Source organism: Scardinius erythrophthalmus (genome assembly GCF_964197995.2).
Source record: "Scardinius erythrophthalmus genome assembly, chromosome: 3".
Classification (NCBI taxonomy): Eukaryota; Metazoa; Chordata; class Actinopteri; order Cypriniformes; family Leuciscidae; genus Scardinius; species Scardinius erythrophthalmus.
The window spans coordinates 16,264,061-16,330,509 of record NC_138223.1 but is presented as its reverse complement, the minus strand read 5'-3'; the positions used below and the strand labels follow the sequence as shown (position 1 = coordinate 16,330,509).

Sequence of the window (66,449 nt, the reverse complement as noted above, 5' to 3'; positions counted from 1 at the left end):
CATGTGCGTTCGATGTCGCCGAAATGTCAAAAGCGTCAATATTTGCCGCCCAAGGATGAGAATGCGTTGGATATTTGACGGGTGGCCAAGGGGAGGGACTTCAGCATCGATCTCTTCCCTTTTTCCTTGATTTCCATGATAAATAATCTCATTCATGGAATAAACCATACTCCTCCCATGTCTTCATACCCACAGCATCGATTTACTTGAATTCAAATTGATGACTGTATTTCTGGCCCTGAAGTACTTCCTCCAGCAGTTAAAGGGCTACTATGTCCTAGTGCGGGTGGAAAACACAACGGTAGTCACTTACATAAATCGCCAAGGCTGACTGCTTTCAAGGACAAGTTCTTGTTCCATCAGGGTGATTTAGATTCCAGGGCATATGAATGTGGGAGCAGACTTACTGTCCAGACAAAATGTGACACACGGGGAATGGAAACTCCGATCGAAACTTTTCATCCGATCGCTCTGCTCCTGGGATTCCTGGCCAAGGTCCGTCAACAAGGGTCGTGCCTCTTGCTGTTAGTGCCTCGCTGGCCGAACAGAGTTTGGTTTTCAGATCTGAAATCCTTCGTCGACGGCTCGCTGTGTGCGATTCCGATCAGGAGAGAGCTACAGTACATCTCAGGTGCAGGGGACTGAAGGGGACCAACTAAGAGACACTGGGCTTCCAGCTGATGTAGTGGAAACTATCCTAAGTGCTAGGGCTCCCTCCACTAGAAGTTATGCCCTTAGATGGCATGTTTTTGAAAGATTGTGTACTACACGTAACGCAGACACAGTTTATTGTCAAATTGTTTCAGTACTTGCAGGAAAAAATGTCCATAGGCACATGTCCTGTAACTCTCAGAGTTTATGTGGCCACCATTTGGGCTTGCTATGGTATGACTGACGGAAACCCTCTGGTCGTCTGCTTCATTCGTGGAGCCAGGCCCTCTACGGGACTTAGCCATTGTGCTTGAGGGTCTGGTTGGAGCCCCTTTTGAGCCACTGGAGTTAAGCTTCTGACTCCAAAGATGTTTTTTCTCATGGCTATCACTTCTCTAAAGAGAATTGGGGACTTGCAGGCCCTGTCGGTCTCGCCATCCTGCTTAGACGTTGCCCCCGGATTGGTCAAAGCTATATTGCACCCTGACCCTCTCCCTGACTATCTTCCTAAAGTTCTATTCTTGACCATGCATCCAGTCATTCTCAAAGCCTTTTATCCTTCGCCACTCACTACGGCGGAGCAGGAAAGGCTCCACTTACTGTGTCCAGTCCGTGCTCTTCAGACTTTTACGTTCACCGCATCTGCCAGTGGTGTAAGTTAGTGCAACTTTTCATTTGCTATGGGGGCCGCAAACATAGGAGTTAGGGCCCATTCTACTTGGGGAGTTGCATCCTCCAAGGCTTTGGCAGGGGGTGCCCCCTTGCAACAAGTATGTGGCAGGCTGGTCCTCTCTGCACACATTTATCAGATTTTATAGTTTGGATGTCTTTGCTACTCCTGGCTTGCATGTCCAACATCCCAAGGTCACGTCTGAGACCTCTCCAGACACTTTCTAGTGTGGCAGCGTTGGTATTCTCATTCTCATTAGCGTTAATGAAACACAGCATCAAGTGTAGCTTGTGGTTGGGAATGTCTCGGGTTACTCGACTGTAACCCTGTTCCCTGAAAAAGCGGGAACGAGATGCTGGGCGGAGGGGGTCTGGTACTGTCACAGAGTCAGCCACACCTTCAGCACCAGATCTCTACACTCCACCCACTCGTTCACAATCACCAGAGTTTTGATCAGCAGCACCTGCAGTCACTCGTGCACTATAAAAGCAGTTACATATCAGTTCACCTTTGTCTGGTCTCATTGTTCCTACCCAGAACTACCAACCTGAACACCTACCTTTGAGATACTTACCTGTGAGATCCTTTCTTCAGTCTTCTCCAGCGATCCAGTAATCTGTCATCTTCACCTACAAACAGATAAGAGCCGTCATTCACCGTCAGCATCTTGATCTTTCAATTCAGAACTCACCTGTTCATGTCATTAGTTTCCTGCAATAAAACTGTTTGGATTTTACCAGTGTTTGCATTCTTCTGTTCCGTGACCCATAAAATACATCAGTAATAAACCACAAATGATTTTTTAAAAACTTTTTATGTGTCTTGAAAAATGCGGTTTGTTAACACGTGGATAAATTAGACTATACAGATGTTGTCATCACGTTCAGTGCTGTATAAAGCATAAAATCATCATATTTAAGCAAAAATGTCATGGCCCACTGTTATATGAATATCTGAACATATAAATATATCAAAAGAATATTCGCCTGTGTTTTGATCTGCAGATTGTGTTCTCTTTCAAAAGATGCGCAATAGTAGCCTGACTAGTAGCCTGAAGGCCTGTTCACACCGGGACGAATTTCGCGCGCGATATTCGCTGACGTTTAACCCCTCGTGACTAAACAAAGGGCGCCAATGTGAGTGTGCACACCGGCGCGAAAAACGCCATGCATAAAAGCGTCATTTTTTAAAAAACACCTCGGGTTAGTTTTTTTGGTTTGACGCGCTGCGTCAAAAACTATCCGACCAATTAGATTGGCACTTTTGTTCACGTGTCTGGAGCTTCTGAAGTTACAGTAAAACACAACTTGGGGGCGCTCAAACACAAAACGGTCTTGCCGAGCACACATACGTAACGGCGAAGAAGATATACACCAAGTAGCGTCTACACTGCCGGGAAGAAATAAGACGAGGAAGATGCAAGGCAAGATGATTGTTGAGCTGCTGGTCTCGTTGGTGTCGGAACATAAAGAACTATATGACAAACGCGACAGCGACTACAAAAATCTTGATAAAAGAGAACTGTTATGAAGTGGTTTCTGTTTTACATTAAGCGCCATCTAATGTCAGGGAATGAATTTGCATGTTCACTCGGCTCATCGTCAGCAAAAATCGCTTGGGTGTGAACACAAAAAACGCGTTGAAAAACGCTGGCAAATAACGCGCGCCGATATTCGTCCAGGTGTGTAGGGCCCTTGACAGCGTCATAGCTTTCCATTTTCCTCCGGCCTGAAAACAGCCGGCCAATCAACAAACAGAGGGCGGGCTGAGAGCCGTGACGTAGACACCGATTGTACCGTGGATGCGTAGATTTACTTCACATAATCTGCAAAAGTCGTTCAACGCCATGTTCACTCCGGTATTTCGCTCGATGGTTTTGTTTTCGGATCATACATGTGTTTACAGTGGAAGTTAGATGCGGCTGAGCATGCGCATAACACACACCATAACCAAACGTTATGTGATTGGCTTACGGGTAGCCAATGATTTTAAACTTCAGACAAGCGCCCCCGAGAAAGAAAACGCTTTTCAATTATGCAATGACAGACTCTGTCTACGAAGCAAAGCGAAGTAGCAGAGTTTGGTATTACCAGGCTAGCGTAATAGCGCTCCCTACCCTATAACTAGTGAAAACAAGGTTTGCCAGAAAATTCTGTCAATGGCAGGGAAAGAGTTAATATTGAGTTATTCATTTTTATATTTAAAAATAAATTGCAAAACAACATGCCAATAAATTAATATCTGAGTATGATGCCTAATGCACACACACACGTTGTGTTTTCATGTTTTATGGAGACTTTCCATAGATATGATTTTTATTCTGTATACTGTAAATGGTATATTCTATGCCTTTACACAAACCATACCCCTAAACCTACCCACCACAGAAAACTTTCTGCATTTTTAAATGTTCAAAAAATATCACTTAGTATGATTTATAAGCTGTTTTCATCATGGGGACCAAAACAATTTCCCCACAAGGATAAGGATTTTGGATATTGCCATCTTTGTTTTGACATTTTGTCCCAATAATGTTTACCATGCCACAGATTGTGGAGATCAAAATCAAATTATATATAAATATTCTAATTTGTGTCATTAAAAATCAGAAATGTTTCTGTGAGGTTTAGGGAAAGAACATACCCAGTTTAAAACAACTTCAAAGAAAAGTTCCCACCATGAAAGAACAAGTGTGTATGTCGAGGAGCTAAAGTGGATTACTCTGTGGAGCCTCACACTGGGGCGCTGTAAAGGGGGGGTAAACGATGACGATTCTCGGGGCCCATGACTAAGAGGGGGCCCAGAGAAGCCCCCAATAAAATTGTGGTGCTAAAAAAAAAAATTGATAGTAAAAATTATTAACTTTAAATTATTCTATTTGCTGTTTCCTGGTGTCAATTTTTTTTATTTGTTTAGGAAACACAAACGTCCGTGGGCCCCTCTCCCCCTCTCGATTATCATAAAATGGTTCAATCCGCCCAAATTGTATCCAGGCAACACAAACAGCTTGACTTAACTTATAGCGCCGGTGTGATGAAGTATCATAGAACCGAACGGTTCGTTGGACTATTTTTCCTGCCGAGTGCCGACCAAAATTTCACTATTTCAAATGTAGGCGCGTTGCGCGTGGCAAGCATGCTCATAATGTAAGAGACGCCGGCGCGACCACAACATTGTCCAACATCAAATGTGCAAACGTAATGTAAGCGGAACGAAACTGGGCTACTCGTTATTGTGTGGTTGAAGGACCGCTTATCAGTTTGGACCAGTGCAGCGCGAGCGATCTTGATCAAGCGACACTGTTACACAGCGCTAATAAGAGATCCAGTAAATAAATCATTTGAATTCGCCACAGAAGTAATAACATCGCTGTGAGATCTAGTGAGAAACATTCACATTTCTCCGTTATTAACGGATCAAACAGCGCTGACGTGGAAACCAGGAAGAAACATTGTGCCATGAATGAACTATCCAGCTTTCACAGATCTGCAACATTCACCATGGCTTTACTGTAGTAACACTAACTGCAACCATGGAAGTTTGGCAGGAATAGTAGGCTATAATGGCTTCAAGTGACATTACGTCGGTTTTATTTTGACATTATGAATACAATTGCTGCCCTCAAATGTTAATCTGAACTAAAAATAGACCTTTGTTTATAACTACTACAATATTAGGTTACATTTCATTTTTTCCAAGGAGCTGTTTTGTTTATGCTCCTAAGAAGAGTCTATTATAGCTCCATCATTGGTCAAAGTGTGTTAGTTTTAATAAATAAAATAATAATAATAATAAAAAAATTCTCTGGCATTTATTTCTTTTTCCTGTATCGAAAACGTACCAAACCGTGACACAAGTGTATCGTATTGAACCGAACCGTGAATTTTGTGAACCGTTACACCCCTACTATCTATATCTCTCTTACCTATCTGTCTACCGCTCTGAGGCAATGGTTGAAGCAATTTGAATGCTGAGAAACTTTACTAAGATGATTTCAAGATTCAAGATTCAAGATGATTCAAGATGTTTATTTGTCATATGCACAGAGTTACACCATGCAATGAAATTCTTAAGTTGCAAAGGTTTCCCACAAATATAAAATATAAAATGTACACAATATACACACAATATACTTAAAAGATGCAAGTGTAGAATTTGCATTTGGCAGAGAGACACTAAAAGGCATAAAAAATAAAATAAATATATACATTGAACAATGCAAACATTCACAGTATGGTGCAAACAGTGATTAAAGTGCGAGTATGGAATTGTCAAAAGACTGAGTCATTCAACAGCCTAATGGCCTGTGGATAAAAACTGTTTTTAAGTCTGGATGTTCTGGCTTTCATGCTCCTATAACGTCTGGCAGAGGGTAGCAATGTGAACAGTATACGCTGGGGGTGTGTAGTGTCTTTGATGATGTTGTGTGCCCTCTTTGTGACCCGGGTTTTGTAAATGTCCTGAAGTGATGGAAAAGCTGTCCCACAGATGTATTGTGCAGTTTTGATCACACGCTGGAGAGCTTTCCTTTCCTGTACTGTGCAGTTTCCAAACCACACTGTGATGGAATTGGTCAGGATGCTCTCCACTGTACATCTATAAAAGTTGCTAAGAAGTTTGGTGGACAGACCAAACTTCCTCAGCTTTCTTAGGAAGTACAGCCGTTGTTGAGACTTACTGGCAATGTGCTGGGTGTTGTGAGACCAGGAGAGGTCCTCACTGATGTAGGTGCCAAGGAATTTAAAGGTTTTCACCCTCTCTACCTGTGCCTCACCGATGTAAAGTGGGCCGTGCAGGTCTCTCCTCCTCCTCGGGTCGATAATCATCTCCTTAGTTTTCTCTGCATTTAAGGAGAGATTATTTGTGTGGCACCAGGACACCAGCTGAGCTACCTCCTCCCTGTAGTCTGTCTCAGCCCCACCAGTGATCAGGCCAATGACTGTTGTATCATCCGCAAACTTGATGATGGTGGTGTTGCGCTGAGTGGGGGCACAGTCATAAGTGAAGAGGGTGTACAGCAGAGGGCTCAGCACACAGCCCTGGGGTGTCCCTGTGCTCATCGTCCTTGTACCTGATGTCTGGGTACCAACTCTGACTATCTGGGGTCTGTCAGTGAGGAAATCCAGGACCCAGTTGCAGAGGGAAGGTGCCAGTCCAAGGATGAGGAGCTTCTCAGCCAGCTTGGTTGGGAGGACCGTGTTGAATGCTGAGCTGTAGTCGATAAACAGCATTCGAACATATGTGTCCTTATTCTCCAGGTGTGTGAGGGCTGTGTGGATGGCAATGTTTACTGCATCATCAATGGAGCGATTCCGACGATATGCAAACTGTAAGGGGTCCAGTGTGTCTGGGATGGTCTTTTTAATGTGGGTCATGATTATCCTCTCAAAACACTTCATCACAATTGAGGTGAGTGCGATGGGACGGTAGTCATTTAAGCAGGTTATGGTGTTTTTCTTGGGGAGGGGAACAATGGTGGTGGTCTTGAAGCAGGTGGGTACAAAAGATAGTGAGAGGGATAGATTGTAAATGTCCGTTAGCACCTCAGCCAACTCTGCTGAGCAGACCTTCAGTGCACGGCCCGGGATGTTATCAGGGCCTGCTGCCTTCCGGGGATTCGTTCTCCTCAATGTCCTGCGCACCTGAGCTGATGTCACCGTGAGTGAAGAGCTCTGTGCTGCCTCTGTTGAGATAGTCCCTCTGCTGGTGTTGAGGGTGTCGAAACGAGCGTAGAACTTATTCAGCTCATCTGGTAGTGTGCTTGGGCTAGTTGTGACCTCCCTGCTCCTCTGCCGATAATCTGTGATGTGTTGCAGGCCCTGCCACATGCGCCGGGGATCCGCGGTGGTATAGTATCCCTCCAGCTTCACTCTGTACTGTCTCTTGGCTTCTCTGATGGATCTGCGTAGATCGTATCTGGACTTTTTGTAGCCCTCAGCGTCACCAGAGGCAAATGCAGTGGAACGGGCACGCAGCATGGACCTTACATCACAGTTTATCCAGGGTTTTTGGTTTGGGAATGTTTTGTAGCACTTAGTGGGGACAATGTTGTCAATACATGTGCTGATGTAGCTTATAACCACTGAGGCATATTCTTCTAAGTCCACAGTACAGTCCTCTCTCACAGCAGCAGTCTTAAACACATCCCAGTCAGTACTGTTAAAGCAGTCCTGCAGCACAAAATCAGTTTCTTCATTCCATACTTTAACTGTTTTACTTACTGCGGGAGCCTGTTTGAGGAGCTGCCTGTAAGCAGGCCCGGTTCTAGAACCAAATCACTGAGGGTGCTTCTGAATATAGTGAGGGTGCTGCTTACATAATCGTAGGAAATAGCTCAGTCATCAGTCTGAAACATAGTATCTCAAAATTGGGGATGTTATATACAACAATACTGCTGTAATTGCTGTTATGTTAAACAGTATACGATCTGGCAGTATATTATAAAATAGCATGTAAGCAACCAGTAATCTTCACTTTGCAAAACATTAAAACATGCCACACACATAGTCTACCTACACTGTGGTAATACCATTGTTGTAACCAGCTTCAAGGTCAATTGAACACTCACAGAATGGCCAAAAGTCACTGCCTTACACACGTCTCTCTCCATGACGGTGAGAGACACATTTTTACATAACAAGGCAGAAAATGTACCAAGAACATCCAACCTAACTTGAACATAAACACACGTAACTTTACCGACACAAACCCCAACCATATTGCTGTAATAACGCATAAATCAACTCCCAACAAACAATTACCCATAATGCACTAGCGCTGACTGCCGGGTCTGTACAATATGACAACCATGACAACACATCAACACCCAATCAGTCATTCATTGTTAGCGTTATGCATAAACATATTGATAAAGCACTTCTGCAGTAACGTTATTACACCAAGGTATTGCTGCTATATTCTTTATGACAACTCCAATAACAACGACAAGCAGTTCAAAACAATTGACAGCAAAAGACCAAGAAGCTGCGCTAGCTTAACGTTACACAACACACATAACGTTACACAAAATACTTATTGAGCATGCTACAATTATTAATAATAATACTTACAGGTTGTGATTCGGAGGAGGAGGAAGAAGCTAATCCAAATATATTCAGTACTGTAACCTTCCTTCAAACGGCTTGCTTGAGCTATTTTCTTATGTCCATGATGATTAAAAATGGATCGACACTCATTTTTACGTTACCTAAAGCCCCGTCTCAGAAAGTCAGCTAACAAAATTTCTGAGCGGGAAGCACGCACGCAAGCAAAGTGGGCAATTAAAGAGACAGCTTCACCTTTTGCGTATCGCGATCACGAAAGTACAACTACTACAATGCATTAAACATGAAAGCATAACGAACTAATTTATTTAATATATATATATATTTGTTTAATTTTATTAATTAATTTATTTTGTGTAGGCTATCCTATTATAGGCAAGAGTGTGAAATCCGTCTGTGTTTTATTTTCGGCAAAATCTCGTTTATGTGTGCTATTAATAATTTTTCATCTGAGGGTGCTTTCACTTTTATTTGAGGGTGCTAAGCACCCTCAAGCACCCCCGTAGAACCGGGCCTGCGATGGGTATAGAAACACGGAGATGTGGTCGGACTGTCCGAAGTGGGGGCGGGGTGCTGCTTTGTAGGCACCCTTAACGTTGCTGTAGACGTGGTCCAGAATGTTGTTGTCCCTCGTCGGGAAGCTCACGTACTGGTGGTACTTGGGGAGGACAGTCCGAAGATTGCAGTGATTAAAATCCCCTGCCACAACAAACACAGCGTCAGGGTGCATAGTCTCGTGCTTGCTGATAATGTCGTGCAGTATTCCGAGTGCTGCGGTCCGGTTTGCCCGCGGCGAGATGTAAACAGCCAAAATAAACACAGCACTGAACTCCCTCGGTAAATAAAAGGGTCTGCACTTAACCATCAGCACCTCTATGTCCACTGAACAATGTTTCTCCATCACCTGAGTGTCTAAACACCATCTGTCGTTGGTGTAGACACAGACGCCGCCACCTTTATTCTTCCCCGAGGCCGATGTACGGTCTCCGCGGTGTACAGAGTGGGTCTGAAGTTGGATGGCTGAATCTGGCGTGTTGTCTGTGGTCCAGGTTTCCGTGAAAATCAGAGTACAGCACTCTCTGATTTCACGCTGTGTTGTTGTCCTGGTTCTTAGCTCGTCCATTTTATTTTCAAGGGAGCGGACATTAGCTAGCAGCATACTCGGTAGCGGTGGACGTGTAGCTCTGGCCTTTAGCCTAGCATGTAGCCCGCCTCTCTTGCCTCGTCTCCGCCGTGTTCGTGCTGGCCGGATGTAATAGGTGTCCAGGTATGGTTGGATGTTAAAAAAAAGTTCTGAATTAAGCTCATAATGATCTGCTTTGATGCTCAAAAGTGCTTCTCTGCTGTACACAATCCTTCCGTGCCTGCACCTTACATTAACTGTACACAGTAACACTAAAATAAATACTAAAAAAAAACGGTAACGGGAGCACTTCGCAAACACGTCTGCCACGCTGGGCGCCATATTATGATATTTGAAAAGTTAGTTTATCTGTTTATTGTTATGAATGTTTGATATTTACCAAAAACATCACTTTGCAGTGTGTTGTTGAATGAGTTTTTTTAATAATAAATGTATTTTTAATTAAAACATTTGTTAGTAATAGTCATTATTGGGATTTGATCTGGTGTTTTACGACTGCATAATAGGTGCGATGTAGGTCTTAATTTTCATTAAAGTGGTCTTAAAAAGGTCTTAAAAAAGTCTTAAATTTGGGGTGATAAAATGGGGAAACCCTGGAAAGAGGCAAAGGGTCGACAGTATGTTACCTAATATTTCACAAGAAAAGGTGGGTTTGTAAGTAGGCCTAAATTGTTAGTGGACCGCCCGTGACAATGATCGTAGCCTTCGGCACTTTTCTGTGCATACGCACACTTTGTACATGAGGCCCCAGGTCTCTACGGTAGCATTTTTCGACAAGTTAGCACGTTTCGATAGAGCAGGGTGCAGCGGGTGCACGGCTTTGCCTCACATAAATATAAATATATGTGAATACACTATATGACACATGTACAGCTATGCACAGTATCATTATACAGTACTGAAGTAGTGCAGTATTACAGAGGACAAATTACGGGTGTGGAAATTGTCTGATTGACTTAAATATATGAGAATGATAGTCAAAATACCATAAACCATGATTTTATGTAAATTAATATGAAAAAAGTCTCAGCTGTGTTGGGGGCCCTGTCAAGATTCTTTTCATGGGGCCCAAAATCCTTAGCAGCGCCCCTGGCCTCACATGAACCATATGGCGAGAGTAATGTCATGTAGACAAACAAACACCTTTCCTTCTGCTTCAAACGGCCTGTAACAGACACACACACGTACAAGCACAGATGTAGGCTACATAAGAATTACAAAAATCCAATGGTGAACAATTAGTAATAGGCTTGATAAATCTTTGTTAAACTATTTTTATTTTATTTTAGAATTTTCAAAATAACATACATTTTATTATAATTTTATTGTATTAAATGCTTTATCAGTGACAGTATTGCCCTTGAAATTATAACAATCGATGAAGCCTGCATTCACAGTCAAAAAAATGTCTGCTGGTAGTAATATCAGCAAACTACCACTAGATGGCAGCACGCTCTTTACCATTAACACGTGGCTAAAATGGACTCTGGGATGGAGTTACCCAAACGTTGTCTAATTGTGTATTTGTGCTTTTTATAATCAGGTGAGTGTGATCTGGGTTTGAAATTGAATTTAGAGCATCACACAATGGACCTCAGGTCAAATCATCAAGAGGAAATTCATCAAGCTTTCTCTGTGTGTCTTTTTATAGCTGTTATTTTCAGCTGTATTGATTGGATTGTGTTTGTTTTGTTGTCCTAGGTTTGAGGATTCTTCCTTTCTTTCTTACCCTCATTCTTTCTAGGTATTTGCTCAGAGATAACATTGTGATTTTAATTGGATTTTTCCTCTACACTAGCCTAATAGGTCTCTTTGATAGCTAGATTTGAGCCAACAGACCATAGAAAAGAGTCAAATTTCTTCTTCATTTTTAGTATCCCCAGATTACAATAATGCAGGGTCATAATAACCACCGTAGACAATATTCAGAATAATGTTTTTCAATGACCAGTACCTTAAACTTTAGGTCTACATTATTCCACTTATTAAGGTTACTTTTACAACAAATTGACAATAAAATATTGATGCCAATTGGAACTCTGTTAATGTCTTACTCATTATATAGATTATATAGATTAAAGGGATAGTTAAACCAAAAATGAAAATTACCCAATGATTTACTCACCCTCAAGTCATCCTAGGTGTATATGACATTCTTCTTTCAGACGAATACAATCGGAGTTATATTAAAAAATGTCCTGGCTCTTCCCAGCTTTATAATGGCAGTGAATGACCGTTTTTGTTTTGAATAAAACTTCGATTTTATTCGTCTGAAAGAAGAATGCCATATACACAATGGCTTGAGGGTGAGTAAATCATGGGGTAATTTTCATTTTTGGGTGAACTATCCCTTTAACTTGAGAACAAAACTGTCACTGCAATCTCAGTTAGACCATGAACCAGTGTCTTCATGATCATATGATTCATAGCAGTTACTCTTATTGGCCTGCTTAACCAAGCCCTCCATAAAAGACACAAAACAAGCCCTACAAATTAAGAACACCTATTGTACAGACACTTCATGTTTAATGGTATGTGATGATTTGTAGATTTCATTGAATAGATAACTTTCAAGAAAACATTTGAAATTGGTTCGTAAAAGGTGTGTTTTGTGCATGTTTGGAATTTTTGGTTGCATTTACACCATTTTGACCAGCAGGTGCTGCCAGTCTGTGTGTGCATTCCAGACAGACTGAATGGTGGGGATTTTCCAGTGACTCTTTATACAGGTTATCTCATTGCAGGAGTAGGCCTAGGTGGAAGTACCATTGAATCATTGACTCAACCATTTGTTTAATAACACTGAGTCATTTAGGAACGAATCACCACTGCTGTATATTGCTGGAGACGAAGCAGTTGAATGTGGTTTGGAACTATTTTTGTTGTGGGAGCAAAAATAGACAAAGTAATTGGCTTAAAATGTAAGTGACTCAATATTGACTGTTTTTTGAAGAGTTGTATAAATATCACACTTACAACCGTGTTCTTGGTCTGAATATCATAAGGACTGTGTATACACCCGCATTACAACAACACTCGTGATGTTGCTATATAATAATTACATTTGTGTTTATAACCTTCAATGCAGTGGCATGAGATTTAACATGTAGCTACATGTAATTGTTCTAATGCTATGTTGTATATGTATAATTGTAACATTAGTTCCTTTTTCATTCTGTCTTTTTTGCTTTGCTTTTCTCCCCATCTCTCTATTTGTGTCTGTATGTGTCTGGTTGTTTCATTAGTTTGTATTGATGAATGGATCAGGAGATTTAAGTGGATGAGTTGCATTGATCTGTGCAACACACACACACACACACACACACACACACACACACACACACACACACACACACACACACACACACACACACACACACACACACACACACACACTCCATAAACAACACAGTTTCAGAGGAAAACAACCTCTCTGCTTTCCCATCTCTCCTCCCCCCTCCCATCCCTTTCTGAACACTTTCCTCTTTTAATCATGATGATGATTACACTCTTTTTGTCTGCCAGTAAAAGCCTTTTATCACCCACCTCTCAGATAACTGGAAAGTCCCATTATTCTCACACAATCACACATGCAGTAATTCCAGGAAACACACACTGATTCTCTGCACACACCTGTCATAGGTTTAGTTCTTCTTTTTCCAAGCCACATACCTAATTCTTTTTTAACTGACCCTAAAAAAACATTGAAAACCAGTCGTTTTATTTCAGAGGTTAAACAAACCAGAACACATTTCCTGTGCCTTTTGCCAAAAGTGATATTATTTCAGATGATTACAGATAATGATTGTGGCTGCACATTTGTTGGGCACAATTTTAAATATAACTATTAACTTTCATTTCATGTCTTTGAATTTGAATTGAATTTACTACAACACAGGATGTTGGATTGGAATTTGAATCAAAATGACAGGAAAAGAAAATTTACTGAAATGCAATTTAAAAGAAATTCACACTACAGATGATTTGCATTAGAGAAATGGGGGAAAATAATTGTTAATAAATTATTAGTTTTGACTAAAACCTGAAAAATATTTAAACGTGTTTATAAAAAATATATATTGACATATATCAAAATTTGGTGTAAAATATATATGTTGAAAATGGGTTTGTACATTGTTGCCAATAAGAAGTTAATAAATATCATGAAATATATACAAATGAAATACAAATAATTAGTAAAAGTAATTATATAATTAATTAAGGACAGATATATGGAATACTTTTTTAATAAACTGATGCATTTATAATAATAAATATTAATATCATGAACCAGAGGATGTTTTGAAAATTATGTGTTCTTCCATAATTTTTATATAATCTAGTTTCTAGAGACACCTTATGTTGTGTTTAAAAAGTTTATGGGTAATTCATTCTGGAAAATTAAATGCATGCCTATTACTAAAACTACACTTATCCTTGAATTTGATTTGATTTTTATTCTACTTATTTAAATTAAATTTAAATGGAATTTTAAAGACATTCTCAATTCAATTATGAATGGTGCACAGCTGTGATGTGACTGGCAAATGTGTATAATGAAGCCCAATGAACATAAACCAATTGTATATGCAAATATTAGTTCCTTTCATCCAGTGGCTTACATGGTCTTTGTGGGATGTGTGTGGGAAGTTTTTGTAAAATAAAATGGTTCATTTTTTTAATTCAGGAAGTATCAGTCTCTTTCAGACACAGTGTGTCTGTCTCTTTAAAGACTCAGAATTGGACAAAATGGCATCTGCTTGAAGTGTGCCATCAAGTATAGTTACAAACTATAACTCTCCCCGGTCTTCTGTTTGCTCTGGTTGCTATGCGATGCTGGAAATAGTTTATCACACAATGCAATTCCACCTCCATCAGTTTTCTACTGGGAACTGTAGACACACACATACACCCAAATAGATCAATATGACCCCTAGGGGAGGTTAGAGATAGTATTTTGCATTTACAGTAAAATCTTTTAAACCCATTTAAAAAACATTCTGATAAAAACTGCACAGGGCACTAATAACAGAAACTATGAATCGATGAGCAGCGGCAAAGAGTTGTGTTTGCCATGTGACTTCTTCATTTTTAATGGGCTTCTTAAACGCTGATATGGACAGAAAAAATCCGCTAGCTTGCTCCACACAAGATAAGGGAGTTGGAACAGTCATTGATCGAAGCTAATGATTTTCACATTAAATTGGAGGAAAGGACAGAGACAAAGAGTCAGAGAGAGCGAGAATGGTGGTGGGAGGGGGAAATGTTTCTTCCTCTTCTAATCCTGCAGTGGAAATGACACAGGAAGATGAAACCAGCTGCAGTGTGTTAGCTAACAACGCAGGCCTAGTAAAACCAAATACTTTACATTGGTATTGATGTGAATGTAGAGTAAAAAGTGTGAATGTGCCGTTGTTAGCTTAAGAAGCTATTTCAACCTGTCATGAAAATGATTTGATACTTTTACGACACATTTTAAAAGAGTTTTTAAAAAACAGTCTTAAAAAGAATAGTTCACCCAAAATGCTGACTTTAAAAAAAAAAAATGGATAAAATACTTGAAACAAAAATCAAATAAAACACTTAGCTGCTGTTTTTTTTCTGTGGAACACAAAAGTAAAACTTTAAGTAGAAAGAGTTCCCTTTCAGTCGCTCACGTTCGACGTAACGTCGACGTGATGACGTAATTGGGATCACTTCAGGGAGCCCTATCAACTTCGAGTGTCTACAGAACGAGCCAATGAACGTTGGCGTGCAGTGCGGGTATAAACAGGAAGCGGGCGCACGCACACATTGTCTTTCACTTCGGAGCCAAGCTTTTGTGGGACTTCTGTCTACAAATCAGCCCTTGAAGACTTCAAGAATAGAAGAGATCTCTCTGCCTACAGTGTTGGTGTGACGGCGCGATCAGCGGTGGCCGCGAGCATTGCAGCTCACAACTGCTGTTTTCACAGCACTATTTTTCTGTGTGTGTGTGTGTGTGTGTGTCGGTTCGGTGGGCGTTTCCTCGTGTGTTCATTCACACCGCGGCTACCCCTGGGTGCCTCAGCACTGAGAGAGTATTTTTCTACCTTTTTTTTATTTTACTAAAAGAGCAACACAAGCGTGACCCTGCGTCTTTTTCAAGATGTCATTCCGCTTGTGCGTTTCTGGATGCCGTCGTTCCCTGGCGCCAGCAGATGGCCACAGTAGTTGCCTCTCGTGTTTGGGCATTCAACACGCTGAGGCAGCTTTTGTGGATAGTTCATGTTCCCATTGCGGGAATGTGACTATCTCAGCGCTTAGATCGAGACTCGCTTACCTCAAGGGAGGTGCAGTCCCCTCGCCTATGCCCCGATCTAGGGCTTATTCTGCCCCGCAGAATAGGCCTACTTCGGTGCATGACCAGGGTGATCTGAGGATTACCGTGAGGGCTTCCCCGTCGAGTCAACCTCCGCGGGCCCCTCACGCCTCACAAGCACTGTTGCCATTGGGGCCCCTAAGTGAACGTCTTGGTCCTTCTCCGGAACGACCAACCGTTTCCTTTGGGGCTCCAGCTGACGATCAGATGTCGATCGCAGCATCGGAGGGGGAGCTTCAGTCCTCTGGAGATGACGACTCGGCTGCGTTGCCCCCTTCGGGGCGTGTAGCGTTGTCCGAGACCGATCCAGAATGGGCGGCTATGCTTTCCCGGGCCGCCGAGAAGGTTGGGCTTGCGTGGAACCCTCCACCACGTCCCGAACCTTCTCGGTTGGACGATTGGTTTCTCGGGGCGGGCCGTGCTGGTTCTCAGTGCGCCACCCCGGTACCTTTCTTTCCGGAGGTGCATGAGGAGCTTTCTAGGACGTGGAAGGCACCGTATAGTGCCCGAAGCCGTTCTAGTGGCTCCTCCCCCCTCGCCACCCTCGACGGCGGGGCAGCGAAGGGGTATGTGGATATCCCCCCAGTGGAGCGGGCCGTCGCGATGCAGCTGTGTCCGGCGTCCGCTTCCTCTTCGCGGGGTAATCCACGCCTCCCGTCCAAGGCCTGTAAGTTTTCGTCCGGTCTAATGGCGAAGGCTTACAAGGCCTGTAGACAGGCTGCTTCCGCCCTCCATGCCATGGCGCTCTTGCAGGTCCACCAGGCCCAGGCGCTCATGGACATGAACGAGGGTGGTTCTGACCCAGAGCTCCTCCAGGAGCTCCGTGTGGCAACCGACCACGCCCTCCGGGCGACGAAGGAAACCGCACGTTCAGTTGGTCAGGCGATGTCCACCTTGGTGGTCCAGGAGCGCCACCTTTGGCTCAACCTGGCGGATATGAGGGACACCAATAAATATCGGTTCCTGGATGCCCCTCTTTCCCAGGTTGGGTTGTTCGGCGACGCGGTCGAGAGCTTTGCCCAACAGTTCTCGGCCGCACAGAAGCAGACGGAGGCCATCCGGCACATCCTGCCCCGGCGGACCGCTGCTGCTCCCACCCGTCCGCCGGCCGCAGACCCTCCGTCTACTCGTCACCGAGGTCGGCCTTTTGCGGCGTCCTCCGTTCCCGCTAAGCCCCAGCAGCAGCAGCAACCATCCAGGCCTCAGCGTGGAGCAAGCCGTAGGAAGCCGACCCCGCCCGTCCAGGCCGCTGCCAAACCAGGAGGCAAGCGACGGTGCAAACGACCCTGAGACGGGCGGCCCAGAGGTGGATCAAGTTGCTCTTCAGGAGATGGCGAAGGCGCCACTCCTTCCCCCGGTGGAGGGCTGGGCGGAGAATCTTTTGTTTCCTTTTCTTTTTGTTCCGCCACTTACCCACGGGTCAGTGGTACCCACATTTTCAAAAAAAGAGCAATTTCTGAAACCTCTGGGCCCCAAGAGGGCGCGCTTGGCAGTCGACGACGCCGCCATGCCTTGTCACTCCCGAGCCCCTCTTTCATCGCCAGCGAGCAGCAGTGGCTGTGTTCCGGACGTGCTGACGCCTCCGCACACTCACTCTGCCCTTCGACGGAAGCAGGTATGTGCTGCACCACACACTCAGACCCCACTTCGGGCCGCTGTGCTGTCCGAGTCGGGTCCCTGCGTTCCGCCGCGCTGCCCCACCCCGGGTACGTCTGTGGTACCGTTGGTCCCGCTTGCTCGGTCTCTGGGAGCCTGGTTAATGCTTCCCAACCCGTCTCGCTGGCTCATCCGTACCATCAGACTCGGCTATGCGATTCAGTTCGCCCGGTGTCCCCCTGCTTTCAAGGGCATTCTGTTCACCCGTGTTCTGGCGGACAATGCCCCTGTGCTCAGGGCAGAGATCGCAGTCCTACTGGCGAAGGATGCGATCGAGCCGGTCCCTCCAGCCGATATGAAGACTGGCTTCTACAGCCCGTACTTCATTGTACCCAAGAAAGGTGGTGGGTTACGACCAATCTTGGACCTGCGCGTCCTGAACCGGTCCCTTCACAGGCTACCGTTCAAGATGCTTACGCAGAAACGCATTTTCAAATGCATCCGTCCCCAAGATTGGTTTGCAGCGATCGACCTGAAGGACGCGTACTTTCATGTATCGATTCTCCCTCGACACAGACCGTTTCTTCGCTTTGCGTTCGAGGGGCGGGCATATCAGTACAAGGTCTTACCCTTCGGGCTGGCCCTGTCGCCCCGCGTCTTCACGAAAGTCGCGAAGGCGGCCATTGCTCCCATGTGCGAGCGTGGTGTTCGCATCCTCAACTACCTCGACGACTGGCTTATTCTGGCCCAGTCGAGAGAGCAGTTGTGCGAACACAGGGACATGGTGCTCAGTCACCTCAGCCACCTAGGGCTTCGGGTCAACTGGGAAAAGAGCAAACTCACCTCCGGGCAGAGGATCTCTTTTCTCGGTATGGAGTTGGACTCGATCAACATGACAGCGTGCCTCACCGAGGCCCGGGTCCAGTCAGTGTTGAACTGTGTGAGCACGCTCAGACGCAGAACAGCGGCACCACTGAAACTCGGGGCCTCAACTGCATTGGCACATCAACTGCCTCGAGTTGTTAGCAGTACGTCTTGCGCTGAGCCGCTTCAAAACGCTGCTACTAGGCAAGCATGTACTGGTCCGTACGGACAGCACTGCGACCGTTGTGTACATCAACCGTCAAGGTGGTCTACGCTCCCGCCGCATGTCACAACTCACCCGCCATCTCCTCCTCTGGAGTCAGAAGCATCTGAGGTCGCTTCGTGCCGTTTACATTCTGGGCCTGCTCAACCGTGCAGCCGACGAGCTTTCACGGCAGCAAGTGCTACCGGGAGAATGGCGACTCCATCCCCAGGTGGTCCAGCTGATTTTCAGGCGCTTCGAGACCGCTCAGGTAGATCTGTTTGCCGCCCCGGACACGTCTCACTGCCAGTTGTTCTATTCCCTGACCGAGGGGACCCTCGGCACGGATGCTCTGGCACACAGCTGGCCCCGGAGCCTACGCAAGTATGCGTTTCCCCCAGTGAGCCTTCTTGCACAGACCTTGTGCAAAGTCAGGGAGGACGAGGAGCAGGTCTTGCTAGTTGCGCCGTATTGGCCCAACCGGACCTGGTTCCCGGAACTAGTGCTCCTCGCGACAGCCCCTCCCTGGCCCATCCCTCTGAGAGAGGACCTGCTCTCTCAGAGACGGGGCACCCTATGGCACCCGCGTCCAGACCTCTGGAAACTCCATGTCTGGTCCCTGGACGGGACGCGGAGGTTTTAGGTGACCTACCCCCTGCGGTAGTTGACACCATCACTTCTGCTAGAGCCCCCTCTACGAGGCGCCTCTATGCGTTGAAGTGGAACCTGTTCGTTGACTGGTGCTCCTCTCATGAGGAGAACCCCCGATCTTGCTCGATCAGGGCCGTGCTTTCCTTCCTGCAAGAAGGGCTGGAGCGAAGGCTGTCTCCCTCCACCCTTAAAGTGTATGTTGCCGCTATTGCCGCACATCACGATGCTGTTGATGGTAAGTCTTTGGGGAAGCATGACCTGATCGTCAGGTTCCTGAGGGGAGCAAGGAGACTGAATCCTCCTTGCCCACTCTCTATACCCTCTTGGGATTTGTCTCTGGTCCTTTCGGCACTTAAGAGACCACCCTTTGAGCCTCTGCAATCAGCTGAGTTAAAGGTGGTATCAGTGATTTCAGGCCCAAAAATATTTTCATCACATTCATCTAATCTTTCCTAACGATCCGCTAGCTGGCCGCCCCATAAGCATGCCGTCAAAAAAACGCGTCTCTGTAGGCAGCCTAGGCTCTGAGATCTGCACACAAAAACAAATGGTTTAGCCAAACACTCAAAACCAAAACAAATAGTGTTCCAACCAATCACCGACAGGGGGAGGGTGTTGTGAGGTTTTGAGACAGCTTTTTCTTCAGCTCTGACTTCGCGTGCAGCCGTGCACGAGCACAAAACCTCACAACACCCTCCCCCTGTCGGTGATTGGTTGGAATTGTTTTTTTTGACGGCATGCTTATGGGGCGGGCAGCTAGCGGATCGTTAGGAAAGATTAGATGAATGTGATGAAAATATTTTTGGGCCTGAAATCACTGATACCACCTTTAAAAATCCTGTCCTGTAAGACAGTTCTCCTGGTTGCATTGGCCTCTATCAAGAGGGTAGGGGACCTGCATGCATTTTCGGTCGATGAATCGTGCCTAGAATTCGGCCCGGACTTCTCTCACATGATCCTGAGACCCCGGCCCGGATACGTGCCCAAGGTTCCTACCACTCCCTCTCGGGACCAGGTAGTGAACCTGCAAGCGCTGCCTTCGGAGGAGGCAGACCCAGCCCTGGCTTTTCTCTGTCCCGTTCGCGCTCTGCGTCTGTACGTGGACAGAACGCAAAGCCTCAGGACCTCAGATCAGCTCTTCGTCTGTTACGGAGGCCAGCAGAAGGGGAAGGCTGTCTCCAAGCAGAGGATGGCCCACTGGATAGTGGATGCCATCGCCTTGGCTTACGAAGCCCAAGGCGTGTCCTGCCCGCCCGGGTTGAAAGCCCACTCCACTAGGGGTGTTGCTGCTTCCTGGGCGTTGGCAAACGGCGCCTCGCTGACAGACATCTGTAGAGCTGCGGGCTGGGCGACACCTAACACGTTCGCTAGGTTTTATAGCCTACGTGTTGAGCCGGTTTCTTCCTGTGTGCTCGCTTCAACTAGCCGGTAACACCGAAGTTCCCGCTCTAGTGTCGGCTTGCTGCGCCATTCCCTTCCTAGGAATGGATACAGTACGTGCGCTTTAGTCCAGTCGAGTTCCCCTATTGGCGAACCCTGTGAGTTCCTCCGCACCCCTTCAGCAGTCGGACGTTGCGGAGCGTCCGACGCCAGGCCTAGTGCTTGTATGCTTGTGTAACTTGTGCTAGGCTGGGTTCCATATGTGCTGATCCCTGCGGCGATCCCATATGTGTATTCTTTCACGACCAGCTCCCTGCGGTGAGCCTGTGTCTTCCCTCGGCAGAGTCTGCTCTGCCGTCACTGTCGGTGTAGTCTCCCCCTTCGGGTGGAGCCACCCCAGTGACATTCCATATGTCGCACTGCCCCTTCGGCCAGTCCATATGTGTATTCTCCACATGTTACCTCCCTTCGAGCAGGATGTGGCTCCGCAGCGTTCTTTCCCCTGGAAAGGTACGCTTTCCCAGTGTTATCCAAGAGTTCCGCTGTGTGGGGTATAATGGAACAGCAGTTGAACTCCCTCTACGCAGGCCTTCCGCCCCAGCAGTTGGGGGTCTGAGAGTCTTGCGTAGGGCGCTGGATGTGGCAGCAACTGTGGTGTTTTCCATGGGATCCCAATTACGTTGTTACGTCAAACGTGAGCGACTGAAAGGGAACGTCTCGGTTACTAATGTACCCCTCATTCCCTGAAGGAGGGAACGGGAGACGTAACGTCCCGTCGCCACCGTTGCTAACCATCGCTGCATGGCCGTCACAAATCTCGGCTCCTCAGCGAAAAACAATGTGTGCGTGCGCCCGCTTCCTGTTTATACCCGCGCTGCGGGGCGGGGGCGCGTGACGCGATTCACGCACGCCAACATTCATTGGCTCGTTCTGTAGACACTCGAAGTTGATAGGGCTCCCTGAAGTGATCCCAATTACGTCGTCACGTCGACGTTACGTCTCCCGTTCCCTCCTTCAGGGAACGAGGGTTATATTAGTAACCGAGACGTTTTTGCCATAAAATGAAAACAAACAAACAAAAAAAGTAGTTTCATATATATCATGGGGCAAGTCTTCTGAGGCCAATAGTTTTGTGCGAAGAACAGATTGAATTCACTTACTGATAATCTTCACCTTTGACAACTCACTTCTATCCTTGTCCGTACTCAAAAATGGCACATTGCACTGGGTGTGTAACTAGTAACCGAACACAATTCCTTTTTGAATTATGGACACAAAAGTGAACAAGCAAGCTAATATTATTATATAAATAATATATAAATATTAAATAATATAAATATACCAAGGCCTATAACCCACAAGTCATATGCACAACTTTTAGGATGCTTTTTTGTACTTTCTGTATGATGACCCCTTATAAAAGCTAAAAAAGTGCCAATTTTTTGTTCTAAATGTGAACATTTACTCATCTCACTTGCTCAAAAACAGATTCAGTATTCCTCAAAATAATTAAAAATATGCTAAATAATAGAAATAAACTTTATGTATTTAATCTCACTTTATTAACCAATGTCTTTGCTGCTGACCTTTGATGATCCAATTCAACCAAAGTAAAAGTTGGTTTATCTAATGCAAAAAATTACTTTAGATAAACATCACATTTGTGTTTAATATTTTTGTTGTTTTTTATTGCTGAAGTAAGAGTTTTGAACTTTCTTCTTCTACATCCTCTTCTTCTGCTATCGAAAATAGCAGCACAGTTGAGTCAATGTTTAGTTGAGCTGTGCCCTCTACTGTACAGGAGTGAATTTGCATTTCCATTTGCAATTTCCACTTCCATTTCCACTTTTGGTGAGAAAGGAACTTTACATTTGCCAAAAATATAACTTTTGACACCATATAACACCTGGCAAGCCCAGACCAGGTGAGAAAAAGTAACTCAAAAGTGACGCATTACCCTCCCCAAAAAAGAAACTAGTAGCACAATTAGTTCCCTTTCATTCAGTCACTCCGAGTTACGTCAGTGACTGACGAATGGGGGTTTCGTTTAGAAGCCTATCACCTTCGAGTTCTTACAAAACGAGCCAGTGGCAAAACAATGCCATGGGTCTGCGGAATTTGCATAGCGCAACTCCGACCCACCGTGTGGGTATAAAGGTAGCAGCGCGGCAATCTCGCATTATGTTTTTGCTTCGGAGCTGAGTGTTCTCTTCAATCCTCTCCACTGCAAGCTGTCTACAAGTTCTAAATACGAGCGACTCTTCAGCGGTGTTGGTGTGACGACGTGTTCCAGCGAGATCTCATTCCTGCTGCTGGTCTGTGCAGTGATCTGTCAACAAGTGTGTTTTTCTCCTTGTGCGCTTCAGCACTGTTGTTGAGTTTTATCCTCTCTAAAAGAGCTGCACACGGCACGTCTTTTTAAAGATGTCTCACCTGTGTATTTCTGGGTGCGGTAGACAGATTAATTCTGCTGATGGGCATGAACACGTCATGTTTCATTGAGGGAACATGACCATCGCAATGTTGCGATCGAGACTCAATGACCTCCTTAGAGGGAGAGTCCCCTCTGCCACACCCCAACCTATCCTCTCCAAGAGAGGGAATACTTTGGCTGGTGGCCAGGGTGATCTGAGGCTGCTGGTGTGGAACAACCCGATGAATTCTCCTCGGGCCACACCCCCCTCTTCCACATTGCAACACAACTGTGTCCACACAGCACCTCCACCTGGCGTGGTGACCCTAAGCACCCCTCCAAAGCCTGTAGGTTTTTGTCTACTCTGGTGGCAGAGATCTATAGAGCTGTGGGGCAGGCTGCCGCCTCACTGCATGCTATGGCCATCCTTCAGGTCTACCAGGCCAGGGTGCTCACTGACATGCACAAGGGTAGGGCTGATCCAGGGCTCATGGAAGATTTGCGTGCCGCCACCGACCTCACTTTACTGGCGACGAAGGTGACTGCACGCTCCCTGGGTGAGGTGATGTCCACATGCATGGTCCTGGAAAGACACCTCTGACTTAATCTGGTTGATATGCGCGAGGCTGAGCGAACCCGCTTCCTCAACTCCCCCATATCCCAGGCTGGTCTCTTCGGTAGCACGGTCGAGGACTCTGCCCAACAGTTCTGCGGATAGCAGTGTGCGACGCTCTGCCTCGCCACTCTTGTCCCCCTCTGTCGCCAGACCCCTGTCAGAGCAGGCCCCCCCGAAAGCTCATCCTTCCCTGACCTCCTCTGTCTGAACGTGGCATATGACCGTGCCCTAGGGTGACCACCCGTCCCGCTTTGCGTTGTACCGCACAGCATTTTCACCACTTGTCCCGCACGTCGCATATTGAGGAAATGTCCCGCATTTTCATCAGTCTATTGGTTTTTAATTATCATATTAAGAAAACGTGCATGCGTTCTTTTGCCTCTTTTAAGAAAGCATTTTATTTATTCTTTTTGCAGCATAGTTTTTCACCTATATTTAACAGCACTTCGTCAGAAGTACAAATACAAAAGCCGTTTTTTAAAATCCTATCCAATGGTTGAAAAGAAAGGAGTAAACACGGTCACAAGTAGGTTGTGACGGCTGTCAATCAAAATGTGGACCGGTGATTCGTTCCATGTGTTCCCTGTCAGAAAACAAATGGATAATACGGTGAATTAAAATTTTAATTTAACAGAATTTAGCCTGCTGTGGTTGTTTTAATTTACATCCTTTCTAAAAATATGAGTTTTTGGTTTAATATATTCTAAATATATAAGACTGTCAATGATCTAATGTCATGTTTTATATTTTATTTGTTCATTGTTTATTTTGTTGGATTTTAGTTGGACTGCATGATGCCTGCTGCCTTTGGGCTCAGTGATGTTGAATTTAAATGACGTAAAATAAAGACATGTTATGTTACATTGTGATATAATGGGGTTTTCTGGAAGGGACTAAAGAACAAAGAACTTTTATCAGCTGAAAGGCAGAATACAAATGTTTTTATTAAGTTAGATAGACATTATAACAGTTTCAGGTTATGTTTTAGTGTTGGTAACATGTCCCACATTGTCCCACCCAAACTTATAATCGTCCCACATTTGGTTTGTTTGATGGTGGTCACCCTACCGTGCCCCTACACCGGGACGCTCCGCCTCCCACGTCTGGGCCGGTCATTCCGCCTCGCTGCCCCATCGTGGGTACGTCTGTGGTTCACATGACCCCACTGGTTCAGTTTTTGGAGCTTCCCAATCTGTTCCGCTGACTCGCGAGAACCATCAGGCCCGGCTATGCAAATCAGTTTGCACGGTCTCCTCCCCGCTTCCGGGGAGTCCGTTACATCATGGTCGGTGGCTATGCCCCTGCCATGCGTGCGGAGGTCGCCACTCTACTGGCGAAGGGTGCGATCGAGACTGTCCCTCCAGCCGAAATGAGGTCCGGCTTCTACAGCCCTTACTTCATTCTACCCAAGAAGAGGGTGGGTTACGGCCGGTCCTTGGATCTCCGCATCTTGTACCGAACCCTTCACAGGCTTCCGTTCAAGATGTTGACATCCTAACGCATTTTCGAATGTGTTCGTCCGTTGGATTGGTTTGCAGCGATCGACCTGAAGGACGTGTACTTTCATGTCTCCATTCTTCCTCGACACTCCACTCCGGCAACACGGGGTTCGCATCCTGAACTATCTCGACGACTGGCTGTTCCTAACTCACTCTCGAGACCAGGTTTGCGAACACAGGGATCTGGTGCTCCGGCACCTCGCCCGTTTGGGCCTTCAGGTCAACTGGGAAAAGAGCAAACTCTCCCCCGTGCAGAGGATCTCTTTTCTCGGTATGGTTGCTTACGAGCGAGCGCGCAGTCACTGCTGACTTGCCTGCTGACTTGCCTGCTCAATTCCAGAGCAAGAGTGCGGTTCCACCGAAATTTTTCCTGGGGCATATGACGTCCGCAGCGGCAGCCCCGCTCGGACTGCTTCATATGAGACCGCTTCAGCACTGGCTTCGCAATCGAGTCCTGAGATGGGCATGGCAACCAGACACGCTCCAAGTACCAGTTACTTGGGCCTGCTGTCAGACCTTCACCCTGTGGTCAAACCTCTCCTTTCTACGGGCCGTTCCTTTAGAATGAGTTTCCAGGCATGTTGTTGTCTCAACAGATGCCTCCACCATGGCCTGGGGTGCCATGCGCAAGCAACATGCTGCCGCAGGCTCCTGGACAGGATCCCAGCGCTTCCTTCATGTCAATTGCCTCAAGTTGCTGGCAGTACGGTTCGCCCTGCACTGCTTCCTGGCATTGCTCTAGGGCAGCGGTTCTCAAACTGGGGGCCGCGGCCCCCTGGGGGGCCACTAGATGGCGCTAGGGGGGCCGCAAAGAAATTCTAGAATATGAAATTATTTTTAAAAATTATTTTACCTGTACGCAAGTTAGGATTGTCCTATGTGAACTATGATGTATTTAAAAATATATATATATATTTTAAAAATAATATCAATTATACACAGCACATTACGCTGAAACGTCACCAAACAGTTGAGGTACTAGTGAACACAACGACATGAACACGCCGATAAATGCCTAGACTATTTAAAATGGATAAGTTTTTAGATAGAGGATGCAGTGTCTCAGCTGAAAAGGTCACAACAGAAGAGCCCAGCGTGAAAAAAACGAAACTGCGTAAATTTGACGACTCGTACATAAAATATGGCTTTATGGAACATAGTGACGGCAGACCACAGTGCACACTGTGCTTGAAGATTTTATCCGTTGAAGCACTGAAACCATATAAACTCCGCCGACATCTCACGACAATTCATCCGGAGCATGCAAATAAAAGTAAGGATTTTTTTCAGAGAAAAAAAGAAGAATACGTCAAGCAAAAGGTACGACTGACTAACATTACGACAATACCTGAGAAAGCACAGCAAGCATCGTATCTTGCAGCCCTGCGAATAGCCAAATGTAAAAAGCCTCACACAATCGGAGAGGAATTAATACTTCCAGCAGCAGTGGATATGTGCCGAGTGATGGTCGGGGAGGAGGCCGCGAATAAGATTAAATCCATACCGCTGTCCAACGATACAGTAAGTAGGCGGATCAAAGACATCTCTTCTGATGTAAAATCTCAACTGACCGAAAGATTACGATCGTGTGAGCAGTTCGCGCTTCAGCTTGATGAAAGCACTGACGTTAGTAGTGCTGCGCAGGTATTAGTGTACATTCGATATGTATGGGACAGTAAAATTATGGAAGATTTTTTATTTTCAAAAGAACTCGAGGGGAGAGCCACTGGTGAGGAAATTTTCAAAATGTTGGACACTTTTATGGTAGAAGAAAATCTGAGCTGGGAAAAATGCGTGTCTGTTTGCACTGATGGTGCGGCAGCAATGACTGGGCACAAGAGTGGAGTTGTCACCCGAATTCAAGCCATAAATCCAAAGATCGCAGCCACTCACTGTATGCTTCATCGTCAAGCACTTGCATCGAAGTTAATGGCACCCGAGCTGCATGATGTGTTGGAAGTAGTAGTAGCGGCTGTCAACTTTGTGAAGTCAAGACCGCTGAAGTCACGTCTCTTCGCAAAACTATGTACAGAGATGGGAGCAGCTCATGATCGGCTACTGTTCCATTCAGAGGTGCGGTGGCTCTCACGTGGAAGGGTTTTAGAACGAGTGTTTGAACTCAGACGTGAGCTTCAGGATTTTTTGAAAGAACATAAACCCGATCTAGAACTGTTTTTTTCTGACCAACAGTGGATGGCAAAACTAGCATACCTTGCAGACATTTTCAGTAGTCTCAATGGACTGAATCTGTCCATTCAGGGATGTTATTCCACAATACTGGAGGCAAGTGACAAAATAAATGCATTCAGGAGAAAAATTGACCTGTGGGTGCGAAAACTACAAAGAGGCATCACCGACATGTTTCCAAATCTATCTGAATTTTTGGATACAAACTGCATGGCAGTGGACTTCATGCTCAACACCATTACCAGTCACCTCACCTCACTGAATGAACATTTCAGTCGCTACTTCACAGACATTGACATGGAGAAATATGACTGGGTTCGAGATCCCTTTTCTTGTGATGTGATGGCCAGTGGCCTCAGTGGAAAGGCTGAAGATGAACTTTTGGAACTGTCCAGTGATCGTACTCTCAGGATGAGATTTAATCAGCAGGGCCCAGCAGAATTTTGGCCCACAGTTGAAAAGGAGTACAAGGAGGTTGCTCTTCAGGCCATGAGAATATTGCTGCCTTTCCCAACAACATACCTTTGTGAGACATCTTTCTCAGCCATGATGGCAATAAAGACAAAATACAGGGCACGGCTTAATGTGGAAGATGACTTGAGAGTTTGCCTGTCCCCAATAACACCCAGAATTGATAAGCTCTGCAAAGAAAGACAGTCTCACCCTTCCCACTGAGTTACTAGCTGTTACTAAATTGATGTGTCTGCATTGCATGATTTCTTTTATATTGTAAAACTTGTATAATTTAGTATGTCTTCTATATTGAAAAACTATTTCTTTAAGTAGAGCAGAATTTTTTTATGTTTCTGAAATATTAGAAATATTAATATTATCTGAAAATATTGCTGAAAAAACAGATTGCTGTTCAAATTGCAAACCAAACTTGAGCCACTGTCATTTACTACATTAAAATGTAAGAAGTTTAATGCACTTTTTTACAATCATATGTAAATTAATTTTTCAGTATCTTCTACTATGGACATCATAAATTACTGTTCAGTATTCAAAACTTTTGTTGCACTTTTCAGACAACATTATTGTTAACTGTCAAAACTATTTTTTATAACAATTTGTTATATTTTATGAAATGTAGAATTTAACAATTTTTGTATATTCAACATCAGAGACATAAGGCTACAAACAGAATTGTTGTTCCAGCATTGTACAAATTCATTTGTTTTTGGTACAATCTAAAATTTGTAAGTAAAATTGTCAGTTTGAGGATGTTTTCGTCATGAGTTTTCTTTTGGGGGGCCACAAAAGGTTTCACCCTACTCAAGGGGGCCTTCTCCTGAAAAAGTTTGAGAACCACTGCTCTAGGGCCAACATGTACTAGTCCAGACAGACAACACGGCCACAGTAGCATACATCAACCGCCAAGGTGGTCTACTACGCTCCCGCTGTATGTCGCAACTTGTTTGCCATCTCCTTATCTGGAGTCAGAAGCGTCTGAGATTGCTTCGTGCAGTTCACTTTCCGGGGGAACTGAACCGTGCAGCTGACGAGCTCCTACGGTTTCAGCCACTCCCGGGCGAATGGAGACTCCCACGACTCTTTCCATTGCAGCCTGTTTTACTCCCTGACCGAGGGCACGCTCAACATGGATGCACTGGCGCACAGCTGGCCGCGGGGCCTCCGCAAGTATGCATTTCCCCCAGTGAGCCTTCTCGCACAGACACTGTGCAAGATCAGGGAGGACGAGGAGCAGGTCATTTTGGTTGCGCCTAACTGGCCCACCCGGACCTGGTTCTCCAAACTAGTACTCCTCGCGACAGCACCTTCCTTGGCCAATTCCTCTGAGGAAGGACCTCCTTTCTCAGAGACGGGGCACCCTATGGCACCCTCGTCCCGATCTATGGAACCTACATGTGTGGCTCCTGGATGGGATGAGGCAGGTTTGAGTACCCTACCACCACAGGTGGTTGCTACCATCTCTTCCGCTAGGGCCTTGTCAACTCGACATGCCTATGAGTTGAAGTGGAACATCTTCGTCACCTGGTGCTATTCTCGCCGAGAAGACCCCAGAAAATGCCTGATCGGGTCTGTGCTCTCCTTCCTCCAAGAAGGGTTGGAACGAAGGCTGTCTCCTTCCACCATCAAGGTTTACGTGGCCGCTATCTCAGCCTACCACGACCTCCTGGAGTCGAAAACAATAGGTCAGCACGACCTGGTCATCAGGTTCCTGAGGGGAGCCAGGAGATTAAATCCTCCTTGCGCTCCCCTCGTACCCTCTTGGGACCTCGCAGTGGTCTTATCTGCCCTGCAGAGAGCTCCCTTTGAGCCTTTGCAATCAGTTGAGCTTAAGTTCCTGTCTATGAAGACAGCGCTCCTGGTTGCATTGGCCTCCATCAAGAGGGTAGGGGAATTCGGGCTGGCTAATTCTCACGTGATCCTGAGACCCCGGCCTGGATACGTGCCCAAGGTTCCCACCACTCCCTTTCGAGATCAGGTGGTGAACCTGCAAGCGCTGCCCTTGGAGGAGGCAGACTCAGCCTTGGCACTGCTCTGTCCAGTACGCGCCCTCTGTGCTTACGTAGACAAAACGCAGTGTTTCAGGACCTCAGACCAGCTCTTTGTCTGTCATGGTGGGAAGCTGAGGGGAAAAGGCTCTCTCCAAGCAAAGGTTGTCTCAATGGATAGTTGACGCCATTGCTTTGGCATACCAGCAGCAAGGTCGACCATGCCCCCTTACGGTTGGGGCACACTCCACTCGGAGTGTGGCCTCCTCTTGGGCTCTAGCGCATGGCGCCTCGCTAACAGACATCTGCAGAGCTGCAGGCTGGGCGACACCTAACACATTTGCGAGATTCTACAATCTCTGAGTGGAGCCAGTGTCCTCTCGTGTACTCGCTTCAAGTAGCTGGTAACTAGGATCTGCTCAGGTGTCTTCGCTTGCTCGCCATTCCACTCCTCGGACTGGATACGTGCGATATTCTCCTCAGGTGAGTTTTTCCAGGAAGCCCTGAGTTCCTCCAGCACTGTTGACGTCAACGCCAGAGTTATACCTGCGGCAGCTTTCGTGTTGGCTAGGTGCCTCCATGTGCGTAGTTCCCCCCTTGGGTGACCCCCACATGTGTATTTCCACTGTAAGCCTCTCTGAGCGTGTGTCTTTCCCTTGGCAAGCCACCTTGCCACCCCTGGGTTGAAAGATTCCACCCTGCAGGCTGGACAACCCAGTGTTCTCCAAATGCAGCCCGCTCGCGGGTCATATGTGTATTCTGTAAGTCCTCCCTTTGGGCAGGCATTGTGTTGCATATTTCCACTGAGATATGCTTCCCATTGTACCTTGGTATTCCTGTGTTAAGGAGGAGTCCTTTGTCCATGCTAGTCTGACGACAGGGAGCTTAGATTTGCGCAGGACACTGGAAGACAGCCGCTGTGGGGTGATTGAATTGGAACCCCCATTCGTCAGTCACTGACGTAACTCGGACTGGCTGAACAAAAGAGAACGTCTCGGTTATGTATGCAACCCTCGTTCCCTGAGGAGGGAACTGAGACGTTACGTCCCCCTGCCACAACCGCTGTACCGCTGGAACAGCCGGGAGTTCAGTCTCGGCTCCTCAGCATAACATAATGCGAGATTGCCGCGCTGCTTCCTTTATACCCACGCGGTGGGGTGGAGTTGCACTATGCAAATTCCGCAGACCCATAGCATTGTTTTGCCATTGGCTCGTTTTGTAAGAACTCGAAGGTGATAGGCTTCTAAGCGAAACCCCCATTCGTCAGTCACTTACGTAACGTCTCCATTCCCTCCTCAGGGAACGAGGGTTACATACGTAACCGAGACGTTATGTAAATTAAAACTCAATACTTTCTCCAACACTGTTATCAATACATTTTAAAGTGAAAAGCAGATTTTGATTGTGAAGGTAGATATTAACATAATATCACTATATATAAAATACACACAGACACCAATATTGCTTGCTGTAATACCTGAAACATTGTCAACATATATATATAAACAACAATAATGCCCAAATATGCTGTATCAAGCTATTGCAGAACAAATTAAAGACATTTAGATTGGATATTATGTAGTTTAGGGAATAGTTAACCTAAAAATTACATATCTGTCTACATGGTGCATTTATATTCTCTAACCTACTTAATATCCGATCTAAATGTCTTTATTTTGTTCTGCAATAGCTTGATACAGCTTATTTGGGCATTATTGTTGTCTGAATTTAGGTTGCTCCTCATCTAACTGAACAGTCTGAACTGCAATGAAAAATTAATTTAGATCACTGCCTTGTGTGTTTCCAGAGAAATTAAATAGGTGTTCATTCACTTAAAGGTTAAAAACTTTGCTATTCATTTTTAAAGAGGCTAAGGGTCAGTGCTGTATGTGTTTATGTGCATCTGGATGTTGTTTTGTATTTCAAGTGGTTGCAGGCTTGAAATGTTCCTCATTTGGCTGATTAGTATGTGTGTGACTTCAATCCAAAGCCAGCAGTAGTGTGATTTTCTATGACAGGAAGGGGAAAGTTGAATGAAAACACTTTCTGTTTATCCAGTTGGTTCCTAGTACAGAGCTGCTGACAGAGACACCCTAATACACACACGTTAAAACAAAAGCAATCTCACACATCCTTACATTACACACATATTATTATTACATTATACACACAAAAAGAGCTGCAACTGTTTCCAAGTTATTGGTTTGTTTTTGCATTATATTTTAATTGAATTTTAGATATGTATTATTTTAATTCAGTGAGAAATGATCCAACAGATCTACAGTGTAAATTTGATCCAGACACACACACACACACACACACACACACACACACACACACACACACACACACACACACACACACACACACACACACACACACACACACACACACACACACACACACACGTTGACAGGCACATGATTGTGTTTAAATGATTAAACAAGTGTTCAACCCCACAGATGCCCCAGTTTAAGCGTGTGTGTGTGTTAGGGGCTGTGTGTGTATAGATGAGAAATTGTGGCATATAAAATATTAAAATTGCATTTATACATAATGCAGCACTAACCAGACAGACACACCAGAATTCTCTCTCTCTCTCTCTCTCTCTCACACACACACACACACACACACACACACACACACACACACACACACACACACACACACACACACACTCACAGAATTACTGTACGAAAAACTGTTTTGGTCTGTGTAACTTTATTTGAGCAAATTATATGTATACTGTAAAAAACAAACAAACCAAAAAGTGTTATCTCTATGACAACAGCTGGACAATACTGATAAAGGTAGTTCATTTTACCTCTGTAAATGATTATCATAAACTCATTCAACCAAATAAGTTTTTATTTTCAGGAAACACCACAATGTCCATAGAAGGAAATTTATATTTTCATATGCACATTATGAAAACAAATCTGACAGAAAATGCAAAAGCACTGAGAGGGACGTGGAGAATAGGTGACAGCAGCAGCATCTATCATATGATTTGTTGTCTACAGTAACATATGCAAACTAACTAATCATATTCACTTTCTCCTATAGACAAAAACAACAGAGAACGTGACGCAAAAACCTCTCATTTTTTTATTCATATGGCAGTCAAGTTCTACATTCTAACACTAAATATCTCCTTCTCTCTTTTCCCCAGACCTCTTATCCACCCATTCCTCTGTTGCGTCAAAGGCACCAAATGCCCAAGGACTGCCAAACTATTCACAAGATAAGTGTGTGTGTGTGTGTGTGTGTGTGTGTGTGTGTGTGTGTGTGTGTGTGTGTGTGTGTGTGTGTGTGTGTGTGTGTGCGTGCGTGCGCGCGTATAAGCCTCTGTAAATAGCATGACTCTGTCCTCTCGTAACATCAACTGCAGTCACATCTATTTTATTGTGTCTGAAGTGTGGTCAATCCAGGTCGCGTCAAACAATTTGCTCTAGAATGTCGACCTTTAAATATCAAATGTTGATACGTTTTGATAATTCATCAGTAGTTTTAAGTATTCATTCTTCTAATGAAAAAAGTATGATAAATAAGTGTAGGCATGTGATTATGGCAAACCGTTATGAGACAAAATGTGTGAAAATCAACATTAAGCCCTCATGGCATGACTGTAAAATCACATCCTAGCAGGTGTAAAGAGTTATGGAGCGAGTTGCTCATGGAATCATGCCTTCAGGTGTGTGTACGCATGTATTTTGTATGTGTATTTGTGTGCATGTTTATAAGTGCAAACATTTAACCCTCATTAATTTATCATCAAACCTGCTTATGAATTCCTGAAATTCTAGGTCTGTCAATACACTTATTCGCTTTGGATGAATATAATAAATGTAACAAAAATTAAACGTGGTTATTGAGTATTATTAATTTTGTACAAATGTTATACAGCACAAGGGGTAGATGGACCCTTTAGTAATGTTAGTACTGCACTCTGCCGAGGTCACCTAGAAACGTGCTTTAAGACCAAATGAAAGTCTGTTTTTTATTTGGTTCCTTCTTTTTAAATGTTTTTATATAATAATAATAATAATAATAATAAAAAACTGATTATGACAGGTGCCCATATTCATCATCATATTCATCATCATCATCATCTCCCATTTCCTCTTCATCATTTACAACATCACCATCTTCATCGTCTGAGAGGAGTGAGTCGCCACTGCCAAAATCTCCGGAAGACTCCGCGGCTTAAAAAAAAAAACAGAAACTCTTTTGATCTCTTGGAACTTTAGCTCTTAAAATGAACACATTTCATTGCTGTTTTTGAAATAAAATTATTATTTTATTCAGCAAGGATGCATTTAATTGATCAAAAGTGACAATAAATATAATTTCAAATAAATGCTGTTCTTTTGACCTTTCTGTTCTTCTAAGAATCCTGAAGAAAAATGTATCACGGTTTCCACAGAAATCTTTTCAACATCGATAATAATAAGAAATGTTTCTTGAGCAGCAAATAAGCATATTATAATGATTTCTGAAGGATCATGTGACACTGAAGACTAGAGTGATGATGCTGAAAATCCAGCTTTGCCATCACAGGAAAAAATACATTATTTTAAATAGTATTATTACTGTTTTTAATGTATTTTTCATCAAATAAATGCAACCATGGTGAGCATCAGAGACTTCTTTCAAAACATTCAAAAATCTTACCAACCCCAAACTTTTAAACGGTAGTGTAGTAATAATGTCAAATGTTTTAATAATATTAATTTAACCAATCAAAATAATCTAAGAATATGCCATTTTCAGTTTCATGAGGTAATATGCAAAACCGCAAACAGCTACATTTGTAGTAATTCACAGTTAACTTTTTGTGTGTGTGTGTGTGTGTGTGTGTGTGTGTGTGTGTGTGCGGATAATTGATGTCGGATAATTTTTTTTTTCTTCAGCATCTCACGCCATGAACAACGCAAGGAATAACTGACGACGGGCCATTGAATTATTAGAAAAAATAATGCAACGGCCCGTAATGCGGTTACGACGCAAAGCGGAGTTTATAGTTTGCTAATTTAATAGTTCGCTAATTCCAAACCGTAATTTTAGATCTAGTAATGGAGGTTTGAGCCACTGATAGCAGACTAATGTAGTTATTAATGCAGTTATTAAAGAGAGAAAGGGGGGGAGAGATTGCAATAATGAGACAGAAAAGCATGTGTGTCAATATTAATTCATTCGTTTTAATTCATTCGTTTAATTATTTTTTTCTATTATTGACATTAGGCTAGCCAAATAAATTAAACACAAATCCCTTTTAACAAGTAGGCCAATCATTATTATTTATTTGTCATATTATCTGCAATAATATGAAATAATACGAATAACCCTATCAATTTATGTATAAATAACTGCACATTTCCATTGATTGTGAAGTTAGACATCAAAAATGGCAGATCAAGTGACGATCGTCAACCAGTCAGATTCAAGCATTCAACAGCCCCAAGTTAAAGTCTTGAAACCAAGGACTCGCGTTTCATCTAGTGTAATTGTTATTAATAGTCTGATTATTTTCACAAATATAGTTTGATCGTCAGAATACTTATATGCATTGTAAATTCCAGATTGGACGTTTTTTTTTTTTTTTTTTTATGATCTATTTTGTCAACTGATTGTTTTCTAATTGATTAGCTAATTAACTAGCCCCTCCAGTTGGAAGGACTAAAATGCGAAATGTAAAATGATTGGTTATCGTATCAGCCAAGAATTCTGTGCAGTTCATTGCATCCCTATATTTTACATATTAAACAGATTGCTTATTTGACTTTTTTTCTCATTACTAGATAATGAATCTAAAGATGTGAGGTTACGTATGATGAGCCCCTCTTACCACAGTCAGCAGGCCCGTGGGTATGAGACCCCGCCACCTCGTTTCCATAGCGGTCGACACACCAGCACTGACCACTGCTACCATGACACTGGTGAGGCCTATAGAAGCCATTCTCATCACAGGAGGGGATGTATGGACCTACACAAACAACACACACACATTAGCATCAATCCTAATGTCAGGAAACATTACATCACCGGCAAGATTATACACAGCCACAGTGTGTGTCTCACGGCCACACTCACACAGATAGGCAGATGATATATTCAATGTCAGAGAACATAACTGTCACCTCCCTCCGAGAGCTTGCTCTCTCTCTTAGTCTCTCGCTCACATTCACGTCTTTTCAACTTCACAGCTTCTTGCTACAGAATCACCACAGTTTTTTTTTTTGTCTTTCTCTCTTTTTTTTGTCTTTTTATAATTCAGTGCCAGAAGCCATAGAGCCGTCACTGTGCGTTCCACTCAGGGGAGAAACAGCAGTTAAAAATATCCTTTTTTTCATGTCCAATTTCCCCTCATCTCATTCCCCTGCTCAAATTAAACACGCGACCTTCAGAGAGAGGGAAAGAAACTCTGAGTGATTTCTAGCTTTAATAGAATTAATGTTGGCTTGCCTCTTGCTGTTTGGCACCCTGGTTTTACTGTAACTGTGTTCAGGTTGTGATGACATTGAGATGATTGTTAAATGCTAGTGCTTTATATATGAACATGGTGTAAAATGCTGAGGAAAAAAGTTTAAAAGATTTGAAACTATGGAACACAAGTCTGTGATTCTAGAATAGATTTTAGTGTGTAATATTAATGCACTTTGTGTTTCAATAAGGTATGTCAGACAGTCTGTCTATTAAGGTTTAAATGACAATGATGCAATTTTTTATTAAGTATCATGTAATCCATCATGGAATCATTTAGCCACTATTCAGTTTGAATCGGTTCAAAACGTATGATGAAAAATTACTTTTAAAAAGTATTCTGTAGACAATTGTAACTAAATTTATTAGGTCAGTAGTTTATTTCTTTCCATTGTATCATAAAAAAAAGACAAAAAAGAATTTGCAACATAAGATTGATGCATTAATCTAGCTAATATAGATTATAAAATTACCCATGATATTCTTACTCCAACTTCCATTTATTCAGCCAATTGAAAATGGTTATCAGTCAAGGCTTGTAATCTCAAAATGGCTAAATACATGAAGCCAAAATACTGGTCTGTCACTAAACATGATTCTGCATTACAAACATGAACCCCTTTTTTCTGTGTTTGCGAAATTACATATATAAATGAAACACACGAGATGAGAGATGAGACTCACCCAGTAATTTCTTCCCAGCTTGTTGTGTGTGGATGACGGTGATCTCTGATTGGCAGGGAGTTTCTGAAACGCATTGATTTCAGATCAGAAGTGAGAAAAAAAACACTACCATTGTGCTTAATACACTTTACAGTAAAGTTGTATATGGTGGTATTAGTATTTGTAACTATTTAATGTAAATTTAAAAAACAATTAACCATTAAAACATTTAGCTAATGGATTATACATAAATATAAGCAACAGTATATTTATATTTAAGATAAATTAAAATAGTTACATTTCATAAAAGATAGTGTTATTTCAGAACAGATAATCTAATTTCAACATGTACAACCTTAACATAACATTACCTATATGCTCTGGAATACTTAATTCTCATTGGTAAATTATGACTGGTGAAATATTTTTGTATAGTGACCTCTAAACTATATTTGAGAATTGTCCATGGAAACATACGGGTTCTACTTTCATGTCTTTTTGCGTCAAGGTCCTGATCTCCCTTTCAGGGTTTATTATGCCTTACGTAACTGTTCTGTAACTTTCTATCAGGCAGTGTGCTTGTGCAAGTTCTTAATGGTACAGTATGTGAATAGTCTTTTGGTTTTGGCTGAGAGAAAGTACTCTTATCTAGAAATTGAAAGCATGTGGGAAAAGTTTGTTTACAGTAAGTTTACTGTACCTTGATATCTCTGAAAGCAAGAACACCACTCCTGGCTGGAAACGAGCCCGTCTCTGTCTGGGTCACATGACCTGAGGAAGGCTTTAGTGCACACATCACTCTTCTCTGAGCTCAAGCTGGACATTTCTGATTGGTCAAGCTGAAGGTCAAAGTTTGTGTCCAGTCTGGAGAACATCCAGCCCAGAGAGTCCTTACAGAGGGGCACCTTACTCATGTCCACCTCTAAACAGACAGATAGAGAGGTTGTAGAAAGGTGTTTTATAGTCATTTTTTCATTGTCACTGTTATTACTGTAGGTTAGCAGTCATATTAGAAGTTTTGATTGTGTGTGTGTGTGTGTGTGTGTGTGTGTGTGTGTGTGTGTGTGTGTGTGTCTGTCTGTGTACTCACTCCTCTCTGGCTTCTGGAACTTATATTTCTTGCTGGGATTGCCACTCTCATGAAGAACTGTGATCCACTCTCGTAATCTGCTAACCACTTCAGTCATCTCTGCATTACCACACTCTACAAAACAAATAAATACAGAACATTCATTAATGAAACAGCTTCAGTTGAGCACAACAGTAGTATTTAAATATTTGTATTCAAAGTTTTTTGAGGTTAAACGATGATGTGCTTTTGTACCAGTCAAACTTCAGTGTGATTTTATTTTTAAATGACTAATTTCAGTTGCCTAATTTCCTGTGAAATCAATCAATCCATCAATCAATCAATCAATCAATCATTTATTTATAGAGCATGTTTGAGACACAACCGAAGTTGACCAAAGTGCTTTACAAGGAATAAAAGAAAAACAAAAATAAAACCAATATACATACATAAATACCAGACAAGCCAAAAAGCACTCAATAGAATTAAAGAGAAATCCAGGAAGACAAACTATAGTGTTAAAAGCCAAGGTGACTAAATAAGTCTTAAGATGAGATTTAAAAGCACAGATAGATGGAGCATGCCTAATAGAAGGAGGAAGGCTGTTCCACAGTTTCGGCCCAGCAGCGGCAACCACGTTTTTTAAGTTTTACTTTAGGAACTGTGAGAAGGCCAAGGTCACAGGATCTCAGGTTTCTAGATGGAGCGTACGGAATCAAAAGATCCATTAAGTATTGAGGTGCCAAATTATTCAGGGTTTTTTAGACAAATAATAAAATCCTACACTTTACTGGAAGCCAGTGCAGAGACATTAAAATAGGTGTTATGTGTTCATACTTTTGCTTCCTTTTAAGTAGTCTAGCGGCTGCGTTTTGAACCAACTGCAGACGAGAGATGGAAGCCTGAGAAGTGCCATTATACAGAGAATTACAGTAATCAAGCCTAGATGTAACAAATGCATGAATAGCTGTTTCCAAATTACTCCTTGATAAAATGGGCTTCACTTTACTAAGAAGGCGAAGTTGGTAAAAGCATGACTTGACAACAGCTGAAATCTGTTTGTCAAACTTTAAACTGGAGTCAAATAGGAAGCCCAGATTCCTGGCACACTTTTGAGTTAAATGGGGTGAGAAAGCCAAGATCAAAATCAAAAACACCTTGGGGCCGAAAATAATAAACTCAGATTTGTTTTCATTTAAGTTTAAAAAATTGCTAACAAAGCAACTGGTTGTTGAAGCCACATATGTTAATTTTACTCCTCCCTAACTGGCAATTTCCTGTGAAAGACTACACTAACAATAATCGTGAAGAAAACTCCACCAATCAGAGTACTTGCTGTTAGACCAGGTGAAATTGACCTCCCAAAACGCTTTCGAGACGGATTTAAATTTGATCACTCAAATCACTTCAGGAGGTGATTTGAGATGCATTCCACATGAAAACTGGACAAGTGTAAATGCATCTGGTTATTGAAGCCACATATGTTAATTTTACTCCTCCCTAACTGGTAAAAAAATAAAATAAACATGTGAGTGCGTTACACCGTGACCAGACGTGTGCGGGGCGATGCGATAAAACAAAAGCAAATAGAATCCAATATAATCAGCTTTCTACATCCGCTGTCTACACTGGATGCGGCGCAATGCGACACGACAAATCACTGACAGCAAATTAATGCCCCATTTTATTTCAGAAGTACTGCTACGTTTGTTCACCCAAAAATGAAAATTCTGTCATCATTTACTCCGTCACTCCAAACCCGTAAAATTTTCGATCATTTTCGGAACACAAATTAAGATATTTTTAATGAAATCTGAAAGATTTCTGTCCCTCCATTAAAATAGTCCACACAACTACCACTTTGGCGCTTCGAAAAGTTCATAAAAAGATAGTAAAAATCCATATGAATTGGGCAGCTTAGTCAGCTTTTATTGGGCAGCTTTGATTCAAGGCTTAGAACTCTTCACTGATGACATGGGATGTTTGTAATGTCTGATAAATTGGCAAATGGCCTGCCATTGTGATGAAATAGGAATCACAATCAACCAGTCAAGTTTGGAAGCATATTTATGGAGTTTACCCAGCACAATCACTACAATTTTTGAACATGAAAATGTATAAATACATTTGTATTCAAACAGAACATTTCTTTTTGTAGAAATGTGCTACGTGTAAACTGAAAATTACCAGTTGCTTGTCATGCAAGATCAATATAGGAGAATGTGTGGTGGTGGTAAGACATAATAGAGTATGTAAAAATGAACAACTGAATTTTCAGTTTACATGCAACACATTCCTACAATAATAATGTGCTGTGTAAATAAAAACAGTTATTTTCTTTTTTGTGTACTACAGTATTGACTTTTCCCAGTAAAATGTTACCTACTGTTGGAATATATATCTAAAAAGCTCAGTGTGATACATAAAAGAATTCAGTCTTGTATAGTATAGAAAGGCATTGGCCAATTTAATGCCACAATAACTAGGTTTTGAAGCATGAATTTAAATGTTTTGTGTGAGTTACTACATTTTGCAGACATGCAATAGAATGTTCTAGATGTTCCAGCATACAGTTGTGACAATTACACAAGTCTGATGAGAAACTGTAAAGTATACACGTTTAGATTTACATATCACAGGTAAACTTGATTAGTGTTTGTTTTTTTAAGAATAGATTTCAAATTCATTGCTGGTTATTAAAGCTCATAAATGATCTGGAAAAGGTTTCCAACAGCTCTCTCATCTTTGTGCCCTTAAGGAAGGTACTTAAGTCCAGTTAACCCTCAAGGTGAGGAGAACAATCCCTGCTATTACTGTCCTGTATCCAGTACATACTGTCTAGTGACACTGCAGGCTATAATATATTGGATAACATCAGCAATATTGTGCCTGCTAGTGAGATTTGTACTTATCCAATTTATAAATAATTTCCAATTTACTTGATTGTATTTTCTGCATCCAATGTATTTTGCTATGATGTGTTTATTAGATTTAATAGTCTGTGTATATTGTTTGGGGATGGTTTGGGGCATTTGATAAAACTAGTTTTGTTTTAAGTAATTAATGAGCGTAACTGATTGAATTCTTGTAGCTAATGCATCAGAAATCTGTGTTGATTGTTCATAAGATGCAGCACTGGAAGGAAGGAATGGCTTGGGCTTTGCATTCAGAAGCAGTTGCCAGGGGTTTTATTCACGTTCTCTAATTTTGGATGAAATGTTTCTAGAATTCCGCAGAGACACACATCGGGCTGTGTTATGTTTCCTCTGACATTTTGCATAGATGTGTATACAAGATGTGTAGCTTTTTTTGCTTGTTTAATTCGCTGTGGATAATTATGTCTGGGACAAATAGTAGGGATGTAACGGTATACAAAAATGACAAGTCAGAACGTCCTTTTTCAAAGTCACAGTTCGGTATGTTTTTGGTACAACGAGGGGAAAAACTACAATTTGCATGCAAATGAATTTTTTTTATATTTTAAACAGAATTATTATGCTCGCATTCTATTGGGCTCCATCTGTCCGAAGTTTAACAGAGACTCGCTTGCTGTCACGACGAGCCTTTATGCAAAAAGGAAATACTTGCATGACTTTCTAGCATTTATCGATAGGGACGTAATCGTAAGTTGGCGCTTAATATAATGCATGTCTCAAGTTTAGTATTACTTGGATCATGTACTTTTCCTACAGCAACTCACTCTGTGTCCTCTATTATTTTTCAGATGCATTTACAACAACAAAGTATACCTACATTAACGGTACTGTTCCATTCTACTGTATATCAGTTACGTTCCACACACAGAGAAGTTCCAAACATGTAGTGGTTAAAACAACACATGCATGCCAAACCACAATACCCATACCAAAAGTGTGCAGTATGAGTTTGAGTATGTGTGAAAAACAATCAATGCTTATTTTTTAAATACATCACAATTGCTAAAAAAACAAGGTTACAATTAAAACCTCAACCCTTGTGGACACACAATTGACATGAGAAAAGATTAAAGCAAGGAGCCTTAATCTGTAGGCTGTTTACAGTTGCCTAGCAATATGTTGTAAACAGCACATTAGTGTTCGATCCCTGCTGAGGGCAATCACACAGGGTCTTCTAATGAGATTTTTAAAGACTAACCTGCTAATAAAAGTCATATTTCAGCAAATATGGCCAAACAAAGACTAGTATGAAGGAGACCATAGTAATCATAGTAAATATAGATAATGGCTTCAGTGACCAGTTTGTCTATGAAGTAATTGAGAAAGAATGGAGTATAAATAAATAAATCTGAAAAAGAAAAAATGTTTTATCGTAGAATATATAGCGCTATTCTCAGCACTCAAAGTGCTTTACATGGAAGATGGGAATCTCCTCAACCACCACCAATGTGCAGCATCCACCTGGAAGCCATAGTGCGCCAGAACGCCAACCACACACAAGCTTATTGGTCAAATAAGTACAGCTACTGCTGAAGCCAGACATGGAAGCAATTCCATTTTGATAAACAAAAAGCATTGATCCCTAAAACCACATGTACAAATCTTTATTGTTGGAATTTAGACACGTTTTAACATTAACAGCTACTATGCAAACCAAGTATCAGAGAAATTTAGCTCTACACACGCCTCTCAAATGTGTCAAATTACACTACTGTTCAAGAGTTTGGGATTGTTTTTTTGTTTGTTTTTTTACAAAAAGATAATTTTTTTTTTATGCTTTAAACGACGTCTTATGCCCACCAAGGCTGAATTTTTTTATCCAAAATACAGTAGAACATCTCTGTTATGACCCTGGTTCCCCTTCAGTTCGGTCACGTTCGACGTAGTTCGACGGGCGTACCGTACTGATTGGGATCGCTTTCAGAGACCAATCTACTTCGAGTGTAATAAAACGAGCCAAAGCATATTGGCATGCGATGATTGCATCAACTGCTCTGCCTCACCCTATATGGCATCACCCCATACCCTTGTTTATTCAACCCTATGATAGATGAATAGCTAGACACTAAAAGGTGAAAGACACAGCCAATGACAGAACAGTATGCATGCTTTGCTCAAATTTTTACCATTGCTCTGGTTATACTGTTGTCGCTTGCGAAAACGAAATGGCGGCACCGTGGGTGGAAACCTGCAGATTAAGGGGCGGTAATATTAAAATAAGATCCCCTTCCTACGTCAGAAGGGGAGCGAAATCTGATCGGCTTATTTTTTGACATGCTTGCAGAGAAAGGCTTACCAAAACAAAGTTACTTGGTTGTCACTTTTCACGTTTTCTGGGTTGGTAGATGCACCGGTGACCCGATTATAGCACTTAAACGGATAAAGTCAGATTTTAATGTCCCCTTTAAAATAACATAGAACAACTAATATATTTTTATATATTTTAAAATGTAATTTATTCCCATGATGGAAAAACTGAATTTTCATTTGCTGATGTGGTGCTTAAGAAACATTTCTTATTATCAATGTTGAATACAGTTGTGCCGCTTGACATTTTTGTGGAAATTGTGATATATTTTTTTCAGGATAGATACTTTTATGAACAGAAATTTCAAAAGAACAGCATTTATTTGAAATAGAAATCTTGTTACTTTTGGTCAGTTTAATGTGTCTTTGCTGAATAAAAGCATTAATTTCTTGCTGACCCCAAACTTTTGAATGATAGTGTAAAAAGGAAGAGGAAAAACAACAACATTCATACTTCTCACCCCTTCAAAAAAATATTGTGACTTCAGTTTCATGATCTTAAGTTTAGTTTGCATTGATTTGAGCTGTGAGTTATCATTGACAATCTTTTGATGGCGAAGGTGACTGAATTTTCTCTATAGCCTGAAGCAGAGCAGCTGAAGACAGGACTTATGCTCATTGGGATAATGATGAAAGCAAACATTACCGTGCTGTCTCTTCTCACACGTACACGCATAACACACTGACGGAAACAATCTGGAACAGCAAACATTTAATAAGATCCTAAGGGATTCAGCTTTGAGAATCTTCACAAAATAAGACTAGTTTGGTGTATTGAAATCTCTTTTTGCTGCTCTCCTTGCAGCTGAAAACAAGCCAAGTACCCAGCCTAGAGGGTACACATACCTTTCCACAGCTGCAGAGATGAAATATTGGTTTTATATATAGAATAATTTGGTTAATCTAGTAATGACATGAGATATTTATCATTACCATTTAAGAGGGCTTAAGGGAGATAAACACATGCATAATCGCATACTGCCATACTATTCTTACTATGTAGTACGCACTGTATATTGTGTGCAGTGTACAAATTGTAAGTATAGAATACATGGATGACCTGCTAAATTAGCTAAAATATGCAGAATACAACAAATATGGAATACTGTATACCGTTTCTAGTGTGACAAAATTATGCACCAGAAGTAATATCAGCTGTGATTTTGTAATCTCTCCTCTGTGAGGAGAAATAATCATTTTTATTATTCATCAGACTGGTAAGACTGGCAAGAATTTTTTTACAGATCATAAAATTTTCAAGCTGATAACTTGACACCACTCGCAGAAATAAGCATTCAACGTAATGAGATCATGTGACCATAATGTAGCAAATGGGTCAATGACAATGTCCGGATCAATTCAATTATTCAAAAATGTAATTCATGCATACAAAGAATTGAATACACCTTGTCTGTGATGAGCATGTTTTTAATTTCTACATTAAAATGTATTTTGATATGTTTTGGTGGGCATAAAATGTAAAATGTAACAGTGACACAACTGTCCTGATATCATAATAAAAAATAATAATTAAAAGAAACCCTAAGTATTTTAGTAAAATCTTTCATTATTAATTCATCAGTAAAGCAGGAAATTATATCAAAGTCTTAAAATATATTTAAAAAGTGTACCTTTTAATTACAAGGCAATTAGTTCAGGTTGTAAAATGTCATGTGGTATAACTCCCTAAAAACATAGGAAACTGATAAATGTTAAAAAAAACAGCATTTATTTGAAATAGAAATCTTTTGTAACGTTTAAAATGTCTTTACTGTCACTTTTGATCAATTAAATGCATTCTTGCTGAATAAAAGTATTAATTTCTTTAAAAAAGTCTCACTAAACTTATTAATCTTTTGAAGGGAAGTGTATATTTAAACTTTTATAAGGTGTGTACACTCTTATGTATTTAAGGTTTGAGGGTAAAATGTTATTGCTGTTTAGACCACATGACTTTTTTAGTGTCAGTAAATTAAACATTTTCTTTAAAATGTTTTTCGAAATTAACATGAATATAAAATATACTTCTAAGAACTTTGCATGTGTTTTAAACTAGAATTTTAAAAACATTTATTGTGGACATTCTTATTAGTAATTGACCTGCAAGTTTATAATATCCATAATTCATCTTAAATGTAATACTGTACAGCAGGAAAGGGCAACTTTGGTCCTGAAGGGCCAATGTCCGGCAACCCTGATAAAAACTCACCTGCCTGTAGCTTTATGTCAGTCTGTGTATGCAATGATCAGTGCACATATTCCATTCCACACAAAGGCAGTGTTTGTGTGCAAGTATTTATAGGCCTAATAGAAATGAACGGCATCGATAAAGTGCATGTACCTCTCTTCTCTGCTGAAGTTTCTGAAAGGCAGGGACACTGTCCTGGACACTTCACAGATATCTGCTTCCCAGAGATGCAAGCTTGATATTCTAGTTTACACTATAACACACACAAACACAGACATGCACAAAAAGCTTAGATTAGATAAGTACATTGTTGATCGAGGATTAATCTCTTGGTTGAATACCTCCGTGACACAGCATTATGAAAAGCAATTCAGACAGTATACACATACAGAAACACACACACCATGGCAGTTCTCACAAACAGTCAGCGTGTGTGTTACCTTGGTGGAGTAAGTGTGCCCATCTGTTCCACAAACAGGTGCAGGGTGTACAACTGGACATCTTTTGCATTTCAGCAGTGGTGAGTTCAAATTCATGTCCTTTAAACTGCAGACAGAAAGAGAGATTGCTCTTCTAACACAAACCATGAAGAAGCCAAACAATATAGCAGAAAAGCAGCCTTTTGTCATCTGTCTTCTTCCTACTATCATCTACTGCACTGGTTTGCTTACCTAGTTTAACATGGCAAATCCAGTAGCGACCCAATACAGTACAAAAAGTAAACAAAAATGTACCTAAAATCAATTGAAATTTATTTATATAGAACCAATGCAACATTATATGACAGAGTGAATTGGAAAACTGACAATTTTGCTTCAAAACAATTCTCTTTGATGGTTTCAAATAAACACACTATAGTAATTCTGGTCAACACAAATCATATTTATTCTCACTTTAAGTGAATATTTTCATAATTTATTGTCCCTTGTATAGTTTTGTTCATGGGTTTTGAAGATGAGATGTTAAGAACCTCTACAAGTTGGAATCTGCCTAAATTAATAAAAGGAATCGTTGGGTTGACAGCAAACTGATTTTTAAATTTGAAATTCGATTCCAGAGCCATAATCAACAAAAAAAATTTGATTCAGTAAAGGGATACTTCACCTCTGGGAAGATGAATGTGTATTTAAAATAGGCCATTTAAGTAGAAGAATTGTGAAAATTTTTTTGAATTTGGAGCTTTCTAGACTGAGAAAACCCAGAAAATGTATTTTTGGCTTATGTGGATGAAAGACAACTCCCAGAATCCACTTGCTTCGCTGCCTTAGGAGGCCACGCCTACCGGTAAGGGAGCGCAGTTGAAAACAAACAACAAGGCTAGCCTACGTGATGAGTTTGCCAGGGATTTAGAGATCGCCCAAAATGTCCGGGATTCGGCTTTTGCGTTCTACAGTCGCCATTCATTCATTATGTTTACTGTGGCGAGCAGTACGAGGCTGACGGCCGCGGGAGAACGGCACGAGGCCGGTGGCGTCATTACTGAGACGAGCCGGGTCTCGCATCTCTCACGGAGGAGCAGGAATTTTCTTAGCAATGGTAAAACGCACATCAACCGATCACTTGTTTAGCGTTCATGTAAACACTACATTCAGATTCACCAATCGGAATGAATTCAGTTAGATTGAAACAAAAGGTGTGCACGTAAACAATGAATGGCGACCGCAGAACGCAAAAGCTGAATCCTGTATATTTTGAACGATCTCGCCCGCCGGACATGTCCAGGAAAAGGAGGATGGTAACCCCTACTTACTCAGCTTTCTCCTACTACTCAGCTTTCTCCACAGAACAAGAGCCTGCTAGCTTAGCTTCCAAAGAAAGACGGTTGACGCTGTGTACATTCTTTGAGTGAGATCCCACCCTCTATGGGCGGGCTGAAAACATGCGGAACAACGCCATCTACTGGCTGTAGTCTTTAGCCTCTGGACAGAAAATCCTCCGATGACGCAAAATGACGATTTTTGCGTCATCGGAGGATTTTTTCCAGACAAAAAATACATAAATCTCTTGTCTCAGGGGGATATGAGGGTAGAAAGCAAGGTAATTCGAAAATACTACAGGTTTTCTACTAATACAAAGCTTAATGCTAAATCCTGAAGTATCCCTTTAAAATGCATTTATAGGATTCAATGATTTGTCTAACTTCGACCAAGTAACATATTCATTTGCGTCTAATAGTTTTGTTGGCCGCTACTGCCGGCTACGTACACACTGCACGATTTAAGGCCCGATTTTCACTCGCCAACAGTTTTATGGAAATCAGAGTCAAATTGGTGCTCATTCGTGTGAGTGACAATCGCGTTTTGTGTATTATCAAAGACGCGATCTGACAGAAGTGCTGATACATCACTGATACCCATGGGATATTTAGCATGCTAAATATTTGGACCATGAAATCAAAAATGTTGAGAACCACTGCCCTAACGTTACCTTTGACAAGATATTTGAAGGACTTTCTTCTCTTTTTACAAGTTTGATATTTTTTTTAAATCGTTTAGCTCTACACAATTATATGATAAGATGCATTTTATTATGTGAGATTTGTTTTTCCCACCTGCCCATAACCCTATATAACATACCTGTGACCCCTTTTTGGGTTGCTACCCACCAGTTGAGAATCCAATGTTGTTTTTTCCCATACTTCTGTTCTGTATTTTTCTCTCTTTCTGGTGATTTCTGTGATACTTCTATTCAATATCTCTCTTTGTCTATGTTTAATTGGGCCATTGAAAAACAACAACATTTGTTTTATGCCATCACGCCCAATTCACTAAATGATTAGTTTCATAACAACAATGACTGTTTGCAAAAATCCAGGTCAGTCTGTGCCATATTTTCACCTCGGACACACACACACACACACACACACACACACACACACACACACACACACACACACACACACACACACACACACACACACACACACACACACACACACACACACACACACACACACTCACACTCACTCACTCACTCACACTCTCTCTCAGAACAAGTAATTCCCAGACTTTGGCAGGCAAGTTTGCCTGTTAGTTCCAGGATAGGTTGACTGGGTAAGAACATAGCACAGCCCTTGTTTCCTCTCAAAAGCTTTTTTGACATACTTAACATCAAACGTGCAGGAAAATGTACCATGTAAAATCAATATAAAATATATATATATTCCAAAATGCTACCGCAATGTTAACTTACTGTCATACTCCATAACAAAATCAATCGCAGTTGTGACCTAAAATATTAGCACATATTATTATATTATTACTAACGTGCTCTTTAAATAACAACAACAAAAAAAGTCTATTTCAATTGCCTCAAAATAGCAAAGCGCAAATGCATTTGCTATTTAAACAACGTGGCGCATGACGTGAAAATCATAACTGCGTCGGACTGAAACTAGCAAAAAAAAAACTTGCGCTGCATTGCGCCAGGTGTAAGATAGGGCCCTCAGTGTTTTGTTTTCAGTGTTTTGTTTGGTGAACTGTTGTTCTTCAACCGAGACGCAGCTTTCTAATGCTCCAAAAATTCAAGATGTCATACACAGATCCAAGCATGGCAGCAAGTGTGCCAATCTATTTGTCCACGCCTGTACACTGTTTTTACTACTGTTTCGGTAATGAGCTGTCAGTTGCTGTCAGATGTTTACCTCATCCTGCGTTGACTAACACAGGTGGGTGTTTGGTAATCTTCTGCCACACACACTTTATGGCGGCCACATTTTATCTTGAGGCACGGATCTTTGGCAGGGTCCAGAACTGAAACACATGCAAAAATAAACATATATATATGTATAGGTATACAATCAGATAAACATATTTGTCATATTTAGCTATATGCTTCGCTAAGAATTAATTAACTAAGAATAAATTGTGCACACTGATGCACATGCTGTTTGCGTTATTTCAGCACCTGAGATACTAGAAATTAATTGTGTTTTGTGAACATGACAAAATCTATAATAAGCCTGATCTACATATAAAGGAGGTGTGTTTGTACTAAAACCAATTACATGACTTAAAGAGATAGTTCACCCAAAAATTTAAATTCTGTCATCATTTACTCACCCTCAAGTTGTTATAAACCAGTATGAATACATTTTTTTCTAAGATATTTTGAAGAATGTCGGTAACCAAACAGTTGATAGACCCCATTGGCTTCTATAGTATGAAATAAATACTATGGAAGTCAATGGGGTCCATCAACTGTTTGGTTACTGACATTCTTCAAAATATCTTCTTTTGTGTTCAACAAAGTCTGTCATCATTTATTTACCCTCATGGTGTTCCAATCCAAACCTATAAAACTTATGTTCATCTTTGAAACGCAACGGAAGATATGTTTAATGAAATCTGAGATTTCTGTCCCTTCATTAAAAGTCCTTTGCATCTAAACTTTGATGCTTCAGAATGTCCGTAAATACATCGTAAAAGTAATCCATATGAATCACGGTTTAATCCAAGTCTTCTGAAAATGAATGATCGCTTTTGATAAAGCAGATTTCATTTATATTCACAAATTAAACACTGATCAACACATATACATAGAGCACATTAAATATGGTAAATGAAAGCTAAAACATGCTTGCTTGAGGTACAAGAGACTAGGTTTGTACTCGCGTGTGATGCAAGCACATTTCAGCTTCCACCAGAACAAATGAGATATAAACCCATGACAACAAATTTCTGTTTAAGTAAATAATCCATCGTGTCATCGCATTCATGATCAGACATATCACTGTATAATGCACATATATTTCATTTTAAGAAGACGTGATTGAATACGTGCGCATAAACGGTGCATGTTCACGTTTGGACATGCTCGCTCTGGTCTAGATATGAATTGTGATCCATGCTGAGTTCACTCATCCGTGCTGTAAACAGTGTGTTAATTCATCGCAGAGTTCAGCGCAGAACACGCGCTCATACTCGTTCTCTGTGTTCATCTAAAATGCTTTTTACAGACATATTTTCCTTATGTGTTGGTAGGTAGCCAAATGCACATGAGGGAATGTCTCTGAAAGACAACAGCGCTGAGTTGAACAGACGACAGAGATGAATGAACAGACCTGAAACAGCCTTTTGTGTCATTTGAATTCTAACAAGTTTCTTCTTGTTAATAATGCACACCAAGCTGCTTAATAAACATACGAGCCGCTCTGAGACGCAGAAAACGTTGTTTTTACTAGTCGCTTGTGCGCTATACTATAAAACATTAGGAGATTGCGATTTCTATTTGATGTTGGTATATCGTGCAGCCATTGTCATTCACTGAAACGCAAATTTAGCTGCAGCCAAGTGACTTTGCGTGACCGAATCAATCAAAAATAACTAAATAACTTTATTAAAGAACCACTGTAAAGCCAAAACAATCTCTGTTACCTTAAATTATACGTTTATCTCTGTAAAGCTGCTTTGAAACAATCTACATTGTTAAAAGCGCTATATAAATGAAGATGACTTGACTTGACCCACCTTTTCCCACTCTGCGACCCACAATTTGAAAACCCTCAACTCTACAGTATGTCAATGCCTTTACAATGTCTTTTTGACGCTAGAACATTTTCCAACAGATGGACCGAAATCTCTCTGGTTTAATTAAAAATGTCTTAATTTGTTTTTCGAAGATTAACTTATGGGTTTGGAATGACATGAGGATGAGCAATTCTCTTTTTTGAGTGAGCTAGACTTTAAGGGTGAACTAGACTTTAAGCGCTACATTAGCACATTTAGCACCTGGTTAAGCTGGATTGGTGGTGGCTAAACAGTGAGCAGGTTTTTGCACTGAATTACAGCATGCAAAAGTGGCGTAACTCTTTAGTGGATTTGCCCACTGAACAGCAGATGCCCTTAACTTCTTAACTAAAACCACTTAACTCCGAAAATCAGTAGAATCAAAAATGTATCTCAGGTGCAGCATTAAAACAAAAATACATGAAAGAAACACACAGTTGCAGATATATAAATATAGGCTAAGTATGATCTGTCTGATTTCACTGTGTGTGTAAATAAGGATTCTATTTCTATTATAGCCTTAAAATGGGGCTGAAGCTAATGCTCTGAGATGAAAAGAAAGAAAGAGAGAGAGAGAGAGAGAGAGAGTAGAAAAGAGAGAGTAGAAAAGAGTAGAAAAGGAGAGAGAGAAAGAAAAAAAGACAACTAATGCCATTAAGTGCCTTTATAGTCCGTAGAGGCTTGTGCACATGCACAGAGGAAGAAAGACAATATCTCACAAACATTCTCATCCTTCACCTGCCCCTTGTCAAAGCACAAACACACACACACACAACCACACTTCGAACGCTCTCTGACCTCACATGGTAAGAGCCTTAGTCAAATCCTGCACAGGCTTTAGGGCTTATCCAATCCCAATCTCCTCAGCACACTCTGAGTCCATTGTCCACGGGTGGGTGTGTGAGTTTGTGTGTGTGTGACAAAATTTGTGATTGATTTGTGCATCATCATGTGTGAGTATGATCAGAATCCGTTTTAAATTGCTCTACTTGCTCTTTTTGACTCACTCAATGCTCTATCAATAGTCATTTGCATAAATATCAAACTCGTGATGAATATTCAAGGGGCTTCTAATGACTTTCGAATATGCATAATCTCGTAAGATTTACTGCACACTGAGAGCTTGATGTGATAGAGAGTCTTAAAAAGCAGTTTTCTCATTTTCTCAGACGGATGTAGCGTGATGATATGGGTATTAGGCCACAGCATGTGACTGTGAATTCACACAACATATATGCCTGATTAACATCCACTCAACATATGGCTCAAAGGAGAAAAGATACAGATCTTTCCATTTCCAATGACCTCAATAAAATGAGTAGCTTATAACATAAAAATGTTCATCATTAAGGCAATTCTTCTGCTATTTCTACTAATAATAAAATAGTAAAAAAAAAAGTTGGCTCATGGCTTATTATGTTCTTACTGCCTATGAGCACAAATCTCATACATAAAGTATCCCTATTACCACAGGACAGTTGAATGTTGAATTTTTTATACAGATTATTTGACAGACGTTTATGTTATTTCTGAAATTAAATTTTAGAAATATTTAATTAAAGAGCCATCTACGGTGTACCTCTACTTTTTTTTTTTTTTTCTTGGAAAATAATATATGGAAAGCATGTTAATTTCAGAAGTCACATATGCCCATTCTGGGTCTGTAAGATTTTTAAAATATATTTTTGAAAGAAGTCTCTCATGCTTACAAGGGCAGGGCTGCGCACGTGTATTTCATAAAAAATTCTGTCAAAATGGTATTGTGAATTAATATTACAATTTTAAATAACTTTACTATTTTAATATATTTTATTATGTACAATGTCGTCATTTATTCCAGTAATGGAAAAGTCGAATTTTCAGCAGCCATTATGATTTTAATACTGTACAATCTTTTCATTCTATCTCCTAACCCTAAAACTAACCCTTACAGAAAGCATTTAGCGTTTTTACATTTTCAAAAAAAAAAAAAAAAACATTTGGTTCACATATAGTTATGAACTGTTTTGCTCATGTGAGGACCGAAATTTTATCCCCACAATGTCAATTTTTTTTTTAGGTTTTACTATCGAAGGGAATACCTGGACCACACATACACACAAATAAAATAACCTTGTTACTCCAATAACTGCTTAGAAATAGCGTGGGTTTGGGTGATGCTTTCAAACTAGTAATTGCATTTTAGGCTGCTTAATCAGTGATGTTAGAAAGAAGTTGTGCACACAAGCGTTTTTAAGACCAAAAACTTATCTTGAGATAAACAAAGTGCAATAACTGACTTTGGACTTTTGCATTTTTAAAATTTATTAATAATGAACACTCCCTAATCCTTCACTGTTTAAACAAATAGTCACGCTTTAAACTCACGCCATTGGTTAAGCAGTTGTTGCTGAGTCTGGCTGGTCAGGATAAAGAATTTTACTAAAACTTTTTAAAATTACACACTTCAGCTTTAGAGTTTTCTTTGATTTTAAGCTCTGAACACATGAAAAACACAATGATGTTGCTATTTTTGGTTGACAGTCCTACCTTGATCGAATGGTTTTCCTGGGCTCCATGTTCCTGGTTCCTAAAACAAAAGTTGATCAACAGAATTAATGAACAGTCTGCATTTGTTTTCTTTTCTGAAATTCTATATGTTATTGTACATAAAGTAATCTTTTCTCTCTGAACTATGCAAGTACATATTTTTATATTGCCTTGCTTGTAGTTACACATTCAGCTTAACATGTACTTACAAGCATTGCATATTATCATGCAACTACAGCACATAACGTAAACTTGGAAGGATTTCCTTGCAGACAAACAGGCAGATTAGCAAGACTCTGTTTCAATGGAAAAACAAAGGCACAATCATACAAACCTCCACCTCCTGATTGTAGAGGAAGCATTGTGGAGAAAACAAATAAACATTAGACAGAACATTAAACACAGATCACTTCAACAAAACAACACAAAATGGATGCCATAAACAACAGAATATGCCATAAACACAGAAATAATAATGAAATGCATGTGTATGACTTGGCATTGTGGCTGTTTATACTGGACTGTTTGTTGCCTGTCACATTCAGTAATTGGTCTGCACTTATATTCATGCTTAATTAAGTTAATATGTCAGTTTCCATCATAGGTACACTGAAGACTGATAGCACCAAATGGTTACACACACACACACACACACACACACACACACACACACACACACAAAGAAATGGATATGACATGGCAACTGTCTGGTCCTCTTGCAATCAAACATTTTTGATGACTGCCATATCTCTCTCCTTCCTCTAAGTGTGTGTTTGCGTGTGTGGCATGCAAATGCATCTTGGGATAAACAACACCACATGAAATCCATTACGGCGTCTCCGTTGGTCATTCATAATATCTTTTCCCTTCTTTCCCGCTCACAAAGAACTTTATATCTCACAGCCTCACTGTGTGTAAACACTTTCATTGTTCTTTTTCCTCTTGTTTGTGCTTCTATTTCAGAAGCTAAATACAGTTGCCACCCAATCTACACCTAGATCTCTTGAATTTGTGCAGTTGTTTTTTTTTTGTCTGTCTTTCATTTTATACAGATTATTATATTCTTCTAAGACCTACATAGAGAATGTGAGGGAGAACAGGATAGAAATAGAATAGCCTCCATTATGCTGCAAGCATCCTTTATATGAAAGTCATGTGATAGCATGACTGTGTGAAAGAATGGGTCAGCTGCAGTCCTCTTTTCTTGCTTGTACTGCTGATGCTTTAAACTCGAACATTCACATACTTTCACCAGAAAGGAAAGTGAAGGAAAATGTAAAAATTTAAGAACGCAATTTAAGATTTTTATTTTATTTAAAAAAAATAATGGCATCTGTCCATGTTGTTTATATAATTTAGTACTAAAAAATAAGAACTAAAGAAGTATTATTTAATTTTGTATAGCAGCAAAAAAAGCAACAAAAAAGCCCCAAAAATATATGTACTAATACAGCAAGTAATATATTACTAAAATATTAGGTCATATTTCTGATACTGTGTTGAAGTAGAGTTTGATTCCTGTTCCGTTCTAATTAATCTAATTATATTAATCTAACTCACCAAGAATTTAAGTGCAAACAATTTAAATTGTATATATTTATTTAAAGGTATACTTAACCCTCAGTAGGAAACCGTATACTGACTTTCAAGTAAATATTTATTGGATATAATCCTGAATTGAACAGCATTTCAACTGTTTACATGTTAATGTTTACATTTTTCCTGGCCTGGGTAAGTGTTTCATTCCCTTCTGGTGAATGTATGTGAATTGTGTGTGTGTTTGTGTGTGTGTGTGCGCGATGCATGCTCCATTAAGCCATCGAGCCTTTCTACAGCTCTGATATTGAGAGTAATCTGTGCTCCTCCATTGTCTGCAGTTTCACATCTCTCACGATCAAGAGCAGGAACAGCCTCCAAACCATAGTAAACATCTGCTCTGAAATCACTGGAGAGGGTTTACGAAGTCTAGACGCTATGAAGAGCAGACCAGGAGAAGAGGCCCATTAAAGATGATAGCTTTGAGCTGTTACTATAGATGCCCTCATAACACCACCAGATTACTTCTTAGCTGCTAACAATTTGAATTTTTATGGCAAGATTCAGATTGCAGATATTATTACTGTCTGCTGTTTGATAGTTATAACAGTTTATTAATTTTATTCAGATGATTGTGTATACTATGTTGTATAGTACATATAATATATTTTGTTGAATATTTATGTTGTTATTCCAGTTACATTATTGTCTACTTCCCATATCACATTTCATTGTGCATTACAACACAGATATATATTGTAAGATATTTTATTTCTATAATTTAGTCTCAGAGTACTACTGAGGGTGTTATTTAATCCCAATACAACAAGGTAAACTGCATTCCATTAGTTTGTTTAAAACATTTTTTTAAAGTGGGCATTATTTACTATCTGATTTTAAAATAATAACTGTAAGAAAAATGATAACCTTAATTTTACAGAATGTACAATTTCGTACATTAATTTGTACAACACCTGTATCATTCTTTTTTAGTGCTTTAAAGTACAATACTTATTTGGATGCGATGACAAACATATTACATAATAGCCTATGTACTTGTACTTGATTGTCAGTGTAACTGTGATTTATTAAATATTACAGTTACAAGTTAATATATTTAAAATTTCCTAAACTGCAACTTCATCATAATTACAAATGTGTAATTAGACATATATTTAACTGCATGACATACAAGTCAATAGAAATGACGTTAAAGATAATTGAGTTTACCATATAAATGCTTGTTAGTATATTCAGCAGTACACATTGACCCTATTTCAAAGAAATATTAAATATAAAGATGTACTTAAATCCTAGTTAAGAGTGTAAAAAGTTCAGCTAATTTCATTTAATATAAATTTAAAACAATACATTGAAATTTTATTGCAATTAACATGCAATTAAGTGTCTGAAAACATTACATTCAGTTCGCAAATAAGTTTTTTTTTAAAGTACATTATTTCCAAAATAAATACTCTTTTTAAAAGTATGCTAAAGTGTAGTTCTTCTCACAAGGAAAGAAATACAGTATAAGCTAAAACTATCATGACTGAAATATATAAGTAGCACATTTTAAATAACAGTTAGCAGTTGGTACTGGAAGATTTTAAGGTTAACACTCCCATCTCAGCTTATTGAATTCCCATTAAATCTTCTGTATGTACTTGTAACCCATAGTCTGTTTGCCTGATCTTCCCTGTGCCAAAACTAAATTGCTTTTCGGTGATTTATAAAGTCACGTTATATTTTATTGTAAGTGCATCTAAATCTATAGTGAATAATTATAGTGTGCAATACCAATCATTGGTTTCATTTAAATATACTCGCTGTCAACACAGTTCCAATGCTTCAAACACAAATACACAAACAGATCACCATAGTCTGAGCACAATAAATCATGTTTAGTTCCACTATCATTTTAAGGACCTTTCTCCGCATACAAAGGGATTTCCTTAGGTGTTATCAAAAGGCTTTCAATCAGTTAAATGAATAACTAATAAAGAAACAGCACAACAACATTAATCTGTTAATACTAAGAGACGTACAACGCATATTGAGCATATTTCAATATTTAGCATATTGAGGAGCAGGGCTGTGTGTGTGTGTGTGAGGGCGGCCAGCATGACATCAAGGCGGCTGTTCTCTCATGCAGAAAGTGCCGGAAGCGTCTCACCCTTCTGACATCATTCATTCTTTATGACTCTCTGCACCCCCCCCGCTCTCTGTCCAGTCTTTAACCACATACGCATTTTTAAAAGGGAACCACAAACAGGCACATGCAACCATACAGAGGCAGCAGAACCTACATACAATCAGAACAGAATCAGTCCATGCCACTCTAACACCAGATGCTATGCGTGATGTGAGCGATAAAAGCGAACTCTTCAGGGGCTTTCAAGCTGACAGCAATTTACAGTGACAAAGCAGCCTGAAGTCATAAATGTTTAAAGAGAGTTGACGATTTCCGGCAAGATGAGTGACAGCGACTGTTGCCAATGCTTTATGCAAATGAGAAACGATTTGAGCGACTCCCATTGGGGCTGCAGACTGTGATCACTGCTTAGTTGAAGCTAATTTGAAATTGTAGCTTTATGTTTAGTCAGCTTTTAATTAGAGTACTATTTTAGACTATAGGCTAGTTAAGCTACTCATTTGAAAAAGTTGTATAACCACAAGTTATACTGTGGTACTACTAGGGTCGGGACCCGGGACCCACTAGGGGGCCTTAGCACACTTCCAAGGAGGCCGCAAGTTGGTGTAAATGTATTAATAAATATATAAAATAAACTAAAACAGCTAAAAAACAAGATGTAAACTATATAATATCTCTTATTTTAATTTGTTGCCTCAAAAACTGCCTTCTTCATTTAAGAATGAAGGTTAACGCGGTCTTGGATAACCTGTAAATATGCTAACATTTTTAAAGAGTGAAAAGTCTATAATGAGTATACGTTTTTTCCCCTAGTTATTTCAAGCACTAAAATATTTGATTGTGTAGAAATAATAGAAAATTACTATAAAAATGTCCTGTATTCATGTTTTTATGATTTCTATCTATCTAGTCTCTATCTATCAACATTAGCATCTTTTGTTATAGTTTGTCACTGCAAAGCTACTATTTTAAAAATGACTCTCATGCTACAAAAAATGTAGCTAATATTTTATTATACCTGCAATCAATGTCATAGAGAGATTTAATCAGTGTGAACAGCATTACATTTTAAATCTGATATTTTCGTCCTGCTTTGTTGGGCTGCATAACCCCGCCCACTATAAAATCTCATTGGTGCAAAATTACTCCACATAACTTTATATTAAACATCAAATATATTCTGACTGGCTGTAATTGTGTCATACCACACAACAACTTTAGCTTTCAAAACAAGTTAAGTTCAGTTAGCTTCATGATTAGTATCAGCTGTGTTAGATTTTGTTGAGGGAGAATGAATGTTCAGTATTAACATCACTCAGACACAAGTTTGTGTGTCCACATTGATTGTCCCAAGGGCTATTTTCTTAAACATGGCATAATTCCTCCTCTCTCTCTCTCCATTAGCTCAAGGCCTGGAGCAGAGTGCCAACCTCCATTCCATTAAGAGGACAAAGAAAAGAGGGTGAATGAGAGAACAGAGCGATATGCACAGAGACAACGCTGCAAGGATGAAAGGGAGAAATAAAGAGATACAGTTCAGAGTACATGTTTTAGTTATCTTCAATTAATCTATATTTTTTGACACAATCTCTCCATATTTTAGTACAGGAGTTTATGAAACCATAGTGGAATTCAGAGTTAGGAACACTACCGAATGGATGAACAATGCACAAATGTCCAAAAACCAAACACGGTCATTTGACCTTATTGTAATATCTGTAAATTACATTTTCATTCTCTGTGATATTGTATTGTCATTTCGCAATAATATTGGTAATGTCTTTGTGGGGAAGATCTAATAGTGATTTCCCAGGGGGACGTTTTTATTGCACCATTCAAAACCATTCAAAACAGTCCTGCAAATGAATAAATAGGAGTATTTCTTACTTTAAAGCAGTGGTTCTCAGCCTTTTTGACTCTCTATCCAACACAATACTCAAAGCACCCCCACCCATTAACCAGGGTTCATTTTTGTGATTTCAGACATTTCAGAAATTGTATGTTCATCAATAAGAACAATAGTTTGAGATTATTATTAAATTATTGTAATATATTAGTAAATATAACATCTCACCATTATGTTGTTTCAAACTTGTTTGAAGATATTTTTCCAATGGCACATAAAAACGTTTTAGGTCAACTGTAGTCCTTGATAGATGCGGTCACTATGAGTGTTGTACAGAAATGTGTAAAGATTCTTCGAAGATTTTATGTTCCACATATATCAGTAACTGTGGCTTTTATTTTGGTATTTCTATCTAAGTTAACATGCAACCAATTAGTGCTCGCCTCAATCGGTCTGACTGAGCTCGATCAGAATGAAATTTCATTCAGATTAGATGGGGTGGTGTAGACCTGAAATAATCTGATCAATAAATTCCTTGCATGTGCAGAGTCGTATGTGTACGTTTTACGTCTTACAAGTGGGCATATGTTTTTTTTTTTACAACTTACAAACTGGCCAGTGGTTGAAAACGGAATATTTACTAAATATTGCTTTAAAAAAAAAGTATCTTCTGACATACAGTACAGTATCAGCTTTCTTTTTATATCAAAAATTACAATTATACTCACGGTAGCTCTGGTGACATTATCGTGGTGGATTTATCCGCCTCTGAACGCGGAATACAAGTTATGCACATGGAAATGAATATGTCAATCAGACTTTAAAGTTTTAAAGTGAATATAATATTTATTTATATGGTTAATATAAGCAGAACTTTCAGAATCTGAAATCAGATTGGATACGTTCGGATTGACGAAAATTAGTGCATATGAAACGTGCCATTTTTCTATCATCTTGGAAGTGTTACACACTACAGCTTTTCCATTTTGTGAGATCTAGTCTTTCCTGTCTCTATGGTAGTTCCCAGATCTGTCCTATACCGAAGTCAAACACATAATTGTAGATTGTCTGTGTTTCTCATTCAAGCCTCTCACAAAGTCATACAATTCTCCATACTCTTTTCTTACCTCCTCTGGCAGCATTAGCCTGAAGTTGATAGAGCGTTAAAAATGTCACTAAAGCAGAGCTGACAGTGGAGTCAAGAGTGTGTGTGTGTGTGTGTGTGTGTATGCGCGCGAGAGAGACAGAAGATGTTTGACACTGCAGGGGGATCACTGATGGCCATTTTCAGCCTGTCAATCTCACAAAGCCACACACATACACACACTTCACCAAACAAAAGCTTGACAGCCTGTGCTTCCAGTACATGTGCAGTGTCTCAAAGCTTAAATGTGATTGGGGGTCTGTGATTTTAGGGCTCAGAGTCTTTCAGTAATTGCTTTGCTGTAAGGGTCAGTTGATTATGGGAAAAAAATCTTGTGGAAGCCGTATTTGCTGAACAACTAATCTGCATAAATCACTTTCTCTTTACTGATGGCCTGAAGTGTCACATGAAGAGTCTAAGTAATCTTTGATGTGAAGCTGGAAAGAAAAGAAGCGAGAGAGGGCGATTGAGAGTGAGTTTTCAGTATGGGTAGTGTACCGAGTGCAAGTGTGCATGGACTGTAAAATAAAAAAGGGAATTACGTTTTATCCAGCATATGTGGCTTTTTGTGTCGCAGATTAAGAAATGTGAATTAAATTGACTTGTCAGTATAACACAAAAATCCCCGTAAACTTGTCTTAAGAGTTACATGAATAAAAAGTTTAATATTGAGCAATGCTGCAGATTTGTTGAGGGTTTGCAAGCGCCCAGCATGCATTGCAGCATGAATTAGTTACATGGTTGCTGTTATAGGATTATTGTTTAAATGTTTCTTGACTTAATGCTGTTGTTAATAAGATTTTAATTGTTTGAAAGAAAGTAGTATCATGGGAATCTCAGTTATTAAAATGCATCATGTTTCCTTCATTGTTTTCCTTTTCTTAATGATTGTTTTGTTAAAGTGTGTCTGTGTGGCCTTGATGTTCTTGATATTGAGATACTCACGCACTTAATTTCATTGGTGTTATTGATTCTGCTAGTTTACAGGTGTTTGTTTTACTGGTGTTCCCATTAGGTAGCAACATCTAAATATTTGGCTGAAATGAGAGTACGTGTAAGAGAGAGAGATTGCATAATCAGGTAGAGGAACAGTTCTAAGTTGTCATGCCCTGTGTGGGAGACCTATGCCACCCATGTGACTTTGTTAACTACATCCCTTACATAAACATCATTACCACAAATAGACACACATGCAGGAGGAAATGGAAGTCCTCTGGTCCAGATGATATCATTACACTGAGTGTAGACTGTCAATTAACATCCTGTTTATAAAGGACCTTGTTATTTACCTCGACACATCTTGATTGTTGTTTTGAGGTTGATGTGAATTCAGGCAAGCTATAAGGGCTTCCAAGAGCTGTCACTTTTGGTTAGCCAGTAAGCCAGTAATATATTTTTTATATTGTTCTATGCGTTTTTTTTCCATGTTTTAATGACTTTGTGCTAACAATATCACAGTGATTTATTGAAGATTCTTTGGGGAGAAAAAAATGTCTACAATAGCCATGGCTACCTAAGGTCAGAGGAGATTTTCTTGGGCTAACACAATGTTTCCCAGTCTGTTTTCTCTTGTTTTAATCGACACTGAACCAGAAATTAGTTCCAACTAGGCTACATCCTATTACACTGAATATAATTTAGTTGTTTACACTAATGGTTAGGCCCAGTCATTGAATTTAATAAAAGAGCAGATTTTCTTGTTCTAGGGTGTTCTAACAAGTGTGCAAGGAGAGAAAAAAAAAAAAGGAAAAGCGGCGCCAAGTGATTACAGAATGCTTTGAGTGGGGAGCGGAAATCACATATGGCTTTCAGTCTTCAAAAGCTTGATGCTTTTGCATTCTTTTGGAACTATTTTTGAGAAAAACATACAAGCTAACTATCCTATTTTTGTTTTTTTGCCTGAAAGGCTACTCAATATCAACTTCTTGTTTTTTAGTGGTTGTATAAAATCAGTATCACATCAGTTCTGAGATTTAATAATAATAAAAGAGTTGACAGTCCTAATATTTATAACATTTTAAATATGAAATAATTGTATAGGTTTAACAAAGCAATATCTTCCCTAGTACCCACTGAAACCAGGTTAAGCTCTCCTTGGGGTACTTGTACCCAGGTTAAAAAACACTACGCTAACACATGCACGCACGCGCACACGCATCAAGCACCGCAACATCCGCAGGTGAAAGAATACTTGTTATTGTTTGTAAGATACTCTTATTTTTGCTCCGTGTATTACAAGTGCACAGCCTGATAGACGCGAAGTTAAAGTTTAGATCTCATCTTAAGTGTATTAGCCAGTGGATGGTTAAAATAGCCGTAGCAAAGCCCACTTAACGGCGCAGAAGTGACGCACTGAGTCTAATTGATTGGTGACTGTCTTCTGTAAAATACAGTATTAATACCACACGAAGCACTAAATATGGATTTGCGAAAGGCGAATTATGAAATATCACGCGGCTTCTTCCAAAACATTTAGCATCTTTCAGTAAAAATACATTACACACGCACTCAATACATACAGTCCCAAATGCTGTGTCTCAAACCGAGTGAGCTGCCTAACGTTACGAGTCAGAATGGATTCAAACGCGCTTTTGATATCCAAAAATGCCGTCTATGTAGGCAGGTCACTAGACTTAGCAAATGAGCCACTATTAGGAAGCAGAGCAGCACTCACATCTCTGAATTTGTCCCATCTCCCGGTCAACCATTTGTCGTCCAAAAAATTGCCGTTGTCGTTGCGGGCAGAAGCCCCGGCGATCAGCAGCGCGCACACACCGACCAGCACAAGCATCTGCATCGAGATAGATAAAGCTATCAACACACTACACTCGGATAAACACAACGACAGAAAAATACTGAATAACCGCTGCAATAATCCGTTATGCGTCACCTTCAAGAGGAGAATGTGAGCGCTGTCATTGACTGAAGATCTCCGTGACGAGACTCAACTGATCTTCACCAATCTCTCTCTCTCTCTCTCTCTCTCTCTCTCTCTCTCTCTCTCTCTCTCTCTCTCAAGCGTATGCTCGTGAAGGCGGACGTGGGCGCGCACTATCTTTTATTATTTTTTTGTATGCGTAGCCTACATCTGAATTGTAACTATTAAATGTATTAAATAAATATGTAAATAAATAATCAATATTCAACTTAAGTTGGCGCATTAAACTTTAATTGAACACAATTGCTCTGTTTTGTGGGGCTAGTTGTCTCATTTCTAGATATTTTACTGAGTGCAAACTCATGTCCAAATATCAAACTTGATTGTGGGACGAAAGTAAATGCAGCAAATTCAAAAATATTATATAATTTGTAAAAAAAAAATAAAAAAAAAAATGAATTCCCTTGTTCCATGTATAGCTTTCTGTACTATAAGTCAAGTCACCATTATTTATAGCGCTTTTTACAATACAGATTGTTTCAAAGCAGCTTTACAGTGATAGCTAACAGGAAATAAGTAAATTCAGTGATGGTTCATTTCTGTTGTAAAAACATTATTAATTTAGTTAATTTATCTATACAGCCGCTCTGGAGAAAAAAGTGATGTCATTGTCCAGCTCAGTTCAGTTCTCAATAATGGTGTCAATACAGGCAGATCAATAATATTGTTGAATATAAGTGTCCCCAACTAGCAAGCCAAAAGCCAAAGGTGACAATGGGGACAATGGCAAGGAACAAAAACTACATCAGGTGAAAGAATGGAGAAAAGCCTTGGGAGAAACCAGGCTCAGTCGGGGGGCCATTCATCCTCTGGCCAACACACGAACAGTGTATGATTATGATTCAGGCAGCAGTCAGAAATCAAATTGGATCGGAATAGTTAGAATATTTATCCAGTTCCATCTGGTTAAAGATTGGAGTCATCACACCGGTATGGAGACGGGGTTGCTGAGGATCAGTGCCACTGGCTGTCGTGTCGATGAGGCCTTCACAGGGGAGGGTTGAATCTCTGCTGACACCTCAGGGATGCGTTGTGATCGCATGCCCTCCATCTGATCTGGATACGGCCCGGGTCCGTCTGATCACATCATGCGTTGTGGTCGTGTCTAGGCCCAGGTCCACCATCTAATCTGTTGACGTTAATCTGACTTTGGGTTCTGACGTCATCCCGACTTTCATTTCCAACCAAAATGCAACCCCTGCAACCAAAATCATCCCCTGACTGACGTTACTACTTTCTACTCAAGGACCTTGACGTAAAAAGTACGATATTTGTCTTTCAAATACTCAAGTATTTTTGATTTAAACTCAGGTATATTTATATGAGGAATATAAATCGTCTGTGTCCTGTCCTTTCACTCAAGAGTTCTTCTACGCTTGTGCATGCCCTTGTAAAATCACAAATCGACTATTGTAATGCTTTGTTTTATGGACTTTCCAAATCTCTTCATAAATTACGGTTGGTACAGATTGCCGCAGCTTGAGTCATTACCAAAACTTCCATTTCTGAACATATTTCTCCTGTTTTACAAAATTTGCATTGGCTCCCAGTTAAATTCTGTGTAAATTTAAAAATGTTACTTTTAACTTACAAAGCACTTAACAACGTGGCTCCTTCATATCTTCTAGATCTTGTTCATATACATACTGTACTCCTTCCGCATTTTAAAGGGGTCATATAATGGTACATGCAGTTTTACAAGTTGATACTGAAATGTGTGTTGGTAGTGCCTGTACACAACCATCATAAAATGATAAAAATCCATCCAGTGTTTTTTTTTTAAATCTTCTTATATGGTTTCCCCTCTATCAAATCAAGCTGTTCGATTTTGTGACGTCACAAAATCGACGCCCCTCCCACGATGGTTGACTGACAGCAGCGTTTCAACACAGCCCCGCCCTCGTGAGCGAGCTGTCAATCATAGCCCGCGCTGACCGGCGCGTTCATTGTTGATACGCTGGAGGAGCACTGTCTATGAGCAGAATGGCGTCTAAGTGATTGTGGTGTTCTGTTCTTTGGTGTAATAACCAAGAGTATAGAAGTACCAAGAGGCGAAACTCAATAGAACGTTCCATTGCAACAAACGCACCCATGCGCAGAGCTGCAGCTCCGCCATCTTGGACTGAACGCAACACAGCTGTCATAGAATTGAACGATACCGGTTCAAATTCAAAAGCGGTTAAATGAACTAAATAGTAGTTTCTAGTTTTTAATATCTCTATAGCAGACATCCCATGTCTCCCGGAAGTTCTGGGAGTCTCCCGCGTATTGATAGCGGCTCCATGATGCCCGCAAATTAGCTAAAATCTCCCGGAATCTAGAGCGAGCGAGCAAGAGCGCGCAGCTCCAAACCGTGTAGCTGCTAACGTTAGAGCACGGCAGAAAGGGTGAGGGATTGAGATATCAACATATCAACCTAAAATGTGGAACACAACTTGTTCAGATTTTTTGCTTTCATTTTCTTGCAGTTATAGAGTAAAATATATTTTGAAATATATATATTTTATATAAAATATAAATAATTATATTTTAAAAAATTTGTACATTTTAATAAACTCAAACTTATATAACTTTTTCTGTTTCACTTTCATAATTTATTTCACTTCAACAATAATCTGACAAATGTCTTCTTTAAAACAAGACCAACAATAGGTCTATTTTCCAAAGCATTCTTGAATTACAACCATTTAAGTTTGGATAGTGATTTTCATGTTTATGCGAAAAAAAGGTGACGGTTAAAGGGTTAATTTAGTGATAACAATGAATTAATAAAGCAGTCATTTGCCAGGTTAGGTGTTCATATACCTCTGAAAGTATGCGATTTAAAAAGCCCATTTCGAGTCTTGACAATTTCAACCAAATACATAACGTTAGCAAACTGTTACTGCGGTTATTGGATAGCTACATTAAAGGTCCCGTTCTTCGTGATCCCATGTTTCAAACTTTAGTTAGTGTGTAATGTTGTTGTTAGAGTATAACTAATATCTGTAAAATTATAAAGCTCAAAGTTCAATGCCAAGCGAGATATTTTATTTAACAGAAGTCGCCTACATCGAACGGCCCGTTTGGACTACATCCCTCTACTTCCTTCTTTAATGACGTCATTAAAACCATTTTTTGACTAACCTCCTCCCACAGGAATGCTCCCTCAACTCTACCGAAATTCGTTTATGTACTTGCGCACTTCCAATAACTTACTTTGTTTACTCAGCTCTTACGGTGATTTTCTGAAGTAAAACTGATGCTTCATCTTTTGTGTGTTGTACAATAAACTTTATTAAACTCAACAGTATGTTTGATCATCATTCAGACAGCAGACTTGTAGGCTATTAATAAATAATGGACACATACAAGCAGATGACAAATACGTTATAATAACCGTAATTAAACTACTAAACTATACCTGTTTCATCTC

At 40.6% G+C, this 66,449-nt stretch overlaps 1 protein-coding gene across 2 annotated transcripts; it reads right to left on the bottom strand.

Annotated features, from left to right (window-relative positions):
• Nucleotides 1–32,444: 32,444 nt before the first annotated feature.
• On the bottom strand, nucleotides 32,445–63,082 carry spock3 (SPARC (osteonectin), cwcv and kazal like domains proteoglycan 3; the record flags this gene model as incomplete). Of its 2 annotated transcripts, XM_081362270.1 has the most annotated exons (11): nucleotides 32,445–33,941; nucleotides 35,585–35,722; nucleotides 36,904–36,966; nucleotides 37,583–37,804; nucleotides 37,973–38,086; nucleotides 45,536–45,635; nucleotides 45,823–45,928; nucleotides 49,026–49,134; nucleotides 53,419–53,458; nucleotides 62,771–62,887; nucleotides 62,987–63,082. In XM_081362270.1, the coding sequence occupies 10 exons, from the start codon at nucleotides 62,885–62,887 to the stop codon at nucleotides 33,802–33,804; spliced, it is 1,149 nt and encodes a 382-aa protein (XP_081218396.1). In that variant the 3' UTR covers nucleotides 32,445–33,801. The 2 variants fall into 2 exon arrangements, with proteins under 2 accessions (XP_081218396.1, XP_081218395.1); XM_081362269.1 differs by lacking the exon at nucleotides 62,987–63,082 and having other exon boundaries at nucleotides 32,451–33,941; nucleotides 62,771–62,893.
• Nucleotides 63,083–66,449: the final 3,367 nt, after the last annotated feature.